This window comes from Glycine max, chromosome 18, assembly GCF_000004515.6.
Source record: "Glycine max cultivar Williams 82 chromosome 18, Glycine_max_v4.0, whole genome shotgun sequence".
Classification (NCBI taxonomy): Eukaryota; Viridiplantae; Streptophyta; class Magnoliopsida; order Fabales; family Fabaceae; genus Glycine; species Glycine max.
The window spans coordinates 3,970,030-4,042,118 of record NC_038254.2 but is presented as its reverse complement, the minus strand read 5'-3'; the positions used below and the strand labels follow the sequence as shown (position 1 = coordinate 4,042,118).

At 32.2% G+C, this 72,089-nt stretch overlaps 4 protein-coding genes and 2 pseudogenes across 5 annotated transcripts in view; 4 read left to right on the top strand and 2 right to left on the bottom strand.

Moving 5' to 3' along the window:
* The window catches only part of CRK54 (cysteine-rich receptor-like protein kinase), a 3,492-nt gene extending 2,373 nt beyond the window's left edge, over positions 1–1,119 (top strand). The window contains exons 6-9 of the mRNA XM_026126735.1: positions 1–122; positions 213–444; positions 653–812; positions 898–1,119. The exon at positions 1–122 is cut by the window's left edge and continues 92 nt beyond it. Of these exons, the coding sequence (XP_025982520.1) occupies positions 1–122; positions 213–444; positions 653–812; positions 898–1,119 (736 nt within the window). The remainder of the gene's footprint in view (positions 123–212; positions 445–652; positions 813–897) is intronic.
* Positions 1,120–11,775: 10,656 nt separating this feature from the next.
* Positions 11,776–15,917, top strand: LOC100779529 (cold-responsive protein kinase 1-like; annotated as a pseudogene).
* A 16,704-nt stretch (positions 15,918–32,621) lies between these two features.
* CRK53 (cysteine-rich receptor-like protein kinase) lies at positions 32,622–42,618 on the bottom strand. 2 transcript variants are annotated; one of them, XM_003552847.5, is made up of 8 exons: positions 42,123–42,618; positions 35,154–35,551; positions 34,479–34,607; positions 34,171–34,298; positions 33,778–33,991; positions 33,461–33,692; positions 33,175–33,331; positions 32,622–33,087 (listed from the first exon to the last, which is right to left on the bottom strand). In XM_003552847.5, exons 1-8 carry the CDS (start codon positions 42,497–42,499, stop codon positions 32,773–32,775), a joined length of 1,950 nt encoding a protein of 649 aa, XP_003552895.1. In that variant the 5' UTR covers positions 42,500–42,618; the 3' UTR covers positions 32,622–32,772. The 2 variants fall into 2 exon arrangements, with proteins under 2 accessions (XP_003552895.1, XP_014626593.1); XM_014771107.3 differs by having other exon boundaries at positions 34,479–34,556.
* A 4,615-nt stretch (positions 42,619–47,233) lies between these two features.
* LOC106796839 (probable LRR receptor-like serine/threonine-protein kinase At1g56140) lies at positions 47,234–48,823 on the top strand (annotated as a pseudogene).
* A 4,688-nt stretch (positions 48,824–53,511) lies between these two features.
* LOC112997608 (cysteine-rich receptor-like protein kinase 2) lies at positions 53,512–58,233 on the top strand. The gene is made up of 8 exons (XM_003553075.4): positions 53,512–54,020; positions 55,216–55,607; positions 55,730–55,840; positions 56,158–56,285; positions 56,780–56,993; positions 57,094–57,325; positions 57,500–57,653; positions 57,743–58,233. Exons 1-8 carry the CDS (start codon positions 53,632–53,634, stop codon positions 58,043–58,045), a joined length of 1,923 nt encoding a protein of 640 aa, XP_003553123.1. The 5' UTR covers positions 53,512–53,631; the 3' UTR covers positions 58,046–58,233.
* Positions 58,234–63,688: 5,455 nt separating this feature from the next.
* Positions 63,689–68,229, bottom strand: CRK51 (cysteine-rich receptor-like protein kinase). Its single transcript, XM_006601977.3, has 8 exons — positions 67,487–68,229; positions 66,312–66,700; positions 65,677–65,805; positions 65,380–65,507; positions 64,983–65,196; positions 64,647–64,878; positions 64,358–64,517; positions 63,689–64,258 (listed from the first exon to the last, which is right to left on the bottom strand). Exons 1-8 carry the CDS (start codon positions 67,864–67,866, stop codon positions 64,001–64,003), a joined length of 1,890 nt encoding a protein of 629 aa, XP_006602040.3. The 5' UTR covers positions 67,867–68,229; the 3' UTR covers positions 63,689–64,000.
* Between the last annotated feature and the right edge of the window lie 3,860 nt (positions 68,230–72,089).

Below are 72,089 nucleotides of genomic sequence, written 5' to 3'. Positions count from 1 at the left end.
ACTTATAAGTAATGTTCATCATAGAAATCTTCTTCGGCTTCTTGGTTGCTGCAGCAAAGGCCAAGAGAGAATCCTTGTTTACGAATACATGGCGAACGCCAGCCTAGACAAATTCTTATTTGGTAACTGGTAACGTGATTTGTATAAGTTTTACTTTCTTAACCATCATCTTTTCTCCTTTGATGTTTTAAGCATCTAAACTTGGGAAACAGGAAAAAGAAAAGGTTCCCTCAACTGGAAACAATGCTATGATATAATTTTGGGCACAGCAAGGGGATTGACTTATCTACATGAGGAATTTCATGTGTCTATCATACACAGAGATATTAAGAGTAGCAATATCCTCTTGGATGAACAACTTCAGCCAAAAATTTCGGACTTTGGGTTGGCGAAACTCCTACCCGGGGACCAATCTCATCTTCGCACAAGAGTTGCAGGAACAATGTAAGTCAAAAAATATCCAGTGGCCCAGCCTGAAAATTTTAAAGGGTAAAATGTACTGCCACCATATATATGCATTTAGTTTAATTTCTTCACATTTATTTGAGCATCAAGTTATAGAAAAGAAGAATTCAAATGCGAAATATTATAACATGCTACGTGTAAGTGTTCTTTTATTAATTATGGACTGTGTGTTATATGTATTGGTCAGGGGATACACAGCACCTGAGTATGTACTCCATGGTCAATTATCAGCAAAGGTTGATATATACAGCTATGGAATTGTAGTTTTAGAAATCATAAGTGGTCAAAAGAGTACTGATATGAAAGCTGTTGATGATGATGGTGATGAAGACTATCTTCTTCGACGAGTAAGGAATTTCCCATTAATATACCAAAAATTAGTCATTTTCTTATAACATTTTACCGTATGACCCTTGGTTTTGACTATAACAGGCATGGAAGTTGTATGAGAGAGGCATGCTTTTGGAATTAGTGGACCAAAGCTTAGACCCTAATAACTATGATGCAGAAGAGGTGAAGAAAGTCATAGGCATTGCTTTGTTGTGCACTCAAGCATCGGCTGCAATGAGGCCAGCCATGTCTGAAGTAGTAGTCCTACTCAGTAGCAATGACTTACTTGAGCATATGAGACCTTTGATGCCCATCTTTATTTGAAATAAATGGAACAAACTAAAAAGGAAATGAATAGTGTGTTGGTGTAAAACTTAAAATCTTTTTCACAAGATGAAACCTTTTTGAAACCAAGTTAAAATAACAATTTTGAAAACGAGTCTTCCAAAGGATCGTCCAACAAGTTTAGAAACAGTTTTCACAAAACAAAATGATAATGAACTTGTGTGTCCAAAGGTGTATTCTAGAGAATGCAAGTATAAACTCAATAGAAGTATAAACAATTGATTTATATTAGTTTATTCAAATCATTAGTTATGTTTAGTTATCCTTCAATCTTAAAAGGATTTCATTAATTAATCAAAACAGATTGTTAAATTAACAAGTATTTTTCCTGTTATTCTTGACTTATAGCAAAAATTCTCTAAATCACTTCTAATACATCCTTAATCTCATGAGACTAAAAACGTCTAATTAGTATTCTTTGATCACTAAGATATTCCTAGTTTTAAAAACAATAATTTAAATGAAATACAATTCAAATAACTCTAAGAGAAAATACACAATAAGAACATATTATAGAAAAACTTTTGTTAAGCAAAGGATTGCACACTAAGTAGTCAATTGATGATCATCCAATGCGAGACTTTTATCATAGCAAAAATGACAACACTTTAATGTCTAAGATTTCAAGAGTAGTTGTTTGTTGTGCTTGTGTCTTCATTTATAGGTTTCAAGAAGGTGATCGTTGTGGGGATCAGTGCCTTGCAAAAATATTTGTTCTCTCACAATGCTTATCTTATTGTTACGTGGCAACTTGGGGTGGAAAAAGAAATAAATAGTAGTACTATCATTTTTTTGAAAAAAGTTCATGTTGTCTCAACTACTTGCCTGAAAATGATTTTGAAAAAATGTTTTTTTTTTTTGTCTTAGCCTTGGTGCACACTTAAAAGTCAAATGATGAGCCAATTTCAAAGGATGAGGAAACATAAATTTTAATCACAAATCATCTTCGTTCATAGCGCAATGTATATATATATATAAAAGCCTTTGGACGAAAAAGCTAGCACTTGGATATAAAATAATGTGTATTACCTCCATATTGGACATTCAAAATAGCTTAGCACTATGGATGCAAGTTTTCACAAAACTCTTAGACACTTGCTCAGCTATAAGTTATTACGCGTAACGCTAAAATGCTAGATAGTTTTTAAGAAAAACAAGTATCAGAGTTTGAAAAGCTATATTGGACGCATAATGTGTGTGTTTAATAGTAAATTTTTTATTTTTTTATAAGCAAATATATAAATTTGTCACCAAGAAGAAGAGCTTAACCTTAGCATTAAAAAAAAACCTTAGCATAAGCCATGCCAAAGATAAGCACGAAGGGTTTGATTCTGATACATGTATACTCACAAACATCAGTAAAAAAAAAAAAAAAATCAATACAGGAAATCACACCAATGAATAGACTAAATAAAAGTTCTTCTCCCAAACTGAAATCAATAACCTTACATAGTCTACATGCATCCAAATCAACGCAGAAAAGACTTATCTTGAAGACACCATTGGACGACCCGTGATCACAAAAGCATGCACACTACTGCAAAACAGACATTTAACGATAGTTGATAGAGATATTTAACGACGGTTGTGAATTGTCTTTATATCGAACATTGTTAAAAGTTGAAATTTTTAATGATGGTTATAAAATAACCGTCGTAAAAAAATCAAATTTTTTAAAACGATTGTTAGTTAACAACTGTCTTAAAAAATTGTCTGTATAAGACTTTCTAAGACAGTCACAGATAACAATCGACTTAGAACTTTTTAAGATGGTTGTTCGGTTGTTAGTTAACAACCGTCTTAGAAAACATACATTTTCTAAGTTTGTTACCTAAACCGACTTAGTCAAATGAGTACCAAATTTTGCAAATTAGAAACAAACAAGCATACATATGCAATATTCAACATGCAATCTGTCCATAAAGCATTACTTACAATCCATACATTGTTTGAATAGTATTTTGTTTCTAACCTAGGGTTGAAGTTTATACACTTACACATTCAAAAATGTGCATGAGTGCATACCTGTCTACATTTGTTTTAAAATGTACGTATGCATGAATGCATTCACCCAAAAAGTCAATAGTCCTCGTAAGGAAAAAGATTATAAACAAAAATTAAAACACACCTTTCAGAATTTGCAATGATAAAGGCCTCCAAAGCCCTGATTATTATTTATAAAAAAGAAAGTTGTATTCTTATTATATCATGGATCTAAGCAATTATATTCTACAATCAAAATAAACAATTACAAGAGCTTGGAGCAGCTCTCCCATGCTGGGAAGGGAAAATGTTAGCACCATATTGTTGAGATAATTTTTTCCTTCAATGAAAAAAAATATGTAATTTGATTTTAAACACTAAAGAACAAAAAATTAGAACGAAAAACAAAAAAGGAAATTCTATAGAAGATGTACATCTCTTATGTAGCTTCAATAAACTAAGCATCTAACTAGAAGTCATTATACCAATTCATCATGCAACTGACTAAAAGTCTAAAAGATGTACATCTCTTATGTAGCTTCATTATACCAAGTCATTATTGTATGTAAATTCAAATAGTTTATTTTGATATAAGTGTGTAATGTTTGTAGTTAATTGAATTATGAACTACTTCAGTGGTGGCCCTGAAATGGGCGACCGCCCAGGGTCCCATCTTTAGGGTGACACCAAATTTTTTTTAGTCTATACTCTATATAAATATTAAAATAAAAATTTATATAATTTAAGTTATATAGAAAAATATTATAAAAATGAAACAAATGCATATTATTTGCTTCATGGAAACCATGACCAATAATTAGTCAACTAATAAGTGATATTTTCACTTCTCAACAAAAACACGCTCATAATTTCAAGAAAATAAATAAATTATGCACAATGTTGAACGTAAAGAGAAGAATATGGTATATTATTTTCATTCATTTTTATGGATATATATTAACATAATTACGTAAATTAAGGTCTTGAACTTTATCTCTTCCCTTTTACTCTCTTCATTCATGAAAATTGAAACTTATATAGAACATAATAATTCCTATAATCTTGATGGTAAAATTTTATCTAAACAATTAAAAGTTATTAGAAAGATTTTAACAATTGAATCAAAATTAACCTTTATGATATTAAGTTCTTTAAATACATAATATTAATTATTTTTGTTACTGTTGCATCTATTGAAAGGATTTTTAAACAAAATTAAAATTGTTAAAATCTTATTTGTCTACTTGACATAAGCCAAAGATAGAGTATGTAGTCTTGTTTTAATTTCTAGCAAAAATGATATTTTAAATATTCTTAATTATGAATGGATTATTGATAATTTTTTAAAAAAATATAATTTTTTTTAAATGATTATGATGAGGGCATAATTTGTTACGTTCGTTCAGGCACCAAAAATCTTAGTACCAATCCTGTACTATTTATTGATAACATGATAATGAATAATGATGGAATCCATTATATATTTCTTTAATAGTTGATAACTTTTTTTATTCTTTAATTGTTGATAACTTGATAATGGAAAAAGGATTCGATTACTTATTTAATTAATTTAATAGGTTATGGCATTGACATGCTCCTCGGCCCTAGCTCAATAGTAAATAGAACAGAGACCTTTCACAAAAAAGCACTTTCTAGCTACTACTGTCCATGGCGTTGCTTATTAGACTGTTGAACCAATCTAATTAATCCAGATATTCTAATGTAAACAGATTATCACATAGCATTGACTTTGTATAAATTTCATTAGCTGCCAAGAAATTCTGTTCGATCGTGTGACTTGTGTTTTTTAAACAAAAAATATCACAATTTATCTAAATTAATTATATTTAATACATTGCGTGTTGTTCTAAATTTGTACACATGCATGTATGACGACAGGCAGTACCAAGGGCAAATTAATATTAAATTTGCTTAAATCACGCAAGCCTCCAATCATACGTTTAATTTATTGATAAAATGTATTATCACATGATTCTATATATACTTCATTTATTTAAATTTATATTGAAAATTAAATTAATTTAAACGTAAAATATTAGAAATAAATTATAAAGAAAGTAATTACTTACAAATTAAAAATAATAAATAACCTCAAACGATTGATTGAGTGAAATAAGATAAAACTTTGTATTTGACAAATCACAGGTTTAAGTCCCCACCCGTCTTGGAGTGGGCATAGTCTATTCTCCTTAAATTATTTTTCTGTAAAAAAAATTCTCATATGTAAGTTATTTAATGAACCCTGAACCTCAACTCGAACCATTTTATTAATTAGTTTTTCTTATGGATCAATGATTTTCTTAAAGACGTTTAACCTAACAAACCTAGGATATGACAGTGACCATCCAGGGGGCATACAGTTTCAACTTCTGTCAATAACATGGTTTAGGCTGCTCAGCCAATTTAATATTCCAGATATATATGCATAGTAATTTAATTTGTGCACGTACAACCTGAATTACGCTTGCATTCAAAAAGATTATAATACATCATTGACTGTTCAATGGTAACAGATTCCGCTTGGGTGGCTTGTGAAATTTTTAAACGAAACGAAATATCGTAATTAATATTTATGTAAATTATATTTAACGCATTTCATGTTGCATTTATTGTTACTGTTGTTTGCTTTACTACTCGACCGAGAGCGTATCCCCAGATGGAGACATTAATAAATTTATTTCATATATGTTCTAATGCTAATGCTGAAAACCATACCTATCTTGAGCGTCTGTTTCATGTAACCTTATTAAATTTTTAAGAATGTGAAGATAGGAATATATATTTCCATATTTATTTTTAGGTATAATTTATTTTTAGGAATTCATACTAGACACGTTTTTATATTTTTCTATTCCATGTAAAGGAACGAAAATCTTATATTCCCATTTAAAATAGGTTTAAATATATTTTTTATTTCAGTAATTTAGCATTTTTTTTATCCTTAAGAAAAAAAATCACTTTAGACCATGTAAATTATATTTATTTTACTTTTTTGTTTTTATCATCAATATTCGTTAAAAAAAGATGATGTGACAAACAAAATGATGATGTCATCTTGTCTCATCATCATATTAATTTATAAGGATCAAAATTAAAACAAACATAATTTATAGATATTAACACAAAAAAATGACATATTTATAAGGACAAAAAAATATTTAAGTCTTTAATTACATATTATAAAGTAAATATTTCAATATTAATTTATATGCGTCTCAATCTCTACACTTCCTCTATCTTCAAATTCTTTTTCATATTTCTCTTCTCTCTCCTTTCTTCCTCCAGGTTTCATCCTTCGTTGTGTTTCTCACACCCTTCACCACCTTCAAACAAGTGTGGTAGCAACGATAGTGATAGTAAAGATGATGATAACGACATTGGTAGTGGTAGACAACAACCAAAACAATGATGTTGGTAATGATGATGAAAATGACAATAGTGTTAGTGTTGGAAGCAATAATAGTAGAAATAATAATGATGACTATGATGGTGACAACAACAATAGTAATGATAATGATGGCCGCAAAAATGTATATATGGTAGTAGTCACAATGATAATGTAGTAATGATAGTGATGATAATATAGATTGTGATAAGTCATTTTTCATAGTTAGAATTTACATAAGCTTGATAATTTTAAGTATATCACATTATTAAATCTATGAACTTTATTATTTAATTTGAGGCTCTTTTTTAATATTTAATTCTTTATTTTAATATTTAATTTGAGACTTAAATAATTTTTCATCCCAGCAAATATGTTATTTTTTTTTATTTTAGTCTTTATAAATTATGTTTATTTTAATTTTAGTTTCTACAAATTAATAATAATATAACACTTTGTGATGATGTGACATGATGATGTCATTATTCTATTTGTCATGTCATTTTTTGTAATAGACAACAAAGACAAAAAATAAAATAAACATAATTAGTAGAGATTAAAACAAAAAAATTACAAGGACAAAAAACATAAAAAGGTTAAATCCCAAAAATGAAAAATATATTTAAATCTTTAAAATAATTTATTACTTTCCTCTTATTCTACCTCATATATTTAATCTTTTATAAAAATATTATCTAAAAAATATATCCAAATTTGGGAAACAAACTCCTGTTTTTTTTTCGTAAATACACACTCTCTCCTTTTTTTTTTTGAATATAATTCTCAATCTACACTACTTTGGACTTTGTGCTTTGATTCACGTCACTTTGCATGAACGTGATCAAAGAGATATGACAGCTGCTGCAAACAAACTCAAATGAACGTGAATACACTCTCTCCTTTTTGTTTTTTTTTAATTTAAAATATTATAAAATATAAATATTATATTATATATATATATATATTTTTTAATTGGTTTTAAAATTACTTATTTGTTAAATTAAATTTTATAATATTTTTAAAGAAAATGATATTATTAAATATAATTATTTTTGTCTTATTATTTAATTTACTTAACATATTTTTTTAGTGAATATTTTTATTTATAATCTGAATTTTCTAATATAATTATTTTTAATAAAATTATATTACTAAATATAATTAGTTTGTCTATGTCATTAGATTTAATTAAAAACGATAAGACTTTTTGTTTAACAATTTTTTTATATAAAAACATTATATTGCATTTTCAATAAAATACTTAAACAATTACACTTGGCTATGGAAAAAACTTAAGATGGAGATATGTTAGGAAAATTATAAAGTGTCATAGTGTGTAATTTTATCCTACACAATATATTTTAGATCATCATCAGTTTTGTCGTATTTGCGTCGTAATTGTATTTTTTTAATATGTTTCATTATTTTCGACTATCATCTCAGGTACTACACTTTAAAATTTTATGTTTAGTGTATAAGATAAATGTATCAATTATTTTTTCACTGTGTTTTTTAATTTGTTTTAATACTACTAACTAATTTTCTTATTTTTAATTAACGAACATAACAGAAAAATATTAACAGCACATAAATTTAACTACAAAATTAAATACAACATAACTAAAACATTGTACTCTAATTTTATCTATTTTATTTTTTATTTTTCTTTATCTATATATTTTCTTTTAAAAAAATAAAAAAATATAAAATTTAATTTAATAAATAAGTAATTTTAAAACTAATTAAAAAAATTATATAATATAAATTTTAAATTAAAAAAAAACAAAAATGAGAGAGTGTGTATTCACGTTCATTTGAGTTTGCAGATGTCCATTTTCTTTGATGATCATTTGCAAAGTGGTGTGAATTAAAACACAAAATCTAAAATAATATAGATTGAGAATTAAATTGCAAGCTGTACATTGGAAAAAAAAACAAGAGAGAGAGTGAAAACCAACAAACTCCGCCCACTAAGATGATTACAAATGCTAATTAAAAATAAAATAGTGTCATCTAGTACTCTTAAAACTAGTCTAGTTGATATCATAAACTGATCCGCTCACAAAGCAAAATACTTTTTTTTCTTTTTCATTAGTAAATGCACCTCTGGCTGATGGGGTGGCTTTCACATTATATCAATGAATTCTCTTCCCCTTTAAAAGAAAACAAAGCAAAAGACTTTTTAAAACATTATTGAATATGTTTTTTAAAGTTCGCCTATAATTTTATTCAACAAGTTAATTAGTTTATAATAAGTCAAATCTTAAACAGGTTATAGCCGCCTATTTTTATTGATACTTTGTTGGATATGAAAGTAAAATTGTCAATATATAATTGTCATGTACCGACAACAAAGATTATCAGGTATTAAAGATTGCTTTCATCAGTATAATTTCTCTTATTTATTTATTTATTTTTCATATCATGTCATCTATTTTTTTTTCTATTCTTTACTCTATCTCTTTCTTTAATCCATGCATCATTTTCCTATCTAAATAATAGTATTGGTTAAAATGTATTTATTGAATATTTCATTTAAACCAATATGGGACGAGTATCGAGTATAGTTTTACCCATTGAAAATCATTCACCAAGTAAACGCCAAAATTTCTAAGCACCCTTATTGGCGTTGACTACGATTATTTAGTTTGTCAACCGTCCACGCAATATCATCGTGTGTCCTACTTCAAAATTCAGACGTCAAACTGTTTCCTAGAATACTACCTCCACTCTTATATAATTTTTTTTAATTTATTAAAATCAATAAAAATTATCAAAATTCAGTTGCAGCCACACGTCTAATAAACACTGGGTGCAGCCCATTCAATGCTTCCAACCCGCGTAGCTTCTTTCCGAATGTCAATGATTCGATCTCAGAGCTGAGAGGAGAAATTAGCAACCAAAGCAAGCACTTTGGAACATTTAAGAAATCCAGGGGAGAAGTAAATACATATACTATGTTTCAATGCAGAAACTATGTCTCCAAAAATGACTGTCTTGCCTGCTTCAATAATGCCTCCATCCAAATCCGGGATATATGCAGAACAGCCAACGGCGCCAGAATGATTGCTTCCTCAGGTATGCATGCACACAAGAAATATATAACAAAAGAAAGTAAGAAAATAAAATAAATTAATTAAGACATTTTCATCATGACATTAGCACGGATATTTAATCATAAGTTTTGTTGATAATTAATTTCAGTTGAAAAATTGATTAACACCTTTAAGTAAGTCTTCACTTCTAATCATATTTTTTTTATGAACTCGAGATTTTACTTAAAGACATCAGGTCTAATTATACTTAGACCAATTATATGTTGGTAAATTAAAATAAGTTTTTAAATCGGACTGGTTGTTGATTCGGTCGAGACACTAGATTGATGGATCGCTAATCAAACTAGTGGGTGGGTCAGTAGTTGAACCGCACGAACCAGTTGTTTATAAATTAAAATCATAGTTTTAAAATCATACCGATTATTGATCTGATTGAGATATTGGATTGATGGGTTGCAAGTTGTTAGTCGTTATTTACGACTAACTTTTGTATTGAATAATTACATAAAATTAGCATCTTTCCTCTAATTTATGGTTCTCTTTGTAAGAATTGTACATATTTTCATGTTTAGTTTGATTTTATATAGTAGATACTCTCATTTTGTGAATTAATGTTGAAATCACTTCAATTTCAGACTAAAAGGAGAGAAGGTTCAAGCAGCTGATGTCTCGCTAAGTGAGGCATATGCGCTTAGCGAGTGACATCCGCTAAGCGAGACATGCAACTCGTTTAGCGTGCTGGGAAATCTTAGAAGAGGATCAGTCGAAGATGTGCTCGCCTAGCACGCCGCAAGCTTGTCCAGCGAGTCGTTTGTTTCTTCTCGCATTCAGCGCGTCCAGCTCGCTAAGCCAAATTTCACTTACTCTAGCTTAGCGAACCTTTAGAAGCTGAAACGTCCAAATAGCCTTTAAAACACAGAAGTTGACGAAAACTAAGGAGAGAAGTCGAAAAACATAGTCAAGGGAGAAGCTAGAGCGACAGAAACGGAGCCACCAAGAGAGTTTAGGTTAGAGAAATGAGATTAGGGTTCCAGAGGTTGAATGAGACATCTTCAACCCTTCTTAGCCATTTTCCTTCACTCAAAATCTGTTCTTCCTTGTATTGTAAGCTTATTTCTTGTAATGAAAGACTAAATGTCTTAATTGGGAAGTTCTGTTGAACCTTAGATGTAATACTCTTTCACTATCTATTTAATGTTATTTTTATGAAAGGCTAAATGTGTTCATTGCTTCTATCCATGCTTATTTTTACATGTTTGTGGCTTGATCACCCATTTGTATGTATAGTTAGGATTTTTAGCATTGGAAAGTGCTATAAAGCCTTAGAACTTGATAGAGCAAGCTAGAAAACTGCATGTCTAGAAATGAAGTGCAGTGATTTAGTCCTTATTATGTTGTAGTCTTAATGCGATTCCTTTAGACTAAGTTTGTTGAGGGATCATGGATGAGGTTTAAAGAGAGTTAGGCCCATTCACTTGAGGGATATTGATTTGGGTAATTTCTCAGCATAAGAACACTAGGATAACATTAAATAGAGAAAAATACATAATAATATCAAGGAAAATTCAGTAGAACGACCCAACGTTTTTTACTTGACTGTTTTTACTTCTTAATCTTTAGATAATTAGTTCGTATTTAAATTGATTTTAGAACAACAACCCATCTTGATATTTATTTCACTTTTGGTTGTATATAAATGTTTGCTCACTGAATATACATTTTCTGAGTGAAATAAATTTCCTATGAATACGATACTCGGTCTTACCGTTTTAATATACTACTTGTTCGAATCGATATACTTGCTGAATAGCAGCGTAACACTAGTCAAACTAGTGGGTGGGTCATTAATTGACCCACAAGAATCAGTATAAGTAACATAAAATATAAGTGTATGTATTAATTATGTCATAAGTTTAATAGCTAATCATGATTGCTTGGTGGTAAATTGATCCATTAAATAAATTTTAGATCTTTGATTTAATTTTTGAGTATACCATATTTTTGTTGTATTTTCATTAAATTTTATATTTTAAAAAGATAATTAATTTTGATCTAACTTATTCAAACAAACCGGGTCAGACAATTTAACCATAAAACTGACAAGATTAACTGCATGACCGATTCGATGAGCAATCAGACCAGAGTTCCTAATGGGATTGGTCCAGATTTTAAAATTACTATTACAATTAAATGTCTGGATTGCATGCAAACATTAGTTCAAATGCCACTAATTTAAAAGTAGTTGGACAACAAGTGCTAAAGGAGCTCCAAACAGCAACACCCAAAACTAAAGGTTTTTATGCAGCTACTAAGACAAAGTTGGATGGTGGTAGAGCAATTTACCACATTGCACAGTGTGTTGAATTTGCCACAGAGACTAAATGTCTGGATTGCATGCAAGTTGGATTCAATAACTTACAAAGTTGCCTTCCCAACACAGATGGTACAGCATATGATGCTTGCTGTTTTATGAGATACTCCATGTCACCCTTGTTTGCTGTAATCAAACCATTGACCTCGGACCCTATTTAAAAGAAGGTAGAATTATTGCAACAATCCCCTTTACTTGATGTATATTTAAACAAAATAGGATAGGTTATATAGTTTTTAAAACATTTCTATTATAATTATAAAAATATGGTTTTAATTAATACGTTTTTACTCTATGTAAATATTGCATTTTTTAAAATTTTAGTCCGTTAAATTTTTTTAATTTGACTCTTATAAAATTATCCCTAATATCGTTTTGTGATGATATATCTAGAGATCTAATAAAAAGAGGGTTGGGAAAATACATCTAGAGATATATTAGGTAAGCTATCACTCTTGTGTGACTTGTGATTATAACATGGTTATATGCATGTCGTGTCATTGATAAATAGAAATAATGATGCATTTTTTAAAATATTTAGAATTAAAACTATCTTTTTTTTTAAACAAAAAAAGTTAAACCCAGATTAAACTTATCATATATATGTAGGGATTAATCAATATAATCTTTTTAACACAAAAAAATAACAAATATATTTATTTTGAAAGATTTTATACCATTTTATCACTTTTATCATTTTTAATATGAATTTTAAAATTAAGAAATAAAACAACAAAATAACAATAAAGGGCCTAATGTATTTGCAGACCTGGTTTGGAACTTATGTATTTGCTTAATTTACTTTGTTGTAGGAGGTCCAAGCAAGAAGTGGGCTGCAATAGTTGGAGTTGTAGGAGGTGTTGTTCTCCTCCTTGTGTTGTTTGCCCTGCGATGGTCTAGAAAAGCAAAGAAGGTTCACAGCGGTAAGTAAATGTGGAAAGTCTTCAATGTAATATTGCTTGTTATCAATTAGTTCATGATTAATTTTGTAACCGAAAAATATATAATAATGTCCAAAGCAAATTGTTCTTCATCAGACCTGTTATTTGCATCTAATAATTAACTCTGCAATCATAACTTCATTTTATTTCCTAATTTCCTTCATGATTGGTTTTGATTATTTTGTAGATAATAATTGCTTTTTAAAAAACTCTCTTTAATAATTTTTTATTATAAATAATTTTAACTGCAAATTAAAAGTCGAGTGTTCCTTAGCAGGTGACATATTGGGAGCAACTGACTTGAAAGGTCCAGTTAACTACAAGTATAAAGATTTGAAAGTTGCAACAAAAAATTTCAGTGCTGAAAATAAACTTGGAGAAGGAGGTTTTAGTGCTGTATAAAGGTAAGTTTATGCTATATTTTTCAATATTATAATGGTAAGATTGTTCAAAGACTGATAACTTATTAGTATGTGAGTTTTTTTTAAGCTGACAATTATCCTATTCTGTTTGAGATTTTTTATATTTATAAATAATTACAAAAATATTATCTTGATTTATTTTATTTCCTAATTACATTAAAAATAAAAAAATTTATTTTCCTAGTTTCCTTTACTAATTTTTAAAGATATGAAATGAAGTAAAATAAAGTAAGATTTTGTAATTAAACAAAAATATTAAAAGAAAAAAAATTTCAAGAAAAAAACAGACCCTAAGATTTCCAAAACCTAAGAAATAAATATCTGTAGTTATATAAATATAGAAGAACAAATTAAACTAGTTTTGGGAAAATGAAACCCTAAAATTTCCATTTATAAAGCATACATGCTATCAAACAGGGTACTCTAAAGAATGGAAAAATTATTGCCATCAAGAAACTAGTATTGGGGAAATCCAGCAAGATGAAGGATGATTTTGAAAGTGAAGTGAAGCTTATAAGTAATGTGCATCATTGGAATCTCGTTAGACTTCTTGGTTGTTGTAGCAAAGGCCAAGAGAGAATCCTGGTTTACGAATACATGGCAAATAGCAGCATTGACAAATTCTTATTTGGTAACTCATCCCATCCTTTAATAGAAATATCTTTTCTTAATATATTAATTCATCATTTTTTCTCCTCCTTATTCAACCATCTAAGTATATAAACTAAACTTGAGAAATTAACAACAGCTGACAAAGGTTCCCTCAATTGGAAACAACGCTTTTAGGCACAGCAAAGGGTCCAACATATCTACATGAGGAATTCCATGTGCCCATTATCCTCTTAGATATAAAGACTGCTAATATCCTCTTAGATGATGATCTTCAACCCAAAATTGTTGATTTTGGGTTGGCAAGGCTTTGATAACGGTTAAATATGAGTTATTCTGATAATAAAAATATATTAAAAATATCTTTAAAAATATTTATTTAGTCGTTATCTTTGGCTTAAATATCAAGATTTGATTTTTTTGTATTTATGGCTTGCAAATATGAAGAGGAGAGATTAAAAGAGTAAAAGATCGAGAAAATATCCAAAATATCAAGAAGTCTCAGGAAGATATGATTAAAAGCAAAACAAATTCAAAAGATATCAAAAATATCAAAAAAAGAAAGATTTCTAGCATCAGACCCAAATACACTACAACAACTGTAAAAAGGGAATCAAACCAAGCAGAAAACACACCACATAACCCCTCTTATCCCATTGGTTCTTATATCCCATCCATTGTAAAGTCTTTAATGACCATGAGTGGCTTCATGCATTTCATCTATCGAGTCTTTCCAAAGACATTTACGAGATAGATAGGTGAGATAGACTTGTCATCGTGAGACATCAAAGACAAGTATTTTAACAGATGTGGATAGGAAAAATTCATCAAATTGATACAAAAAAACCTAAAATCATACATCCTAGGCAAATAAGGCAGGTTAGGTCCCAACATTATCAAATTCTGATTTTATTTTATTTTTATCTTTTACTTTTCTTATCTTATTTTTTGTCTTCTATTTTCTTTTATCTTTATCATATCTTAATTTAAATATTTTATCTTCTCTATCTTCTATTTTTATCTTTAAATCTTTTATGTTTTCTTTTAAATCTTTATCTTATCTAATATATTTCTTTATCTTTATTTTAATTTCTTTATCTATTACTTTTAAATTGGGTTTGCATTAATCTAATTACAAAGTCTCTGTGGATTTGACACTCGGACATTCGAGTACTTTACTACTTGTGACAAATTTAATACACTTGTCAACGAGTTAATAGGCTTCTTCCGTGAGATCGTTCTCGTCTTAGCACAAAATTTGCCGGAACATTGTAAGTAAAAAACAATGCCATTCACATGAATTTCTTGACATTTATTTGAGCATCAAGTTGTAGCAAATGAGACAAATTAATTAATAAATACTTATGTGGGAAAATTAATGTAACATGGTAATAAGTGTTGTTTTATTAACTATGAACTTCATATCATGCACTTGTCAGGGGATACACAGCACCTGAATATGCAATGCATGGCCAATTATCCGAGAAGGCTGATACCTACAGCTATGGTATTGTGGTCCTAGAAATCATAAGTGGTAAAAAAAGTACCGATGTGAAGATTGATGAGAAGGGTCGTGAGTACCTTCTTCAACGAGTAAGTTGCTATATTTAACTAGGAATTGTTAGTTTTCTCATGATATTTTACTATATGAGTATATGAGATATTAATTTGATTTTCACTTAACAGGCATGGAAACTGTATGAGAGAGGCATGCAGTTGGAGCTTGTGGACAAAGGAAATAGATCCTAATGAATATGATGCAGAAGAAATGAAGAAAATCATAGAAATTGCACTATTATGCACTCAAGCATCAGCTCAACGAGGCCAACAATGTCTGAATTAATAGTGCTACTCAAAAGCAAGAGCTTAGTGGAGCATCTGCGACCAACTATGCCTGTGTTTGTTGAATCAAATATGATGAATCGGGAAGGCATGTCTGCTGGTTCATCTAATGATACTGTCTCCATTTCTGTTCTATCAACTCGATGATTATGGAATGGAAAAGGGTCTTGAATTCTTCATTACTTGATCCAATAAATGAAAAGAATAAATTATAGATTAAAGTTTTGTTGGATAAACTTTTTAATATGCATTTAAAGAAGAAGAAAAAAATGTGAGTAAAATGAATTATTTTTTTCTCGTATATTAACATTATTTATATATAAATTAATTTTAATTTTTGAAAAAACTTAATACATTTTATTTTTTATAAGTATTTATAAAAAATTTATTCAAATAGAACTTTTATATATAGATTGCTTTTCATTTTTATGAATGATACTGTCCATGTGTGATGCTCTATATTTATATATATATACAAGAATATCCAGCATTAGTATAAAATAAATTGTCAAATACTTAACATTAATTGCCTCACTATAATATTGTACAGTACATAACATTAATTAATACAAAACATATTGAAAAATATGAAGACTGAATCATGGACAAACTGTGTTCCCTAAAAATGTGCGAGTAAGTGAAATTAAATCTACTGGTAAGTTCTATACAGTTTGTCCATCTTGCTCTAAGTTTCCGAGGTACCAATTCTGGATTATTGAAAACCATGTTGACTAGAATGAAGTCATTTTCTAATCATAAACTAAACCAACCCTTTTGCTATGCTGTTTCACTAGCATAGCCCACTGTAGCTCAGCATGGAAAGCAGAAGCAATTCCCAAATTAACAAAGAAACAACCCAAAGTGGCAACACTTCTATCACGAAAGATCCCTCCACAAGCTGCTGACCCCGGGTAACCTCTTGCAGCACCATAGGTGTTTTACTTAATCCAATTGCAAGGAGGAGGCTTCCATTCCACTTGCAAGATTGAAGGAGCTTTTGGAGGATGAAACGTGACCTTAAAAGCCTTCAAGATGGAGAATTTAGAGATGGAAGAGCGCATATGACAACAACTCAGATTGCCAAGTAGATTAACTGAAGCATGAATAATGTTTTAAGCAGTTAAAATCGGCACAAGAATATTATTGAAGCACATTTTATTCCTGCAAAACCAGGTTGAGGAAACAATAGAAACAATGGCATCTAGCACAAGTGATCCTTGCTTTCAACAGCTGAGAAACAAAATTGGCGGCAAGACACCACCATGCATCCCCATATCCAAAATTCATCATCTGCAGGAACTTTGTTTTGAATGATTCTCCAAACTAAAAAACCTTTGGACGGAGGAATAGCTTTGTTTCATAAAAGTTTTGCCCACTGTACTTTCGAACCAGCATGATTAAGTCAAAGAGCCAGAGTCAGTGGTGCTCCTCCTTATCTGATCATTAGTTTCCTGAGACGGAATACTTATGAGACTTAGTTCATTATTCAGAGTTGGAATTCTTTGAACTGTTGGAAATAAGGCTTTTTATGTTTAGGAAAAATGTTTAGGAATATTGGAGACTTTGAATAGAAACTTGATAGGAAGGAAAATTCTTTATGGAGGAGAGAACTTTGTATTTTTGCTTGATACAAATGTGTAGGATTACATCTCTATTTATACTACTCTAAGGAGAACTCTAGACACACTAATTCTAGAGAGTTCTCAACTCTAGAGATCCAAAGAGTATTCTAGAGAATATTACAACCATAAGAAATATCTAGACACTCCAAACACTACAAGAATTCTCTAGAAACATGACCCATAATTACTTAAGCCCAAAATAACTAAGTCCAAGGAACCAAATAATTAATTTAGGCCCAAATCAAGTTTATATTTCAACATCCCCCCTTAAACTTGATTTGTGACTCCAAGCATACTCCTTAGCTTCACGAAAGTTTCCAACTTGAGTGGCTTTGTGAAAATGTCGGCAGCTTGATCTTGAGACATCACATACTTCAACTTTACCTCCTTCTTCTCAATGCATTATCTTCTGAAGTGGTAACGGGTGTCAATGTGCTTACTTCTTTCATGAAAGACTGGATTCTTTGCCAAAGCGAGTGCTGATTTATTGTCAACACATATTTCCATAGGTTCTTCTTGTGGCATTTTTAACTCTTTCAACAAGTTCCTTAGCCAAATTGCATGACAAACGCATGATGTGGCAGCGACATGCTCGGCTTCACAAGTTGATAGTTTGACTATTGGTTGCTTCTTTGACATCCAAGTGAAAGCAGTATCTCCCATAAAGAACACAAAACCAGTAGTGCTCTTTCTATCATCCAAGTCTCCACTCCAATCGCTATCACTATAGCCAACAATGTTATAATTGTCAGAAGAGTAATAGTGCAAGCCAAAGTTTGTTGTACCTTTGATGTATCGAAGGATTCTCTTTGCCGCCTTGAAGTGAGTTGTGGTTGGAGCTTCCATGTAGCGACTTACTACTCCTACAGCATAGAGAATATCCGGCCTTGTACATGTCAAGTAACGTAAACTTCCAACCAAACTTTTGTAAAGAGTTGGATCCACATTCTCTCCTTTTTCATGCTTGCTCAACTTGCTGCCACATTCCATCGGGGTGCCAACTGGATTGGCGTCTTCCATCTTGAACTTCTTAAGGACTTCTTTGGCATAGCCTTCTTGGGTGATGAAAATTCCTTTGTCTTCTTGTTTTACTTCGATGCCGAGATAATATGCCATAAGCCCCATATCCGTCATCTCAAATTCATTTGACATATCTTTCTTGAACTCTTCGAACATGCTTGGATTGTTCCCTGTAAAGATCAAGTCATCTACATACAAACACACAATCAAAATATCTCCACTTTGTGCTTTGATATAGAGTGCATGCTCATATGGACACTTGATGAAGTTCTTGTCTTGAAAGTACTTGTCGATTCGGTCATTCCAAGCTCTCGGTGCTTGCTTGAGACCGTACAATGCCTTCTTCAACTTCAAGACTTTTTCTTCTTGCCCTTTTACTTCATAGCCCAGTGGTTGCTCAATATAGACTTCTTCTTCGAGAAAACCATTCAAGAAGGCTGACTTCACATCCATTTGATAGATCTTCCATTTATTTTGGGCTGCCAAAGAAATGATTAGTCTAATAGTTTCAAGACGAGCAACAGGAGCAAATACCTTATCATAGTCAATTCCTTGTCTTTGACTATAGCCTTTAGCCACCAATCTTGCTTTGTATCTCTCCACATCTCCTTTAGCATTCTTCTTTGCCTTGTACACCCATCTTACTCCGATTGCTTTGTGTCCTCGTGGAAGTGTAGTAAGTTCCCAAGTATCATTCTTCGTGATTGACTTGATTTCTTCGTCCATGGCATCTTTCCACTTTATGTTTTCCGCCGCTTCTTGATAGCTTAGAGGCTCACAATCACCAAAAAGACAAAAGAGGTTAATGTCGTTTAGGTTTTTGGTTATCTCATAAATCTCTTCAATGCTCCTTAGTCGCGGTGTCCTCTCACTTGAACTTGTTTCATCCAGCCTTGGTGTCGGTGAGGCAGGTGGTGTAATATGTTCCTCTATAATTGGTTGTTCAATTTCATCATCTTCTTCAAAATAAGGAAGAAAATCATACTTATCTTCTTGAACACTCCAATCCCAACAATCTTCTTTGTCGAACTCCACGTCGCGACTTATGACGATCTTTCTACTATTTGGATTATAGAGCTTGTACCCCTTGGATCTTGAGTCGTAACCCACAAACACGTACTTCTCACTTTTATCATCGAGCTTTGTCCTCTTTTCGTCTAGAACATGGGTATAGGCAATGCTTCCAAACACTTTGAGGTGAGAGATCCCGGGCTTCCTTCCACTCCATGCTTCTTGTGGTGTCTTCTCATGCACGCTTCTTGTTGGGGAACAATTTGTTAGGTAAACTGCACATGCCACTGCTTCAGCCCAAAACTCCTTCGGCATCTTCTTGCTCTTGAGCATGCTTCGCACCATGTTAAGTATGGTCCGGTTCTTTCTCTCTGTTACTCCATTTTGTTGTGGCGATCTTGGCACTGTCAGTGGGCGACGGATTCCATGGTCTTCACAATATTTGTTGAACTTATTTGAAGTGAACTCTCCTCCTCGATCAGATCTCATGGCCTTGATGGAAAGACCACTTTCTTTTTCCACGAGAGCTTTGAACTTCTTAAAGTTTTCAAACACTTCTGATTTCTCCTTCAAGAAATAAACCCAGGTTTTTCTGGAATAATCATCAATAAAGAGGAGAAAGTACTTATTCTTACCAAATGAGTTGGGTTTGATTGGTCCACAGACATCGGTGTGTATGAGCTCTAGCAGCTTTGTTGCTCTTGTTGTTGATTCCTTTGGAAAACTTTTACAAAATTGCTTCCCAATTAGACATCCTTCACAAAGTTGGTCTGGGTGGTTGATGCTAGGCAAGCCTCTCACCATCTCCTTCTTCGCTAAACGTTCTAGACCGTCGAAGTTGAGGTGCCCGAACCGTAGATGCCATAGCCACGAAGAGTCGGTATAGCAAGCCTTGAGACACTTTGCCACATCATTTTGAATGTTCAAGAGGAACATTCTATTCTTTGACATAGGCACCTTAGCAATCAAGTTATGTCTACAATCTCTTAAGAAAAGACTATGTTCTTTCAAATGGATGTCATAGCCTTTCTCTAATAATTGTCCCAAGCTCAAAATATTATTCTTCATGTTAGGCACATAGTAGACATTGGATATGAATTGATGACTCCCATTCTTCAAACGTATGAGAATTTTACCTTTGCCTTTGACTGGTATCTTTGAGTCATCTCCAAATGAGACATCGCCAGTTGCCGCTTTATTGATCTCCACGAACATGCTTTTATCGCCGCACATGTGGTTGCTTGCGCTGGTGTCGAGGTACCACTTGTTTCTTTTCTCTTCAAATTTGTTTTGGCTTGCGAGTAGCAAAGTTTCTTCTTCTCCGCCTTTTTCTTCTACAAAGTTAGCTTTCTCTTCAACCTTCTTCGAGAATCTACACTCGGATGCATAGTGACCAATCTTGTTGCAATTGAAGCACTTGATTTGTGATTTGTCATATCTCGACCATGAATTTCCTCTTCCACGACCTCTTGTTACTTGTGGATTCCAACTTCTTTCTCCATTGTTGAATTTGTTGGAGTGGTTGTTGTAACCATCTCTTCCTTCTCCTCCATGTCCTCGTCCACGTCCACGATCTTGGCCGCGACCTCGTCCTCTTTGGCTCTTGTAATTTGCATAGTTTGCTTCCTTTACGCTGAGTTGTAGTAGTTGCTCCGTAGCCTCCTTTTGTTTAATTTTTCTCTTTTGTTTTTCTTCGTATGCTTGTAAGGAACCCATGAGTTGCTCAATAGTCATGGTCTTTAAATCCTTGTTTTCTTCAATGTTGGTAACAATGAAGTCAAAACTTGGATTTAAAGTTCGAAGTATTTTTTCCATGACCTTCACCTCATCAACATCTTCACCATTTCTTTTAAGTTGATTGACTACGGCCAATACTTGAGAAAAATAATCAGAAATTGACTCGGACTCCTCCATAAACAAACGCTCAAAGTCACCTCTAAGAGTTTGAAGACGGATCTTTTTTACCTGCTCAACTCCTTTGTTGCAAGTTTGAAGCTTATCCCATGCTTCTTTGGCCGTCGTTGCGTTGGATATCTTCTCAAATGTATCTTCATCCACCGATTGATAAATGAGAAAGAGAGCTTTATTGTCTCTCTTTCTTGACTCCTTCAACGTCTCCTTTACACCTTGGCTTAGCGAGGCTTCATCTTGCTCCTCGAAGCCATTCTCTACGATATCCCACACATCTTGAGCTCCTAGTAGCGCCTTCATCTTGATACTCCAATTATCATAGTTGTTCTTTGTGAGCATCGGCATTTGGAAAGGAAAACCTTCATTCGCCATCTTTTGAGGATCTTGAAGCTCTGATACCACTTTGTTGGAAATAAGGCTTTTTATGTTTAGGAAAAGTGTTTAGGAATATTGGAGACTTTGAATAGAAACTTGATAGGAAGGAGAATTCTTTATGGAGGAGAGAACTTTGTATTTTTGCTTGATACAAATGTGTAGGATTACATCTCTATTTATACTACTCTAAGGAGAACTCTAGACACACTAATTCTAGAGAGTTCTCAACTCTAGAGATCCAAAGAGTATTCTAGAGAATATTACAACCATAAGAAATATCTAGACACTCCAAACACTACAAGAATTCTCTAGAAACATGACCCATAATTACTTAAGCCCAAAATAACTAAGTCCAAGGAACCAAATAATTAATTTAGGCCCAAATCAAGTTTATATTTCAACATGAACTAGATCCTGGAGAATGTTCCATTCTCTTTGAAAATGAAATCCTTAACCTTGCTTTTTAATTGCTTTGAACAACAGGAGATAAATTCATCATTTCTTCCTGCGTGAGGGTGATCAACATTCTTTTTCACGATGCCAACCAAGTAGCTCATGGAAGGATCATGTGAGGGAGAAAGACCAAACTTCGTCTCTTCGAATGGAGCCCAGGTTTCCTTTTTGATACTATGTAACACCTCCTCATCAAAATATGTTTCCCGAAGAACTATTCATTTCATGAAAAACCTGCGCCTACTTCCAACCTTTAAGACTTGGTTGAACAAGTCCAGAACTAGGCCCTTGACAAAACCAGGACTAGCCATTTAGATAGAGAAAAGCGAGTGGAGAGCCATTAGAAGTTCACTTGTGTCCCGACGGCCCGGCCAATTACCAATCTGCCATGAGTTGTTCTCCAAAAACAGTAGGAACGTATTTTTAAATACCACTTCAGACAGAAAAGTAATGTTGTAAGACAAAGGTTTACCACTTTGAAACACTCTAGGTCGTAAAAGACAAGCCCACTGTTGAGAAGAAGAAATTAGTTCCTACCCTAGCTTGATGAGAGATGCTTCATTAATAGCTTTTGTTGGTAGTTGATTAGATGATAGTTGATAGTTGATGGTTTTAGAGAATTGTTTTAGAAAGAAGGTTATGTCATTGATTTCTTGGATGATCAATTACAACATACCAATTGCCTATTTATAGGCTTAAGTCACCAACCTCTCAATGGTGGTGAATGTTTCTACATTACTTTAGGTCTTTCTAGAGTTTTCATGATAGATTAGTATCATGATAGTTCTAGATTCTTCTATCTTATACATACACTTATAGTTCTAGATTGTTCTACCATGTTCATACACATTATAGTTCTAGATTGTTCTACCATATTCATACATACTATAGTTCTAGGATATTCTACTGTTTTCATACATATTATATTTAAGAATATTCTAGAAATTTGTAGCAATTTCAACACTCCTCCTTGATGCAAATTTCTGTGACTCCGAGCATAGCTCGTAATTCTTTAAATCTTGGTCTCGGCAACGCCTTCGTGAATATGTCTGCAATTTGATCTTCTGTTCTGCAGTAGTCGAGTTTGATCTCTTTAGTTGCTTCAACTTCTCTGATAAAGTGATACTTGATTGCTATGTGTTTTGTTCTGCTGTGATGCACTGGATTCTTCGCCATTGCAATTGCTGATTTGTTGCCGCAGTTGATTTTAGTAGGCTCATCTTGTTTTTCTCCCATGTCTTCAAGTATCCTACGAAGACATATAGCTTGACTCGTTGCTTCAACAGCTACCATGTACTCCTCTTTTGCTGTTGATTGTGCTACTGTAGCTTGCTTCTTCGACGCCCAAGAGAACATTCCCGATCCTAGTGAGAAAGCATAGCCAGAGGTACTCTTCATGTCATCTGCCGAACCTGCCCAATCACTGTCGGTGTAGCCAAGTAATTCTGAGTTGGTTTCGGTAGTATACCATATATCGAACTCTTTTGTTCCTTGTAGATACCTCAAAATTCTTTTTCCTGCTCCAAAGTGTATTTGACTTGGGCTTTGCATGAATCTTGATAGAAGACTTGTAGCATACATTATGTCAGGCTGTGTAGCTTGAGACTTGATGTAAAGTGTAGGCTCACTCTTGCTCTTCCTGAATCCTCGATCCACGAAATACTGATCGATTCTGCTATACCATGCTCGAGGTGCTTGCTTCAAATCATAAAGTGCTTTTCTTAGTCTTAACACTTTGCTTTCTTTGCCTTTAGACACAAATCCTTGTGGCTGCTCCACATAGATCTCTTCTTCAAGTATGTCGTTAAGGAAGGCGGATTTGACATCTAGTTGATGGATACTCCATCCTTTTTGTGACACAAGAGCTATTAGAGCTCTTATGGTATCAAGACGAGCTACTAGTGCAAATGTCTCATTGTAGTCAATTTCGGGTTGCTGTGAGTAACCCTTAGCTACTAGCCTTGCCTTGTGTTTCTGTATGGTGCCATCAGGGTTGAGCTTTGTCTTATAGACTCACTTAACCCCAATGATATCTTTTCCATGGGGATGATTTACTAACTCCCATGTGTTTTTTTTCTCGATCATCTGTATCTCTTCTTCCATTGCCTTGATCCATACTTCTTGCTTTGACGCTTCTTCAATGCTTCCAAGTTCAAGTATGGCCAAGTTATAGGTTTCATATATGTCCACCAAAGATCTTACTCGTCTTGGAGTAGACTCTGGTGATGATAGTTCTTGATCTTGTTGTTGTGGTGGAGGTGAAGGTGGTTCACCTGGGTCTTCTTCCTCAGCTTATTCTTGAGGTCGTTGAGCGGGTATAAGAACATTCTTCTCCACTTTTTCTTCATCCCAATTCCAAGAAGCGTACTCATCAACTTCAACATCTCGACTGATGACGAGTTTCTTAGTTTGCAAGTTGTAGACACGGTAGCCCTTAGAGATATTGCTATACCCAAGGAAGATACCTCGTATAGTCTTGTCTTCAAGCTTGTGCCTCTTCACGTCTGGAATATGAATGTAGCATATAGATCCAAAGACCCTTAGGTGCTTTGCTGATGGCTTCTTCCTGTTCCAAGCTTTAATTGGAGTCTTGTCTTTTACAGACTTAGTTGGACATCTATTGAGTATGTAAACAGCAGTGTAGACTACTTCAGCCCAAAATATGTTAGGTAGTCCCTTCTCCTTGAGCATCGATCTAGCCATTTTCATAATTGTGCGATTCTTTCTCTCGGACACTCCATTTTGTTGAGGAGAATATGCGACTGTAAGTTGTCGCTCAATGCCTTCATCCTCACAAAATCTTTCAAACTTGCGAGAGGTGTACTCTTTGTCGCGATCACTTCTTAGTACTTTTATCCGTTTCCCATTTTGATTTTCAGCAAGGGCCTTGAACTTTTTGAATACTCCATATACTTCTTATTTTTCTTTTAGAAAATATACCCATGTCATTCTAGAGAAGTCATCAATGAAGAATATGAAGTACCTGTTGTTCTCATGTGATGGCGTCCTCATTGGTCCACAGACGTCCGTATGTATCAGCTCCAATAGATCTTTCGCTCTCCATGCTCCGCTTGTTGAGAAAGGAAATCGGTGTTGCTTACCAAGGAGATATCCTTCACACACTTCATTGTTCTCTTTTATGCTTGGAAGATCTCTCATCATGTTCTTCTTATGTAATAACTTCAAGGCATGTGTGTTGAAGTGGCCAAATCTTCGATGCCATAGCCATGAATCATCAACTTGTACCTTCATGGCAATGTTTGTTGCATATTTTAAATTTAGAGGAAAGCTTCTATTGCTCTTATTCATCTTTACTTGGGCTATCTCAGACCTTTTATTTTGTTGTCTAAGATTTTGCATACACCTCCTTCAAAGTGAAGTGTGTAGCCTCTCTCCATCATTTGGCCAATGCTTAGAAGATTTTCTTTTAGGCTGGGAACTAGTAAGACATCATGGATGAGTCGCGTACCTTTATATGTCTCCACCATGACAGTGCCTTTGCCTTTTGATTCAACCACACTTCCATTTCCCAGTCGAACTTTGACTTTGACAGACTCATCAATGCTTTTGAAAATAGTCTCATCCTTGGCCATGTGATTGCTGCATCCACTATCCAAGTACCAGCTTCCTCCCTTTTCTTTTATTGAGTCTTGAGTGGCATAGAACATACATTGTTCTTGATCATGCTCCTCTGCGATATTGGCTTGATGCCTATTTTTGTTGCGACAATTTTTCTCTACGTGCCTAAACTTCTTGCAATGGTTGCATTGTGGCATATTACAGAACCAACAATTTTTCTCTGCGTGGCCTTGCCTTTTGCATATATTGCATGGAGGATTTTTATTTGTTTTATTCTTAAGGAAATTCCTAGAACCTTCTCTTCTTTTGGAAGTTTCTCCATAATTTTTCTTTCCTCCATTTTCTTTGTTTTGGGGCTGAAATTTAAACTTTGACCAGAAGGCATTTTCAAGTGTATCTTCTTTATGCCTATACAGTTTTTGCTCTTATGCTTCAAGAGAGCCCACAAGTTCTGTCTCATATTGAGTGGACAAATCTTTGGTTTCCTCAATCGTTGTCACGATTGGGTTAAACTTTTGGGGCATAGTAATTAGAATTTTCTCAATAATTTTCTTGTCAAGAATATCTTCCCCAAATGCTCTCATTTGATTAACTATTTCTTTAACTTTAGAATAGTAATCTTTAACTGTCCCAGACTCCTTCATCTTCAATAGTTCAAAATCTCTTCTTAGAGATTGAAGTTTAATGACACGTACCTTAACACTTCCTTGAAACTTCTCCTGCAATGTGTTTCACGCTTCTTTGGCAGTCTTAGCTCCCATAATTCTTGGGAAGATTGGATCAGTCACTGCTTGTTTCAAGGTGAACAACGCCTTTGAATTTTTTTGTTTATTTTTCTTCAACTCTTTTTCTTGAAATGCATTAAGAGCTGAAGTATCCGTGGGAACAATGAAGCCTTCTTCTACTATGTCCCATAAATCTTGAGATGAAAAATATGTTTCCATTTTAACACGCCAGAAATCATAATTTTCACCATTGAAGATAGGGACAGAAATAGTTGACGATTGAGTAGTGTTATCCATAGCTTAAAAAAATATTATTGGAGTGGGTTAATAGCAAAGGAAATTTTTGAAGTAGTTGGGAGGATTTTGGAATAGTAGGTAGGTAATATAACTTCGCCCAATGTATGATCGAACGTAGCTTTGATACCACTGTTGGTAGTTGATTAGATGATAGTTAATAGTTGATAGTTTTAGAGAATTGTTTTAGAAAGAAGACTATGTCATTGATTTCTTAGATGATCAATTACAACATACCAATTGCCTATTTATAGGCTCAAGTCACCAACCTCTCAATGGTGGTGAATGTTTCTACATTACTTTAGGTCTTTCTAGAGTTTTCATGATAGATTAGTATCATGATAGTTCTAGATTCTTCTATCTTATACATACACTTATAGTTCTAAATTGTTCTACTATATTCATACACATTATAGTTCTAGATTGTTCTACCATATTCATACACACTATAGTTCTAGGATATTATACTATTTTCATACATATTATATTTAAGAATATTCTAGAAATTTGTAGCTATTTCAATAGCTTTTAAAGACTTCAGCAAAAGGCCCTCTTCATTGCAAGGCTTGTAGACAGTGGACCAGCTTTTTAGAGTCCACTTCTAAAATTTCTCATCCTCTTGCCCACCAATTTGATCAAACATGCAGGCTATAAATAAACTTGAAATGAATAAGTTAGCATATTTTGAATGGTGCTTTGAACCAGAGCAACCTGCCCATGATAGAGAGCATACTTTTAGCAATATGTTGAAGATACATTTTTTTCTACTTCAGTTGTTTCAAGGGTTTTCATGAAATATTAGTTAACTCATTAAAACTTAAGAGTACTTGTTTGTTTTATAGATAAAGTGGTTTTTAAAGAATTTTCTCTTTTAATGAACACAACAAGGAAAGGGCTAAATAGCCATCAAATTTAGTGACTGAAATTAATTCATCACTAACAATGATTGACTTCAACAGGTGTTAGTTAGAAGAGTAGATTACATGATTTTTATCCCAGGAAAAAGGAGAATACGGGGACCAAAAAGGATATTAGAAAAAATCATCAAGAAAGATCTTAGACTTAATAATATTTTTGAAACTTAAGCTTTTAATCATGTCGATTTGTCCCTGGTCATAAATTATCCACCAAATTTGATTTTTTAGAATGTGATTTTAAACTTAACTCAATCCCAAAAGTTAACTCGTAGATAAAGATTGTTCCCCACTTATGTATATACTCTATCTTGCCACATTATCTGTAGTCGATGTGAGACTTTTATTTTTCCCCTACACTTATCATTGCAGAGGAGGACCTTGAGCATCATGCTAATAATGTCTAGAACAACCACATAGACAAGATTGAAGACGACTATTGATTATTGTCTTCATTTTTTTTATTTCCATTTTTCAGTGGTGTATATTTTTATATGACTTTATTAGTGTTTCCTTTTTTTTTAACGTTGTGTACAATTTATATAGCATTGTATGACAATACACTTTATTTAGTTGTTATAGTGTTTTGTTTTTAGTTTGAGTCTGCCTAGCAGGGGTGAGCTAGATCTAACCCATCTTCAAACCCAACCCAGCCCAAGTTGACTTGGATGGATTTGAGTTTTAAAAATTTGGCCCAGTACATATTTTGAAGACAGGATCAGGTTATGTCTCGGGTTTTCCGGACTATTTTTTGGTCAGCAAAAGGAAACATTTATTATTATAAACAAGGTACCAGGTAGAGGTACCAAATACAGAAAATAGAGACCAACAAAAAGGTTATGTTGTATTTGTATCAACCCTAGATATAAATACTGGATAACCTTCTCAAAGCTATACCAGTTTGCAATAACTTATGCTTCCGTACGCCAAAGCATAGATGATAGAACCCTCTTACAAGTTACACGGGTGTCTTCCGGTACATTATAAACCCCATCACAGTCCACCTAATTCTTTCGGGACATAATAAAGGTCATGAAAGCATAAGTCCTATGCAGTATTACGTATGGCCATGGAACAATTCCCCCAAACTCAAAAACTGCGATGCAAACCACCTCACTCCTGCTTCCCTAAACAAGCGTTCATGCATGATCTTCATCCATCTCCAAAAATACAAGCTGCTGGATTACTTGTCCACATCACATACGAACAATTAAAACTAGGGAGCTTGTTGTGTAGCCAGGACCCGCAGTACAAAAATCTTGTTAATCAGTGCACATTAAACACTCCATTGACATTATCACTTTTCTCTATCTCCATTTTCTTGTCATATCATTTTTATAGTATCTCTCTCTAGTATTTCTTTTACTCAGAGTGTCTTTAAGAATAAGAGTGTCTATACATATATTTTTCTATAAAGCAGTAGTGGAACCTGTGCATTGGATGATTTAAATAAATAACAAAACAAAGAAGAAGGGAGAGTAAAAAAGTGAGTAAAAAATAAAAAATAAAAACTTAAAAAAACTGTCTAGCCTGCATAAGGCCTCACCTAGCCATTTATTGAAAAGGTCATGCTTAGGTTTTTTAAAAAGCCGGTTTATTTAAACTTAAAAAAAAAGTCTAATAAACCTAGTAGGTGAATCTGTTTATTTATTTATGTGTATGGCATTTCAAATAAGAAATTCTTTGAAGGTAATTAATTACACCGACTCCCCCCTGAAGTTTACTCTAATTATGCCTCCTTTTTTTCAACCTACACAAATCCTCCTAATTTTTTGGGTCTCATAACAGTAACACCCACTACCTCCTAATGCCGTTGAATTGTTAACGGATTTGTGCGTGTCAGTGGCACATGATTTTTTTAATGATGTTTTCTTCCAAAAACACCCTTATCCTCTTCCTTTATCTCCACTTCCAATTTCTTGTTCTGAAAACTCTAACTCCAGTAACTGTCTCTCTCTTCAATGAATTAAAGTCTACATTATGCAGCGCACACTACCCTCTTCAATGAAACACAATATTAGCAAGGCAATCTACTGTTAATAAGAGTGAAGGGTTTCCAGTGACTGTCATGATAAATGATACATTAAGCACAACAAATTGAACTTCCAAAATCCCAGCAATGTGAGAGTAAAACTACACCAGGGCTTCCAAAATCAGAAACATTTATTTTCGACCAATTGTATACTTATGGTTATTTGGTGATTATGATTGGAAGGGGGAGACCTCTTCCGGCAGTGAATGGTTGAACAAGTTTGACAAAAAACGGTGACAGGAAGATGTCAATTTCAGATTTGAATGAGTTTCCCGGGGTATGCGAAGCAGTTTCTCCACATGGTCAAAGTCGTGGTCAGCCCAAAAGACACAAACCTGTTCACAGAACTCAGACTCATCTGGGAGATACTCAGACCAGAGTTTCAGGAGACGGGGAAGGAGTTTCATGACGCACTCAGAGGCCATGATCTTCTCCAAAGATGGAGACATGCTCATAAATTGTGTGTCCTCGACCAAATCAGATCAGATCTCCGGTCTCTGTCTCCAAAAGCTGGAAACCATGTGTGTTTGTGCTGTTAAAAAAATTTCCGATCAGATCTCCTCGACCTCCACCACCGCAATGCCTAGTCAAAATGGTGTAACTGCTTCCTTTGCGTCATCCCCAAACTTCCTAGTCCAGAGAGTGTTTGCATTTGGTCAGGTTGAGGAATGGGGAGAAGTTGGAAACGCTCTACAAATGCACCGAAGTAATCTTTGTAGGTCTCAGCTAGAATGAGCACTCCGGCGAGTCCTATTTTGATGACGGGCCAGAGAGAAATGTCACCCCATCCCTAACCTGTAGTCGTTAAAGGAGACGGGCAATTATGGATTAACATAAAGTTAATTTTTTTTTCAAAAACTAATGGAAGATAGATGCTGCTACGGTCAGGGGGCTTAAAGTAATGTTATAAAATAGATGAGTGTCAGAGTGTAATAACTCCAAACCTTAAGGAGAGTCTATGTAATTTACTCAGTTCTTTAATGATAACTTTCAATGATAGAGTCCTTGGATCAAATAATAAACATTTTTCATCAGACGATTCACATTATCATTGTTGTTGCATCCACTATCACTATTGCCACCATTGCCTTGTCCCTGTCACCAGCACCCCAACACCAATCCCACTCTTGTAGTCGCCAGCATCACCGTCACCATTATCATTACTATCATCATTGTGGTTGTTATCACCATGCATTATGACCACTATCACTATTGTTGCTACTGCCATTATAACCATCGTCACTTCTGCAACCACCACTGTTATCGTTGGAGCCACCACAACACTACACCAAAAATAACTTTCAGTGGAAATTATTATGCATTCTAACAGCAAAAAAATTGGCGCCAATGTATTTAGGGTACTCAGAGAATTGAAATTATTTATGGGGTTGGTAAAAATATTACTGGAAGCTTTAGCGAATGGTTTTTTCAGCGGCAATTAATATGGCCACTATTATTACATTTAAAAACCTTTATAATTGCCGGCAATAACTAGCCTGTTCAGTTCCTGAAATTTTTGTCCCTTCTTATCTCTCTTTCCCATGATATATGCCAATTCCAGGCATGACATTGATTTAGCATACAAAGAATATCTCATTACTGTACAAGGTAGATAACATGTAGCAACATAAGTTACTATATATATGCACTACAAACACATATTACATAAGTCAGATGGTATGAAAAGAAAATGGAGGCTATTTTTCTAAAAGGTTACTTTTCTAAGGAAAAAGGCATTAGAAACATCAGTTAACGTTATGCTGTGACGTTCTTGACTACAAACTTCATTGAGAGGAGTTCACAGCATTGCCAAAGTTCTTTCAAATAAACTGTTTGATAGTTGCTTCTTGCTTTTCCTATCATTATTAATTATTAAATAGACAGAGAGAGGACATTGGAACAATTAAAAATATTTGAAATTAATCATAATAAATCATTTGAAGAGAACAAATATGATTGCAACCTGCATGTTCGGAATACTGATATCAATTTGACAGAGGGGCACATAATACGAATGCCAGAACGCCAGCTTCACCGGGCATTGGACCAATTAACTCACTATTTTTTTGATAATTTTATTTATGCAGCAATTCTGAACGAAAATTCTAAAAAGGGTCTTCAAATGTGATTTGGTAACAAGATAGCAATTTTAACATAGATAATTATGAAAATGAGTACAAATTTCAATCAAAGGGAAACGTAATTGAAAGATTAAGATAATGTAAGGCCACTGTACGACTTTTGTCTCTGTATATGAACTACTTGTTGATAACTTGACAATGAAAGAAGGACTCCATTGGTTATTTAATGAATTCCCTGAACCTTTTCCTTAGAATTTTATGGATCAATGATTTTCTCGATGACTTTTAACCCCAAAAACCTAAGTTATGAGACTGACGTGCTCCACGATAGGAAGACTCTAAAGTAGAATAGAAACCATCCACGAGGCAGTTTCTACATCCGTCCACAACGTGGCTAGCTTAGACTTTTCAGCCAGTATAATCAATCAAGATGTTAATTTGATTTGTACATAACCTAAATCGTTGCATGTATACAGATTATCATATGGTATTGACTATATCATCTGACATTAATTGATTAGCCCCACAGTCTGACGTATTTTATTAGATTAGTTTTCTTTTTTTTTTTAAAAGGCTTTATATTTTTAAATTGACAAACAAGTTAGGTTATAAGTCTTGCCTTGTACAAACTACAGAAGATCAGGCATTTATGCTATTTTAAAAAAAAATAGTCATATTGAATAATAGGATATTTATCTTCTTTAGGCACCATCTATTTATTAGTTGTTCACTTGTTAATTTGGCTTTCTATTAGCACCTTTCTTTTGCTGTATAAATACGCAGCTTTATTGCTGAATATAATAAGCTTTCTATAGTCTCAATTTCCTCTTTGTTTCCTTCTTACTCAAGCACTCCATATTTGCACTAATCAACAAAACCTTTGGAATATCAATGTAATTTGATATTTAAATTAAGATTTACAAATAATTATAACCATCTTTAACAATAAGTTGAACAAAAATTTTCTTTTTCATCATACACTTAATCATCGAGCCGGTACTATAGAATTGGAGGCCGTAGCATAAGTAGTAGAGGAACCAGTCGAAGCAGAGAAATCTCTGTGGGGCCTTAAATTTGACTCAATAAAGATAGGCATCGAAGGTCTCATATGCTCAAGTAAGTCATTACTACTGAGTAGGACTACTACTTCAGACAAGGCTGGCCTCATTGCAGCCGATGCTTGAGTGCACAACAAAGCAATGCTTATGACTTTCTTCACTTCTTCTGCATCATAGCTATTAGAGTCTAAGCTTTTGTCTACTAACTCCACGTGCATGCCTCTCTCATACAACTTCCACGCCTGTTGTAGTCAAAACCAAGGGTCATATTGTAAAATGTTACAAGAAAACAAACAATTTTTGGTACATATTTATGGGAAATTTCTTACTTGTCGAAGAAGGTATTCATCCTCATCATCATCAACAACCTTGGCATCAATACTCTTTTGACCACTTATAATTTCTAGGACTACAATTCCATAGCTGTATGTATCAGCCTTTTCTGATAATTGACCATGGAGTGCATACTCAGGTGCTGTGTATCCCCTGACAAGGGCATAACATTTATGCCACATATATAATTAAGAAATTATGAGACTATTCTGCATGTGGCGGCAGTATATTTAATTTTACTATTTAAAATTTTCAAGCTGAAGCATTGGTATTTTGACTTACAATGTCCCAGCAAATCTTGTGCTAAGATGAGATTGGTCCCCTGGTAGGAGCTTCACCAACCCAAAATCAGATATTTTGGGTTGAAGTTCTTCATCCAAGAGGATATTGCCACTCTTAATATCTCTATGTATGATAGAAACATGAAATTCCTCATGTAGATAGGCCAATCCCCTTGCTGTTCCCAAAATTATATCATAGCGTTGTTTCCAGTTGAGGGAGCCTTTTCTTTTTCCTATTTCCCAAGTTTATATGCTCAAAAGATTAAAGGAGAAAGAGGGTTAAGAAAGTAAAACTTACACAAATAACATGTTGGTTACCAAATAAGAATTTGTCTAGGCTGGCGTTTGCCATGTATTCATAAACAAGGATTCTTTCTTGGCCTTTACTGCAACAACCAAGGAGCCGAACAAGATTTCTATGATGAACATTACTTATAAGCATTACTTCACTTTCAAATTCATCATCTATGTTGCTGGAATTTCCTGAAATTAATTTTTTGACTGCAACAACTTTCCCATTTTTCATAGTCCCCTATTCCATCAATAGCATCAGAATTAAAAATTATCACTAGATCGATGTATGTGTTTATAATTAGTATTGTCTTTGATCTTAGCATATTTTATGGAGATCCCGGGTGACAAGTTTATATTAAAAAGATAAGAAAAACTATTAGAATTGCAATTGAAATGTAAGGAACTATTAAAGTTTACCTTGTATACAGCACCAAAGCCTCCTTCTCCAAGTTTATTTTTCTCACTAAATTTTTTCGTTGCAGCTTTCAAGTCATTATACTTGTACCTGGTTAGACCTTTCAGCTCAGTTGCTCCCATTATGGTACCTGCAATGTAAAATACGAGTTTGTTTTTTCTTTATAAACAAATAAAGTGATGGATTCATAACAATGTTTTTTTTCCCTTAAAATCAAAGACATGCTAATTGTGTAATAGATGGATACAGCATCACATAAGGACTTTCCGAATAGTTACTATTTTTTAATTTTATCCAAACACACACTTACTTCTAGAAACTCTCTTTGGACTTTGGGATCTTCTATGCCACCGAAATGATGAAATAAGGATCACAACAAGGAGTGCACCTGCAAGACCACCACCAATAACAACCCACTTCTTAATTGAACCTCCTCCTCCTTCAAAACAGAAAAGAAGTTTACCTCAAATATTCCAAATGGTATCCCTTTAAGATGTTGATATTACAGTATAACAAGAGCGGTAGTAATACGTTTTTAACGAAATCTTTATTAATAGTTAAAATTTAGAATTTATTTTTTAAGAACTATCAATATAATTTTTTTTATAGTGCATCTCAATCAATCATAAGTCATATTAGGTATAATTTTTAAGATAATTATTGTAAAAGTTAATAAGCTTATCATACATGTTAATTTAATTTAAAATAGGATGATGGAATAAAAACTCTTTACACTTTCAGTGGATGCATTATTTTCTCTAAAATTTTCTGGACAAGGAAACTGAATTATAACTGAGACTCCTTAAAGAAATGGAGCTCATAAAATTTTATAATTTTCAAGATATTTCGATGATAATATAGTGTTACAAAAGGTATCTCTTCTGAGAAGATAGAAATATATTTATACCATATGAGATGGCACCACTCTAGCCCTTTTCTATTCATTCAAGTCAAAATTTACTAAATGAAGTTAAGGATTTTGTACCTTGTTTTAAGAAGGGACTGATATCAATGGTTTGGTTATCTGCAAAGAAAGGTGTCTCCGAGTATCTCATAAAGCACACTTGAGGATCGACTCCCCGACCATTTGTATTTGGAAGACAATCTTGTATGCCACTTTGTTCAATTGACAAACAATCCAAGCAAGTGAGTTGTGTGAGAGTTTCAGCACATTGTGCAATGGCATAGATTGCACCACCAGCCACTTGTGTCTTGGTAGCTGCAAAGTAGCCACTAATTTTGGGTGTCGCTTTTTGTAAATCCATCAGCACTTGACGTCCAACTGTACCAAAAGCAGTGCTTTCATCTACAGTCTGATTTCCACAAAGCGTGTCGCTGCTAGAAATAATGAGACTGCGGTCCAAGAACTCATTGTTGCCGTACCTCAACAGTCAGACACATTCAAAAGCATCAAACATCCAAGTCAATCAATTCTGACTTAGTTTTTCATTAACTGCCAACCTACATATTATTGTGATGAAAACAGATCGAAGAACTCTAATCCACACAGTCTTTGATAATATATAATATAAACACCTAGCTTCTTGATAATTTGTGTTAATGATAATTCATCCTAGATGTTCGAGTCAGATAAGATCACTATAGTTGATAAACCTATTGTCTTTGCATATTTAAGGAAATTGCATACTCAACATCACTAATTAGGCTCAAACAATCTTGTGACATTTGAAATACTCATTCGGTGTTTTTTTGTTTTTGACATGTTTAAAACTCAGTCCTACAACTCTAAATCACGAACTGAAACTGAAAGAAATTGCGCCAGAATCACTGGACTCACGATGAAGCAGAGAAGACTATGTGCTTTTAGCATATAGGATCTACTTGCTGCTTCCAAACAAGGAAGTTCTTATCGGTGAGTTTTTCCGATATCGAATAGTAGTAGAAAGATGCCGGAGGAGCATCATCTGCCGACAAAGAAGCAGGAACCCGCGTTGAAGCCAGAAAAGAAAAGGCTAAGTTTGAACAGGCTCTTCCATGTTCAGCGGCCAAGCATGATTTGTAACACGGCTTTGAAGCTCTGATTACCATATTACAAACTGATATCTAAAATTAATGAAAAGTGTGTAATGATTTTATTACTTGCTGAAAACTCAGTGTTGAACATTTATAGACACTCAGATAGAGTCCTCTGAAGCTAATGACTCAATGCTGATTCAGCACACAGTTATAACTGACTAACAATTGGTTACAGAGACTGTAATCACCTGCTACAAGATCTATATTATTAGTATATGATTCACGATAGGTTCTACCATGCAAGTTTTACCTTTTTAATTCTCTTTACCAATTTTGTCCCCTCTTTCTTCTCTTTTCTTTCATCTACCTCAAATCCCTTACGGCCTTACCTTACCTCCTCCATTACCCCACCCATTCTGTCACTCTCACACATGAACCCATCAAACACTAATTTCACAAAATCTCACCCATCAAAGCATGTAAAAGACCAAGATTTGAATTGAAAGTACTATAATTATTAAATTTATGAATTGTTCATATTCCTTATGAAACAAACTAATCAAAATTGGAATTGACCTGTAACATGATGTGCAGCAGAGAGAAAAAGGGAACATATGATGTCTACCACTGTGACTTTTGCCGCAAACCACCATGCACCATTGCCGGAGGGGATTTCCGGCAGCAAAGTTTCATTTTTGTTAAAATTGCTACAAATTTCTAGAATATTCTTAAATATAATATGTATGAAAATAATAGAATATCCTAGAACTATATTGTGTATGAATATGATAGAACAATCTAGAACTATAATGTATATGAATATGATAGAACAATCTAGAACTATAAGTGTATGTATAAGATAGAAGAATCTAGAACTATCATGATACTAATCTATCATGAAAACTCTAGAAAGACCTAAAGTAATGTAGAAACATTCACCACCATTGAGAGGTTGGTGACTTGAGCCTATAAATAGGCAATTGGTATGTTGTAATTGATAATCCAAGAAATCAATGGTATAGCCTTCTTTCTAAAATAATTCTCTAAAACTATCAACTATCAACTATCATCTAATCAACTACCAACAGTGCTATCAGAGCTACGTTCGGTCATACATTGGGCATAGTTATATTACCTACCTACCATTCCAAAATCCTCCCAACTACTTCAAAAATTTCCTTTGTACTATTAACTCACTCCAATAATATTTTTTCTAAGCTATGGATAACACTACTCAATCGTCAACTATTTCTGTCCCTATCTTCAATGGTGAAAATTATGATTTCTGGGATGTTAAAATGGAAACATATTTTTCATCTCAAGATTTATGGGACATAGTAAAAGAAGGCTTCATTGTTCCTGTGGATACTTCAACTCTTAATGCATCTCAAGAAAAAGAGTTGAAGAAAAATAAACAGAAAAATTCAAAGGCGTTGTTCACCTTGCAACAAGCGGTGACTGATCTAATTTTTCCAAGAATTATGGGAGCTAAGACTGCCAAAGAAGCGTGGAACACATTGCAGAAGGAGTTTCAAGGAAGTGTTAAGGTAGGTGTCGTTAAACTTCAATCTCTAAGAATAGATTTTGAACTATTGAAGATAAAGGAGTCTGAGACAGTTAAAGATTACTATTCTAGAGTTAAAGAAATAGTTAATGAGTTAAAGAAATAGTTAATCAAATGAGAGCTTTTGGGGAAGATATTCTTGACAAGAAAATTGTTGAGGAAATTCTAATTACTATGCCCCAAAAGTTTGACCCAATCATGATAACGATTGAGGAAACCAAAGATTTGTCCACTCAATCAGAGACAAAACTTATGGGCTCTCTTGAAGCATATGAGCAAAGACTGTATAGGCATAAAAAAGATACACTTGAAAATGCCTTCCAGTCAAAGTTTAAATTTTAGCCCCAAAACAAAAAAAATGGAGGAAAGAAAAATTATGGAGAAACTTCCAGAAGAAGAGAAGGTTCTAGGAATTTCCTTAAGAACAAAACAGATAAAAATCCTCCATGCAATATATGCAAAAGGCAAGGCCACGCAGAGAAAAATTGTTGGTTTTGTAATATGGCACAATGCAACCATTGCAAGAAGTTCGGGCACATAGAGAAAAATTGTTGCAACAAAAATAGGCATCAAGCCAATATCGCAGAGGAGCATGATCAAGAGCAATGTATGTTCTATACCACTCAAGACTCAATAAAAGAAAAGGGAGGAAGCTGATACTTGGATAGTAGATGTAGTAATCACATGGCCAAGGATGAGACTATTTTCAAAAGCATTGATGAATCTGTCAAAGTCAAAGTTCAACTGGAAAATGGAAGTGTGGTTGAATCAAAAGGCAAAGGCACTGTCATGGTGGAGACAGATAAAGGTACGCGACTCATCTATGATGTCTTACTAGTTCCCAGCCTAAAACAAAATCTTCTAAGCATTGGCCAAATGATGGAGAGAGGCTATACACTTCACTTTGAAAGAGGTATATGCAAAATCTTAGACAACAAAAATAAAAGGTTTGAGATAGCCCAAGTAAAGATGAATAAGGCAATAGAAGCTTCCCTCTAAATTTAAAATATGCAACAAACATTGTCATGAAGGTACAAGTTGATGATTCATGGGCTATGGCATTGAAGATTTGGCCACTTCAACACACATACCTTGAAGTTGTTACATGAGAAGAACATGATGAGAGATCTTCCAAGCATAAAGAAGAACAATGAAGTGTGTGAAGGATGTCTCCTTGGTAAGCAACACCGATTTCCTTTCTCAATAAGCGGAGCATGGAGATCGAAAGATCTATTGGAGCTGATACATACGGACGTCTGTGGACCAATGAGGACGCCATCACATGAGAACAACAGGTACTTCATACTCTTCATTGATGACTTCTCTAGAATGACATGGGTATATTTTCTAAAAGAAAAATCAAAAGTCTTTGGAGTTTTCAAAAAGTTCAAGGCCCTTGTTGAAAATCAAAGTGGAAAACGGATAAAAGTACTAAGAAGTGATCGCGGCAAAGAGTACACCTCTCGCGAGTTTGAAAGATTTTGTGAGGATGAAGGCATTGAGCGACAACTTACAGTCGCATATTCTCCTCAACAAAATGGAGTGTCTGAGAGAAAGAATCGCACAGTTATGGAAATGGATAGATCGATGCTCAAGGAGAAGGGACTACCTAACACATTCTGGGTTGAAGCAGTCTACACTGCTGTTTACATACTTAACAGATGTCCAACTAAGTCTGTAAAAGACAAGACTCCAATTGAAGCTTGGAACGGGAAGAAGCAATCAACAAAGCACCTAAGGGTCTTTGGATCTATATGCTACATTCATATTCCAGACGTGAAGAGGCACAAGCTTGAAGACAAGACTATATGAGGTATCTTCCTTGGGTATAGCAATATCTTTAAGGGCTACCGTGTCTACAACTTGCAAACTAAGAAACTTGTCATCAGTCGAGATGTTGAAGTTGATGAGTACGCTTCTTGGAATTGGGATGAAGAAAAAGTGGAGAAGAACGTTCTTATACCCGTTCAACTACCTCAAGAAGAAGCTGAGGAAGAAGACCCAGGTGAACCACCTTCACCTCCACCACAACAACAAGATTAAGAACTATCATCACCAGAGTCTACTCCAAGACGAGTAAGATCTTTGGTGGACATATATGAAACCTGTAACTTGGTCATACTTGAACCTGGAAGCTTTGAAGAAGCGTCAAAGCAGAAAGTATGAGTCAAGGCAATGGAAGAAGAGATACAGATGATCGAGAAAAACAACACATGGGAGTTAGTAAATCGTCCCCATGGAAAAGATATCATTGGGGTTAAATGGGTCTATAAGACAAAGCTCAACCCTGATGGCACCATACAGAAACACAAGGCGAGGCTAGTAGTTAAGGGTTACTCACAGCAACCCAGAATTGACTACAATGAGACATTTGCACCAGTAGCTCGTCTTGATACCATAAGAGCTCCAATAGCTCTTGCGTCACAAAAAGGATGGAGTATCCATCAACTAGATGTCAAATCCGCCTTCCTTAACGACGTACTTGAAGAAGAGATCTATGTGGAGCAGCCACAAGAATTCGTGTCTGAAGGCAAATAAAGCAAAGTGTTAAGACTAAGAAAAGCACTCTACGGTTTGAAGCAAGCACCTCGAGCATGGTATAGCAGAATCGATCAGTATTTCATGGATCAAGGATTCAGGAGGAGCAAGAGTAAGCCTACACTTTACATCAAGTCTCAAGCTACACGGCCTGACATAATGTATGCTACAAGTCTTCTATCAAGATTCATGCAAAGCCCAAGTCAAATACACTTTGGAGTAGGAAAAAGAATTTTGAGGTATCTACAAGGAACAAAAGAGTTCGGTATATGGTATACTACCGAAACCAACTCAGAATTACTTGGCTACACTGACAGTGATTGGGCAAGTTCGGCAGATGACATGAAGAGTATCTCTGGCTATGCTTTCTCACTAGGATCGGGAATATTCTCTTGGGCATCGAAGAAGCAAGCTACAGTAGCACAATCAACAACAGAAGCATAGTACGTGGCAGCTGCTGAAGCAACGAGTCAAGCTATATGACTTCGTAGGATACTTGAAGACATGGGAGAAAAACAAGATGAGCCTACTAAAATCAATTGCGACAACAAATCAGCAATTGCAATGACGAAGAATCCAGTTCATCACAGCATAACAAAACATATAGCAATCAAGTATCACTTTATCAGAGAAGCTGAAGCAACTAAAGAGATCAAACTCGACTACTGCAGAACAGAAGATCAAAGGCGTTGTCGAGACCAAGATTTGAAGAATTACGAGCTATACTCGGAGTCACAAAAATTTGCATCAAGGAGGAGTGTTGAAATTGTTACAAATTTCTAGAATATTCTTAAATATAATATGTATGAAAACAGTAGAATATCCTAGAACTATAGTATGTATGAATATGGTAGAATAATCTAGAACTATAATGTGTATGAACATGGTAGAACAATCAAGAACTATAAGTGTATGTATAAGATAGAAGAATCTAAAATTATCATGATATTAATCTATCATGAAAACTCTAGAAAGACCTAAAGTAATGTAGAAACATTCACCACCATTGAGAGGTTGGTGACTTGAGCCTATAATGGCATAGCATTCTTTCTAAAACAATTCTCTAAAACTATCAACTATCAACTATCATCTAATCAACTACCAACAATTTTTTTCCTTCCTTCATCCTTTCCTCTTCTCTTCATTTACTTCCCTTTCTCCTTTCTCTTTCATCCTTTAGTTTTTCTCATTCATTTTGTTACCCACGACTGTCAATGACACCACAGCAGTGATGCCACCCTGCACCACCACTTTCTCTTTCTCGCTCCCCCACATGGATGAAGCAACAGTGACCAGCTCATAGTTGAAGGGTCGTGACTGGGTTTTGCATGTTGCAGTTGTGGGTGTCATAGGACAAGAAAACAAGATTGTTGGAAAAAAGGTTGTGATGATCCACCACGTTGATCATGGCCTCGCTGTTGAGAAGGTGTAACCAAATCTATGTTTTGGTAAAGGAAAGGGAAAGGAGGAGACACAGGGAAAGAGAAGAAAGAGCGAGAGGGAAAAGGGTATGATGGGAAAGAAGGAAGAAAAATTAAAAAGAATAAAAGAAAACAAGAAAAATGACAACGTAGAACTCTGAATTAAATAACCAGACATATACAAATTACTTTGATACCATGCAAAAAATGTTTTAATACAAATCTAAATAATAAAAGCAAAATGAACACAAAAAAAGAAGAATCTGCTCTATTGTCAAAATGACTTTTTGCCACAAAAACCAAGCTGCACTTACTCATTTTAGCTCTTTGTTAAAAGTTCTCTCTCTTTCCTCTCTTCAAAGGGTACGTACACACCCAGAGTGTCAAAAAATCATATTTGAATTATCAGCCACAGGAATAAGTACTATTGAACAAATATGAGATGGATGTGTACCTGAGGAAGCAACCGTCATAAACGACGCGGGCAGTATTTCCAGTGGAACAGTTACGTATTCTGGCGGCAGCAGCAGCAAAACAGTTGGTGCAGTCAGTGTTGGAAAGGTAGTTCCTACATTGGAACATGGCAAAGACAGGGTCTGTTCCGGTGGTTGATTGCGCCGTGGCGAAGTGCTTGCTTTGGTTGCTCACCTGCACTCTAAGATCTGCCAAACTTGCATTTAGATTTTGGTGGAAGTTGGACAAATCGCGTACCTTGACTACGGTGCACTCCCATTTGAGTAAAAAGAGTTGAGGGTCTCCAACTGCACCCTCAAAGCTCCACCGTGACCACAACACCAACAAGGTTAAGGCTACCACCTTCATCAGTTGCATTATATTCTTGTGATTCTCAAATTAACTCGATCGGCATATATCTAAGGTTGAAAAGATGGGTTGGTATATGCCTCGGAAAAAAAGTCTCTAGTCTGATATATTTGTTTGCCCATTTTTAATTCTTTTTGGTCTTCTAATATAGTCCAGTCATGATTTTGGTTTCACATTTTTAATCTCACAATTTAGTTTTTATTTTTAAAATTGACGAATTTTATATATCATCTATTTATATTATAATCTTTGCATTTTTTTTACAGTTATCTTTCAATATTTTTAATACTCATTGATATGATTAAGAAATATTTTTAAAAGTAAAATATTATTATATTTGGGTTAAAATATTGATATAATAATTGCTTAATATATGAAAAATATTGATATGATTAAAATATTGATTAATACTCATTGATATATTTAAAAATATTGATTAAAATTTGAAAATTTAAAATATCATTTGATTTGAAAAAAAAGAAAGATAAAACAACTAAATATATGAAAAGGAAATAATAATTCTTACGGGAGACATTGATATGATTATTAAGTGTTGACATGGCTAATACACTTTAATTCCATATATGAATCAGTCATGTCAACACCACATGCATGTATAAACCTTGTCAATATTTCCATTAAATATTTAATGATAAGTTAACATAAATTAAAATTGCTTAATTTTAAAATTATGAAAATCAAAACCAAAAAATTAAAAATAAGGTGACTAATTAAAATTATATGTTATTATATAAAGAGATCAAATTACAATAAAATATTAATCTCTTTCCTTCTTATATATAGCTAACACAAATAGGCCTTGGTTTGAAACTTTCAATTTCCACTAAGGATTTAATTATGATTATATTGAACCATCGTGCTCCTATGAGGCGTGGTCCCGGATAAGCTGCTACCCACCACTCATGGCACTAACAGCGTAGATATTAATTTGAATCTAGCTATATATAATTGAAAGGTTTTCTTCATTATATATATATATATATATATATATATATATATATATATATATATATATATATATATATATATATATATATATATATATAAGGTTTTCTTTGCTATTTCCCTCATATTGTAGATGTTTCTTTTTATATTTATTTATTTATTATTAAAAATAAATGGTACACTTCTTTTTCAACTGTTCACATATCTATGTTTTTCCAATTTCGACACAATAACTACTTTGTCAATAAAGTACTTTATTAACTGTTTTCTTTGTTGGCAAGGGAATAAATGATTAAATATTTAATGCATATGAATCAGGCTGAATATAATCGTGAATGTATTTGAGAGAAAATATTATGCAAATTTCATATTTTTTATTTTCTACTGTTTGGATCAATCATCAAATCTGTAATAAAAAAATTATATAATCATAATTATTTGTCAATATTTTAATTTAAAATTTATAAATACTTGTGTGCTGCATGCCTATTAATTAAAATCATAATTTACAAAATTTTGATATTATTATAAACTTTTAATATATTTGTCAATAGTTTTATTAATTTAAACATATATATATATATATATATATATATATATATATATATATATATATATATATATATATATTAAAAGGATTATTAAACAAGCATGTTTTTTTCTACACCTAAAAAATGTATGTTAGCAAAGAAAATAATCCTGTACTTATAAACATATAATTATTTGAATATATATGAAGAGATATGTTAATAATACACTATCTACCATATTATTTTGAATGCACACTTTGTTAATTACTTGTTGGGATTTAATGAAAATCCAAAAATTTTGAAGTATTTTTAGTTTTATTTAATGATTTTTCATTTTCATATTATAAATTTTAATAAATTTCAACCAATAATAAAATACTAAAAAATATTTAAAAATTACTTCTTATTTTTTTAGTATAGAATAAATTTCTCCATCAAAGAATTTAAAAGTGCATATTATAGTGCAGTTCTTGTCTCCCTTGTCAAAGATTGTCACGTCAACTAATGAGTCCACAGTCAACGCCCTTCCTCGGCTAAAAATTTCGACGACGACCATGCTTCGCCGAAGAAGGAAAGAAAAGAAGGGGAAATTGACGTTAATGAGAGGAAATTACATCAATCAGGTTGTTTAAATTTATTTCTTGAAAAAAGGTATTTATAAATATTTTTAATGTATTTGTTTGAATTAATTTTGATTGAAAAAATTATTTTCTATTTAGTTTGAGAAATAAATTTTATATGTTTATTAAAAAAACATTTTTTTTAAAAATATTTATTTTAAAATTGATTTTTAAGTTTAAACAAAATTAGCCCTAATTAATCCTCTGTTAAACATATGCAGCGGAAAATGATTTGGGACAAATTGGATTTGGACATAGATCAATTAATTTTCATTCAATCATTCACGTGTTGAAGTGAACGCCAAAATTGACTAAAATTAATTAATTTCCAAAGTCGTTGCCAGTAATTATTTATGGAAAATGTTGATTAGTACGAAATACACAAAGGCTATTTTCGTAAGAAGACTATTTTTTGTCAACAAAAATCACTATATCTTTTTTAATATTTAGTTTATAATTATTTTTAAAAATATAACAACATATAACTGATTATGGTCCACGCAATGTCATCATATCTTCATTGACAAGGGACGGATCCAGAGATTTACTATACAGGTGATTAATTTTTTTTCATCTACAATTATTTAAATGTTTATTTTTTCTTAAAGAATTATTTTTATAAAATATTTACTTATTCTATACATAAACTAAAACTGATTTTTATTTCAAATGACAAAAATAGAAAAAAGTAACAAATATTTCTATCACTGATTTTTATTTTATTTTAAACAATAAAAACTCTTTAATTATCGGAATATTGATTGTTTTAAAAGAAAGGAAATATCTGATAGTTATTTATTTAAAAATTATTGAATAATATAATAATTTTTTTAATAAAAATCTATTAAATTATTGAGAAGTTTATACAGATACTTTATCTATTTATTAATTTGTTTATTACTTTTCAATTTATTAAAATAATAGTAGTAAATGAAACAAATTAATAAATGGGATGGATTTTATTTGAAATTTATCAAATGGGGTGATTTTTTTAATTAATTTCTAAATGGGAATAAGTTGTAGAGATCCCACAACTCTAAATTAAGAAGTCATAAATAATTTATGACTTATATTTTTTTATTTTTTTTAATGAAGTCATAAAAAATTTCACACAACTTATGTAATTTTATTTTATAAATTTTTTAATGTAAAGTCATAAATTTTTAATGACTTCAAAGTGGTGCAACTTTCTTTTTATTTAATTTTTAATTAAATTTCCAACTATTCACTTCTCTATTTTTGTCTTAATATTTTCTATACATTTTGTTATTGATATTAACAAATAATATTAATGATATTTATCTAATAATATTAAATTCATTTTTAATATTTTTTATTTTTACATTTATCAATTAGGTAAACTAATAATTTCATGTGATTTGATAGTATTATTAATTAATTTTATTTCATAAAATTATTTAACATTAGTGACAGAAAATAATTTACTTATAAAAATAATTGTTAAAATAAAACAACATAATAATATATTAATATAAATTGAACAATACAAATTAACCACAAATATAAAATTGAAAAGTAGATACAATATTAGGTGTTAACTTGTTTGTATAAACAATTATTACGATTATGCCTTTTAGTTCTACACAAAGAACATTTCTTGAACTTATTTGGAACTAGTTTGTTCATTTCATTATGTACACAACTAGTGATTGGCCTTCCCGATGTGTTTTGTCATTTCCAAGGATCAAGCATAAAATATAGACCCAAACATTGAGATCATTTTTCTTCTCTTCCAAGAGAATGAAACTGATGCTGATAAACTTTATAAATATTTTTCAACTTGTGTGTAGGATCAACAAAATCATCGCATTTTAAATTGTAAGAGACACGTGCTACAATTGCATTGCCCACAATCACACCACCATTCAAAGTGTTTGAAATTTTGCACAATCACACCACCATTCTCTCAATTTGACAATATATGTCATTGCTAGTCGCCCAAGTTCATTATTTGCAATCTCCTAAACCTCAAACTCCCCTGCCTCCTTAGATGTACATTCCAATGTAATGCGAGCTAGCAATGTATCGATTTCTTGTATCATGACATATACCTCTTTGGAGTACCTATGTCTCGTCTTTATCGTATTCATGATTTTCATCCCATTAATAACAAAGAAATCATTTATTTCATTAAATGTTTCCTTGACTAAGACAGTAATAAATAATACTCGAACTCCTTTCAAAACTAAATTCATACATTAGAGAAGGTTAAAACAAAAACAGTATCTATAACAAAAATATAGAAAATATTAAAACAAAAACTATTTAAAAAAATAGAGAAGTCGTAGAATTAAAAACGACTTTAAAGTCGTTGGAAATTTTGTTAAAAATTTTAAAAAATGTTGCATCACTTTGAAGTCATTAGAAATTTACAACTTTACTTTAAATTCTTTAAAAAATAAAATCATAAAATTTTTATGACTACACTAAACAAAATAAAAAAGCAGTAAAATGTGTTATGACTTCTAACTTTAAATTTGTGGGAATCCCTATTTGGGGATAAATTCAAAATTCACCCTCATTTGACAGGTTCCAAATAAAATTGTCCCCTTTTGGACAAAAGGCCCTAGTCTCTCAAACCGACCACACATAAAGCTATAAGGATAATGCCGCAACTTCTTAAGCTCCTAGCCTTAACTTTGATATGGTGGAGTAGTAATATTGTTGAATATTTTTTTTTTGCAGCTGACATATTGGGAGCAACTGAGTTGAAAGGTCCAGTTAGCTTCGAGTATAAAGATTTGAAAGCTGGAACAAAAAATTTCAGTGCTGACAATAAACCTTGAGAAGGAAGTTTTGGCACTGTATACAAGAAAAACTTTTGTTGTATTTTTCAATATTATGATGGAAAGCATGCTCAAAAGACAATGAGTTTGTGTGAGTGTTTTTTTTTTTTAAAAGCAGTCGATTATCATAAACAAAAGAAATACTTTAAAGTGAAACAGAGAAAAACACTTTCATTGGTCAATCATACATACTATTATACAGGGTACTCTGAAAAATGGAAAAGTTGTTGCTGTCAAGAAACTAGTGTTGGGGAAATCAAGAAAAATGGAGGATGATTTTGAAAGTGAAGTGAAGCTTATAAGTAATGTTCATCATCGAAATCTCGTTAGACTTCTTGGTTGTTGCAGCAAAGGCCAAGAGAGAATTATAGTTTATTAATACATGGCAAATAGCAGCCTTGACAAATTCTTATTTGGTAACTCATGTCAACCATTAATGGAATCATTTTCTTGAATCTTCATTGCTTTTTCTTATCTTCTCCACAATCTTACGTATATATCTAAACTTGGGAAACAGGTGAGAAAAAGGGTTCCCTCAATTGGAAACAACGCTATGATATAAACTTTGGGCACGGCAAGAGGACTAGCATATCTACATGAGGGGTTCCACGTGTCCATCATTCATAGAGATATAAAGACCGGTAATATCCTTCTGGATGATGATCTCCAGCCCAAAATAGCTGATTTTGAGTTGGCAAGGCTTTTGCCAAGGGATCGTTCTCATCTTAGCACAAAATTTGCAGGAACATTGTAAGTAAAAAAAAAATAAATTGCATGCAATCACATGAATTTCTTGACATTTATTTGAGTATTAAGTTGTAGCAAAAGAGACAAATTAATTAATAAAAACTTATTTGGGAAAAATGCAACAGGGTAACAAGTGTTGTTAATTTTTTAACTATGACTATATACTATACTTATCAGGAGATACACAGCACCTGAGTATGCAATGCAAGGTCAATTATCAGAGAAGGCTGATACCTACAGTTACGGTATTGTGGTTCTAGAAATCATAAGTGGTCAAAAGAGTACCAATGTGAAGGTTGATGATGAGGGTCGCGAGTACCTTCTTCAACAAGTAAGCAAGTTGCTATAACTAGGAACTGTCTGTTTTCTCATGATATTTTACTATATTATCGAGTATGAGACATATAATTTTCACTTAACAGGCATGGAAATTGTATGAGAGAGGCATGCAGTTGGAGCTTGTGGACAAGGACATAGACCTTGATGAATATGATGCAGAAGAAATGAATTTTTTTTACAGAAATTGCTTTATTATGCACTGAAGCGTCGGCTGCAACGAGTCTAACAATGTCTGAATTAATAGTTCTACTAAAAAACAAGAGCTTAGTGGAGCACCTACGACCAACTATGCCTGTGTTTGTTGAAACAAATACGATGAATTAGGAAGGCAGCTCTCCTGGTACATCTAATTCTACTATCTCCATTTCCGTTGGCCAGATGATATATTATTGGATCAATGTGGTTAAGGGACTTGATGAACTAGATAAAGATTGCTTTTGATTCCAGTTATTTATCAATCGTTCAAAGTAGGGACTACTGTGTGGTGGTGTTGATTTATTAGTAGAGGATAAAAAATTATTTATGAACTTTTCTGGATTATGTAATATTTTTCGTAAATAAATTAAAAAGACTTTTTAGTATAAATAAATAAATAAATTTTTAGAAAATGGAAAGATTTTTATAATTAAATAAATAAAGAAAAAATAGTTGTAATAAAATAATGCTTTGAAAAAAAATAATATATATATATATATATATATATATATATATATATATATATATATATATATATATATATATTTGATTTATTCATTTGATAAAAAAATAAAATAGAATTCATTTTTATAAAAAAAATAGAGTAAATAATAAGTTGTGTATCTAGGTATAAGTAGCGATATGTTAGGTCAGTTCTTATTATGCCTCATCTTCTTCTCATTTTCGTCTTTCTCTCTTCTCTTCCCAAAATTCTTTTTTTTCCGTAAATCATCAAATATGTCTTAGAAAAATAATAATCTCAGATTCATTCACCGTTGGATCATTGTGAAATTTAACCATCAGGTTTGTAACTCAATTCTGAGTCTTTTCACCGTTGGAAATTTCGAAATCATGTCGGAGCTGAGAGAAATACACTTCGCATTGTAGTCTTTTACCTAGAGTTGTCTTGGTAAAACTATGATCCCGGACTCGTTAACCGTTAGATTGTTGTGAAATTTTTATATGTGGTTAGCTATTTAATTGCACACACCGTCACCGTTGGGATTTGTGAGATAATATTCCTGGAGGGAGAAAAAGAAATCACACAAAAACAGTACAAATAGAGGCTTCAATCCCTTCTCATTCTCTCTAACATTTGGAAACCCTATCAGGACAACCAGAGGAAAAACTTAAGAAATTTTAGGAAATTGCTAGAGATGTCACTATTGCTACTGGAACGTGAGCCCGCTTAGAAGTAAGGGATGAATTTATCGCAAGTGAGATTAGAATGAACATGTGTAGGGATCCTTGAGGATTAAATTGGGGTTTATTTTGAAATGTTTATTGAATTTTTTCCTTTATGATTATAAATACAATATTGTTGTGTTCTACGTATCAATTGATGTTCTGATGAGAATTGATTAATAAACTTAGTGCTCTTGATGTTTTTGTGTTTTGACCAATGATTTTGATTAATTGATTTTGATATAATTGTGAGAAACTATTTGAGGGATTTTACTCCCCATGTTGTGATAAATCTTTTGTATAAATTTTTATGTTGAGATTATGAAATGATGATTCAAATTGTGAGTACGTGATAAATTGAACATGTGATAAATGATGAAATACATGTATATTGAGATGAGATGTGTGTATTGAGTTGTGAGCTATAAATTGTGCAGTCACACAATTGTAAGACCCTTTAAGGGCGACGAGTATTGTGATGAAATCCACTATGGGAACTCAACGAGTAAAAATGATTTTGAAAACAATTGAGTAATTGTGTGTATTGCATAGTTCATAGGTAAAGTATATATGATTCATGAGGTGTGATAACGTGTTAAATTGATATTATACCATTGTGATTGAGATCGAGTGTATGTGATAAATTGAGTATGTATGTACATTGAGATGTTGTATGCATTGAGTTGTGAACTATGAATTGTACAATTGCACGACTATACGACCTTTTAAAGGCGACGAGTCAATACTAAGTTCCTTTAAGGGCGACAAGTTAATGTTAAGTCTCTTTAAGAGCGATGAGTTAATGCTAAGTCCCTTTAAAGGCGACGAGTTAATGTTAAGTCCCTTTAAGGGTGACGAGTTAATGCTAAGTCCCTTTAAGGACGACGAGTTAATGCTAAGACCCTTTAAGGACGACAAGATAGATTATTTTGAGAACAATTGAGGAGTCGTGTGTTTTGTACAGTTCATAGATAGAGTCTGTGTGCTAAAATGTTTTCTGGGTTGGACCTGAATCAGGAGGGAGAGACCCTGACAGACTCTTCGGAGTGTAGGCCTTGGGGGTCATCCAGTTTGAGTGCTCCTTTAAACCTATATTGATCTCATATGGTTGGAGCATTCTCGCAAAACACCATGACCCTGACTGGTCTCCTTATGATCTTACCTAGTGAGAGTGACTTAACTTGCTAGTGTGTGATTTGTCTTGTCAAATACTCCTAGGCGCTCGACGTGATTTTTCACTGATATGGTACCACATTACATATATGATTGAGTCTTAATGTATATGTTGCATAATGCTTGTATATTGATCGATATTGATTGACTTGATGACATTGTGTTTTGATCCTTTAGTACGTGAATGTTGTGAAAATGAATGAAATGTGTTGTGTGATGATGTGATGTTGAATGACAAAGTGGTGAAATGATGTGAGCTATGTTTAAGTAAGTTTTATTTTATTTTTATGATATTTATACCTACATGTTGTATCGTTAGTCTTCATTAGTTATGAATGTGATAACTCACTCCCAGTGTGTTATTTGTGTTTGGATCCTGTGATGATTTCGAACCTTGTGTTCGTGGGAGCACATCATGTTAGAAGACACGGGAACACAATGTTTTGCTAGGATGTGACATTAGGATATATGTTCTATATTAATTGTATGGAGTTTTGGATGACTTTGTTTTAAGTCAAAGTGAATTTATTATTTATTTAGACAAGTTTTATTATGATGTTAAAAAGGTGAATGTGAGCCTTTTATTCTTTTGAAAGACTTGTATTTAAAAAAAATGTTTCAAATATTTTTAATTAATATTTAAATTTTTATTCTTTTTAAAAAAAATCTTATAAAAAATTCTAAAATAATGTCTTATAGAAAGGAATGGTGAAAGTATTAGAAATGATATCTATACTTCAAATATCTTACTTTGTATCCCGTGAACTTGTCTCAACTTTAACAAAAAAATAACTATGTAGATACAGTTATTATCCAATTATTTTGAACGGGACAGGTATATAACTTATTCTTACTTGTAACTGTACTCACTTCATTACATTTTTTTTACAATTTTTTGTTTATATATATATATATATATATATATATATATATATATATATATATATATATATATATATATATTATAATTTTTAAAATATAATTTTTTTAATCCTCCAGTTGATAGGGTAAGACACACTGATTAATTCAAAATTTGATATGAAAGCAAGTAAAATCAAACTAAGAGTAAGAATTATTTCCGATAATGATGAAATATAAATTAATTAATTTTATACTTAAATAATTCAATAATAATAATAATAATTAAACAAATTTAAATTTATAAACTTAACTAAAATTTAATTTAATTCTTAATTTTTTATTTGTAATTCCTTGTTACTTAATAATTTTTATATATTGTTTGAATTAAAATATCACTAATGAATTAATATATAATTTATTTAAAAATATAAAAATAAATTAAATTTTTAGAAAACTGTATGATGCCTTTACTCTCATGTTTACTCAAATCCAATAAAATCCGACTTGAGATAGAGATTAAATTTTAAATCCCACCCGAACCTACTTGTCTTTTGTGGGAACGGAAACTGGGAAACCTCTCAGACTCGCTCTATTTTAATATGGAGTCTTCTATCCCTAAACACAAGTCCACTCATGTTGTTTCATTTTTCTATCCTATCTTAAAGAGTAGGACCCGGCAACGACTATTTCAACTTGCAAGTTATATATATATATATATATATATATATATGATCTTTTCTTAAAAAGAAAAAAATATATAAAATCAGTATACTTTTTACAAATATTTTTGATATATATATATATGTGTGTGTGTCAGTGTGAAAATATGCATTCATGGCAAATTGAGACCAATTCTCTAAATCATTTTTTTATTTTTATGTGAAATCGTACCAAATTAATAAGATCATATATATATATATATATATATATATATATATATATATATATATATATATATATATATATATATATATATATATATATCTTTTCGAATCTAAAACCTCAGATATATTTGAGTTGACTCGTTTTTTTATTGTTTTTTTGGGCTCACTGTGATTGTATTTCTAGACGACGACAAAGACTCCTGGGACAAGGACAATATATATATGGAGGAAAGAAATAAATTACGTTACATAACCACATTAGTTAATCCTCTGTTAAACATACATAGAGGAAAGTCAACAAGGATTGAGACATAAATCAATTAGTTTTCGATCAATCATTCACATTGAAGTGAACACCAAAATTATATAATTATAGTATCTATATATATATGTATTATACGAAAATATAAAATAATAAAAACATCCTCCTCCTTGATATCGTGGACGTACACGACTCTTTGGTTCTCAGTCTTCTCTGAGACGTATTATACAAGTTATTAATATGTTATAATCAACATATATATAGTTAGCAATAATTGTATTTTAAATATGTGGTCAACAATTTGCATCTCCAAATTTGTAGGTACAAAAAAATATCTATTAAAAAAGATCATATCCCTTCACATACATAAAAGAAGACCAAGTCAAGACCATGGTAGGTCAATAAGCCTAAGTCCAAGAGTTCCTGATATATATATATATATATAGCAATACACTTTGTAACCATAGAATACCAAAACAAAACACTCTTCACTAAAACACTCTTCACTAGAAAAACAATACCAAAATACTAGAATCTCAAACCAAGCTACCACATACACACAAAGCTAAGAGATGATGCTGCAGCAACTTATTAAGCTCCTAGCCTTAAATTTGATATGGTGGAGCAGTATTAATGTTGAATATGCAGTTGCAGCCACACGTGACACACGTGTGATAAACTCTGGGTGCAGCCCAATCAACGCTACCAACACGGTTAGCTTCTTTGGGAATGTCAATGAGACATTCTCAGAGCTGAGAGGAGAAATTAGGAACCAAAGCAAGCACTTTGGCACATCATTGAACTCCAGAGGAGCTGTCAATGCATATACTATGTTTCAATGCAGAAACTATGTCTCCAGAAATGACTGTCTTGCTTGCTTCAACACTGCCTCCGCCCAAATCCGGGATATATGCAAAATAGCCAACGGTGCCAGAGTCATCTACAATGACTGCTTCCTCAGGTATACATACACACAAGAAAATTATTTAGATTGGTGAATTTGCATTAATGTTAATTTGGGTCTAACTAACTAATGCTCTTGGAGCATTGAGTAATAAATTTTAAAAAAATATTTTTATTGTGTAAATCATAGAAGTTTATACAATCAAATAGTCTGAAAATTATTATACTTCAGCATGATAATCTTGACTATATGATAATACAAATACTTAGTTTCACTCTTTTTGTCTCTAACTACTTGTAAGGTGATCTTACGTAAATGAACTATTATATTATCAATAATTTTATATAAAATATGACTTTCATCGATACACTTTATAACTATATTAAGTTATAATTATAACTAGTATTTTAGCTTGTCAATTAGATAGAATAAATGACTATTTTATATATTTTATAATAAATAAATATTTTTAAATATATAAATTATGTTATAATTAAAATTTATAATAAATAAGTATTTGTGAACATATAAATTACATTTTAAATTGATGATAAATAATTTATATTGTGATATATTATTATTTTTAACTATTGATTATTTTTAAAAAAAATAAGTTTTAATTAAAGATATTAAAAGCATAAGAACGTACATCACACACATGTTAAGATTCTTTTTTAAAAGCAAATATAGATTAATATTACTATGAAAGATAGAATTACATCTTGTACAAGATGTTAAGAGTCTATTTGCACTTTGAAGATAATATGTATTAATTTGAAATATTTTCTGATATTTAATTACAACTTGTTAAACTATTTGGCACATTGATATAAAAAGCAAAAGATGATATTTGATCTCTCTTTTTGTTACAATAAAATTAAAGAATGGATATAAAATAGAGGGAAAATGGAAGGAAAATTCTTTAATTTTAATTTAATATAATCTTTGTTATGTAAAAATATTAAATGAAATCTATGTAATCTATATATACAATCATTATCAGTTTATCAATATATATACAATGATTATCAATGAAACCACATAGTAATCAAAATTAAAATGATGATTATTTGTGAAAAATATAAAAATACTACTTACATATTTTGTCCATGATTCAGTCCTCGTATTTTTTCAATAAGTTTTGTATTAATTAATGTTATGTACTGTAAAATATTATAGTAAGGCAATTAATGTTAAGTATTTGACAATTTATTTTAAACTAATGCTGGATATTCTCAAAATGTTTGATAAGGTATGAGAGTGAGAGATTCTACCAACAGACCAACGAAATTGGTGGAGGGGTAACATGTGGGAACATCAGTTCAAATGCCACTAATTTAAAAGTAGTTGGACAACAAGCATTAATGGACCTTCAAACAGCAACACCTAAAATTAAAGGTTTCTATGCAGCTACTAAGACACAGGTGGAGGGTGGTAGTGCAATTTATGCCATTGCACAGTGTGTTGAAACTGCCTCCCCACAGAAATGTCTGGATTGCATGCAAGTTGGATACAACAACTTACAAAGTTGCCTTCCAAGCACAGATGGTACAGCATATGATGCTGGCTGTTTTATGAGATACTCCACCAAACCTTTCTTTGCTGATAATCAGACCATTGATATCAAACCCTATTTAAAAGAAGGTAGAATTACAATAAATCTTTTTTGTTAAACTTGTATTTGGATAAAAACTGTTAGGGTCATATATTTAATTTTCTTAAAACATTTCTGTTTTTATAAATAATTAGATACTGCACTATTGCAGGAGGTTCAAGCAAGAAGTGGGCTATTATTGGTGGTGTCGTAGGAGGTGTTGTTCTCCTCCTTGTGTTGTTTGCTTGGAGATTGTTTATTAAACAAAAGAGGGTTCCCAAAGGTAAGTAATTGTGATGTTAATTAGTTCATGGTTTGCATTTTTAATGCTTTTCAAATCGAAAAAAAAAAAATGATAGATAGTTCTACATTTGTTTTTTGCATTCAGTAACCTCGCAATGATAATTTCTTTATTTTGTTTCCTAATTTCTTTCATGATTATTTATTATTATTATGTGGCTAATAATTATTTCTTTTTTCGAAAGCTCTCCTAATATTTTTTTTTATTATAACTTATTTTAAATACAAAATTTGCTAATCTAAAAGTCATCTCTCATTTTTTATTTATTACAAAATCAAAAGTCGTGTGTTCCTTTGCAGCTGACATATTGGGAGCAACTGAGTTGAGAGGTCCAGTTAACTACAAGTATACAGATTTGAAAGCTGCAACAAAAAATTTCAGTGCTGACAATAAACTTGGAGAAGGAGGTTTTGGCGCTGTATACAAGGTAAATTTGTGTTTTATTTTTTCTATATATTGATGGAAAACATGTTCAAAGACACTGACGATTGTGCTAGTGTTTTTTTTTAAAAGCATTATCATATTTTATTTGACAAATTGTTTATGTTTACAAAAATTTACAAATTTATTATCTTATTTTACTTTTTTCTGTATACATTGGTAATAACAAAATCAAATTAGACTTGTCACTAATACACTTTTTTTATTATTAGTTAAAATTTATTTAAAATCAAATTTTTTATAAGACATTTTCTTATTATTTAATGAGTTTCTCTCCTGATTTTATAGTTTTCAATAAATTTTAATTTATTGTTTTCTAACTTCTTGTTCAAAATTAAAAAATGAGATAAAGTGAAAAATAAAAAAAAAATTGTAATTATTTAGAAAAACAGACCTTAACAACCTAGAAAGGAAATAATTTAAAGTGCAATATAGAAAAACACTTTCATTGGTCAATTAGTCATACATACTATTAAACAGGGTACTCTGAAAAATGGAAAAGTTGTTGCCGTCAAGAAACTAGTGTTGGGGAAATCAAGCAAGATGGAGGATGATTTTGAAGGTGAAGTGAAGCTTATAAGTAATGTTCATCATCGAAATCTCGTTAGACTTCTTGGTTGTTGCAGCAAAGGCCAAGAGAGAATTCTAGTTTATGAATACATGGCAAATAGCAGCCTTGACAAATTCTTATTTGGTAAATCATGTCAACCTTCAATGGAATCATTTCTTGAATCTTCATTGCTTTTTCTTCTCTTCTCCACAATCTTACGTATATATCTAAACTTGGGAAACAGGTGACAAAAAGGGTTCCCTCAATTGGAAACAACGCTATGATATAATTTTGGGAACAGCAAGGGGACTAGCATATCTACATGAGGAGTTCCATGTGTCCATCATTCATAGAGATATAAAGACTGGTAATATCCTCCTAGATGATGATCTCCAGCCCAAAATTGCTGATTTTGGGTTGGCAAGGCTTTTGCCAAGGGATCGTTCTCATCTTAGCACAAAATTTGCCGGAACATTGTAAGTAAACAAAATAATTGCATGCATTCACATGAATTTCTTGAAATTTATTTGAGTATCCAAGTTGTAGCAAAAGAGATAAATTGATTAATAAAAACTTATGTGTGAAAAATGTGACAATGCAATGAGTGTTGTTAATTTTTTTACTATATGACTGTATATTATACTTATCAGGGGATACACAGCACCTGAGTATGCAATGCAAGGTCAATTATCAGAGAAGGCTGATACCTACAGTTATGGTATTGTAGTTCTAGAAATCATAAGTGGTCAAAAGAGTACCAATGTGAAGATTGATGACGAGGGTCGTGAGTACCTTCTTCAACGGGTAAGCAAGTTGCTATACCTAAGTTGTTTGTTTTCTCAAGATATTTTACTATTTGATCGAGCATGAGACATTTGATTTTCACTTAACAGGCATGGAAACTGTATGAGAAAGGCATGCAGTTGGAGCTTGTGGACAAGGACATAGACCCTGATGAATATGATGCAGAAGAAGTGAAGAAAATCATTGAAATTGCTTTATTATGCACTCAAGCATCAGCTGCAACAAGGCCAACAATGTCTGAATTAGTAGTGCTACTCAAAAGCAAGAGCTTAGTGGAGCAACTGCGACCAACTATGCCTGTGTTTGTTGAAACAAATAAGATGAATGGGGAAGGCATCTCTGATGATCCATCTAATGCTACTATCTCCATTTCTGTTCTATCGGCCCGATGATTATTGGATCAATGGGGTAAAGGGTTTTGATGAACTGAATCAATAAAGTAACCAAATAAAATAGATAAAGATTGTTATTCATTTCAGTTGTTTATCAATCGCTCAAGTAGAGCATATGTTGCGAAGTAAGGACTACTATGGTGTCGTTGATTTGTTAGTAGAGTATATAATTAAGAATGTTTTGTCAATGTGTGATGCTACATATTTTCTAGTTTGATAGTTTCTTGTTTAAAACCAAAAAAGTATAGTGGAATGTTGAAGCACGTGTTTGTAACATCTTGGGTGTTGATGAAATCTGAGAGTCATCATCAGTGCAAAAAAGATGAACAAACAAGGAGCTTCTTTTGACATGCAGGCTTCCAGCATTAGGGATATATGAATAATCAAATACACACCAAAATGAAGGATATCCTAATGTAACATTGTGATTTATTAATTGTCGTATAAGTTATTTAATTTAATTACAAGGGAAATTAAATTAAATTAAAGTGCTTGAAATTAATTAATCAATGTGATTGGTGACTTGATTATGTGTTTCATGTGAGTTGGTGAGTTTTGGTGTGTTTGAGCCTAGAGGGATAGACTTTTGGTTTGTGAAAGGAGGGGTAGGTGTGCTTAGTAAAGCCTAGGTGTGAGAGGGAGACTTTCAAGAGTAATATAAACTATCTCCATTTATTATCATTAATTCACAAAAATATTTAAATTCAATCCCTTGAATGGGAAGAGACTAAATCCCTTAACTAAACTATCAATCCCTTGAATTAATTTAGTCAAGTAACTTGCTTGAAGAACAAAAGTTAAGAGATGACTACCAAGTCTTGCTCTATCCCTAGACAAAAAACTCATTAGATGTTCTTTCATATTTCTAAGTTCAAATGCATTTCTCAATGATCATTCTAACCACAAAATCAAGCAATGGATGATCAAGCCAAGACAAGCATTAAGCATAAAAAAGAACACTTAACAATGAACAATACACAAAGATTCATAACTTGAATGTAAGCATAAGGATGGGTTCAATTACATCAATCCCCACAAAGAATAAACATAACTACAAGAAGAGAAGAAGATGCAAAAAATGAACAAAAATTATACACAAAATAATGATAGTTGGTAGGAAAGCCATAGAAAACAAGTGAGAGTTTCTTAGCCACTCACAATGCCCTAGATAGCTCCCCAAAACCAAAAACTACTAAAAAAATCCCTTCAATTGGACATCTTATCCATTTGTTTCAACTTCACTAATGCCACATTATCAGCCTCATGCCCAACCTTAAGTCTTCCCACATCTAGCCTCACAAAAGGCATCAAGGGTGCAACACAAGTCTTCTCACACTAGGCCTAGCTCAGATTCCTAACGCCCGACCTCAGGTAGACAACAAGCAAAATAGACTTTCTACATTCTTAATCCCAGCCTCAAATCTCCCAAGCTCTGCCTCAGCAAATAAAGAGCACAATCATTACTATGAAAATAGGATTTAACATCGCCTGGTTAACATTGGTTTTGACGAAAACCAATGTTAACAAAAAGGTGGTGACATAATTGTAAATAAAATAAGTTCGTTAACATCGGTTTTCAAAAAACTGATGCTAGCATGGTTTCATTAACATCAGTTTTTTAAAAAAACAATGTTAAAGTAACTACGTTAACATCGGCTTTTTTAGAAACCGACATTGTTTTTCATATATATATATATATATATATATATATATATATATATATATATATATATATATATATATATATATGTTTTTCTCTCGCCCACTGTCACTCTCCTCACTCTCACCCTAACACTCTCACTTCCTCCGTGGGGCTGCAACTCATCCTCTCAACACATTCGCTCTCGCTCGTACTCGATATATTACTCCCACTCACACTCGCTCTCATTCTCAGTCTCCCACTCGTACTAGCTCTCGGTGTCAATGTCGGTCTCGATGACAAGGTATGTCTTTCTCTTACCTTTGGCAAATGGTGTTGCTTTGCGTTGTGCTTTGGGTGGTGTTGCTTAGTGTTGGCGAAGACGTTGTGGCATCATGGCCATGTGGTGGACGACATGAGGAAGAAAACACGGCATGAGGTCGTTGTGAGGTCGCCTTTTTTGTTATATAATATAAAAAATCATTATTGTAGACATTATATAACATCAATTTACTCTAATACAATAAAATGGTCTACTAATGAATTTTGTATTTTTTTTCTTGTTCTACACCATCATTTACGTTGGATAGAATATATAGCATGTACATTTATCTGCCTATTTCACTCACCGACAATCATATCTATTAACGGTAGTTCAAAAGATGAAAACATAGACAAGCTTGGTAGATGAAAAGCCTCTATCTAACGGTTAACCACAACAGAGTTACGCATCGACCCATTTCACTTGGTAAGAATCCTCATCCACTCTAGGTTAAAAATTTTGATCCTCTATCACAGACCCAAGATGATGTTAGGGTTTTTAACTTGAAGCAAAAAATTGATACTTTGAAAATATGAATATCATTCTTGGCTTTCAAAAATGGGTATATGCGCAGTGTCTTGCAACTCTGTGGCATGTAATAGACCAATCTCATATCTCTTGGTTTACTACTACTAAGTAGCATGCATATTTATTTTAAGTAGTTCTAGCTTTTAAGACAAAGGGTAATTTTAGATTAGAGACTATACAATGTTGGATTAATAGTTTCTAACTGAACAAATTTAAGGCAAAACAGATGTTGTGGATTAATAGTATCTTTTATATTGTAAATGGAGTTTAGAAATGATGAATGAAGATCAAAAGAATTGGAATGAAATGGCTAAGACAATGATGCAGATTAACAAAAAAACCAAAGGAAATGTTCAACACAGTTCATATTAAGGATCAGGTTAAGAATTTCAAGACTATTCTCAAATAAACATGACATGATATAACACATTAGTATTGCTTATATTAGTTTACTTTAAATGTAGCCTTATGGTGAAGTGAGTAGGACATTTGTTGTAAGATGGAAGGATCAACTAGAGCATACTTGGCATTTGCTAGACAATAATGAAAACATGCACTCTATTACATACAACCAAGATCTGGTAAATCCAACTATACTGGATGGATGGACAGAACTCAATAAATTTCTATGGACTTATAGGAAATCATCAAGTGATCATGACCCATTTTGGATAGAGTCTTTTCTTCCTAACCATCTTCAAAAGCAACTATCAACCAAAAACTTATCCTAAATGGCACTCATTGTACCATCAAATTCCTAACTCAATCACTTTTAAAGTCCTGTTGAATGAGTACAAAGTGACTTACAGCAATTTGGTGAGTAACTCATCATTGTATATAATCAGTACAAAAGTACCTCTGTTTGTCAATTTTTAAAATCATATACATATTTAAGATAAACTTAATGTTAATTTCAGGATGTGTCTAGTACCGTGTACTCATTTATGAAAAGGTAGGATTCACCCATATGAATTTGGAAGTGATTACGGAATGCAAGATTGTTTATAATCATTGGAGGAAGTCTGCAAAAATTGGTTATGGATTGAGAACTTTTGCACAATAACAAAATTTGAAAGTTGAAACTCAAATTATATTTGAGTTCCTAAATGTAACATCTAACTTTGTTTTATGTTGGATTTGTTTGTAATTTAAGTATATTATACTATAATAATATCTGTAAATTTTGTTTATAACTCTTGTATATTTTGTGGAAAATGATGTTTGGAATGTTTCTGCTAGGAATCTTTTTGTCAACTTATCATTTTGTAGATAGACAATTTATTATATAAAATATATTGAATATTCTAATTTTATTACATTTAGTTTTCATTTACTTCTTTTCAAGGATGGCTTATGTTTATTTTTAGATTTTTTATAACTTTGAATAATAATTTGTGCTACGTTTAATTACAATTGGTAATTAAAAACAAAAAAAATTCCAAAACACAACATCGGTTTTGTTGAGCAGAAAACATCGATTTTTTAGAAAATTGATGTTGTGTAGTTTAGTTTATATTGGTTTTCAAAAACTAATATTAGCATTGATACTTTTAACATCGATAGTTTCAACATCAGTTAATAATCAATGTTGAAAATCCTTAATAACTAATGTTAAAAGCCTATTTTATAGTCGTGAATGATAGCTTTGGGCTTTCAAAATATGCTTCTAAAGTTGTGTGGTTTGACCTTGCAAATGTTAACTTCCAATTTATTCAATTCTTCTTCTTTTCTTACAATAAAACATAAAAAGCTAATAAAATTCTTAAAAGATTAGAAACATTAACACTACTTCTAATTACTAGTTAGATTAGCCTAAAAGTGATTAGAACCAGGTTTTAAATCATGAAAATGTAAGATAAAAATGTCAACATATATAAGCATGCAAGGCAATTATCCAAACACCCTAAACTTAAAGCTTTGTTTGTCCTCAAGCAAATTAAAACTAAACTAAGCAACCAAACATAAACAACCTACTTGTAAAATTAAAATAAAAATGAAAATAAACAACTAGACATGGTTTGAAAATCAAACACCACACCACATCCATCGACACATGCTTTCAACTCAAGTTTTTGAGCAAGAAATCCCAAAATGAACAATCTTACCCTGTGGTGCCCGCACAAAAATTCACAGCAAGATACAAATGCAATTAGTTCCTCATGAGACTAACAAGCATGGCAATGACAAATATTGAAAAACCAAAGAGCACTTGTCTCCTCACAGAGAAGATGTTTCTCTCAAGCACACAAGTTTATCTAGGTGAGTGTATCTCTCAATCTCACACAATGATAGCTTTGGCTTTCGAAATATGCTTCTAAAGCTGTGTGGTATGACCTTGCAAATGCTAATCTTCCAATTTCTTCAATTCTTCTTCTTTTTCTATAATAAAACATAAAAAGCTAACAAATTTTTTAAAATATTAGAAGCATTAACACTACTTTTAATTACTAGTTAGATTAGCCTAAAAGTGAGTAAAACAAAGTTTTAAGTCATAAAAATGTAAGATAAATGCTAAGATATATAAGCATACAAGGCATTTATCACTTTTGGTTTGTGAAAGGAGGGATAGGTGTGCTTAGTAAAGCCTAGGTGTGAGAGGGAGACTTTCAAGAGTCATATAAACTCCTCTAAATCCTCATATTTCAGATTTCACTTTCTCCAAAAACCTCTCCATATGTTTCTACTCTTCTTCTTCAAGTAACTCATTCCTTGGGAGATTGAGTTTTGGTGATTGTGCTCATAGAAGGTCTTTTTTCTCAAATCCCATAGTCAACCATTGGAGTGGTAAGATTCTTTTCCTTTTCCCTTGTTTTCCATTTCCATTTTCTTTCCTTAGAGCAACCATGGAAGTCTTTGGTTTTGAGCCTAAATTGGATTTCTTGCTTTGGTTGGGTGTGGTTGGTGCTTTTCTTGTGTGAGCTACTAGTTGGGTGGTAGAAAGCTTCTCCCTTTCTCTCCTTTTCTCAAAAACCAAAGCTTGAAAACCCATAGGTAAGGGAAGCTAACCTTTCTTTTGAATCCTATGATTGTGTAAATTGTTGAGTATGATTTGTGGATTGTATGGAAGCCTTTTTTCTCATCAAAGTTAATGTTTTGGGATACTTAGGGATTATTTGGAGAACCAAAATTCGCATAGAACAAACTATTTTGACAAAACGCAGAATTGCATTGGGGCTTAAGTGCAGGTGAAACTAAGCTTAAGCACAACGGGCTTAAGCCCGATTTCACCCGGGAAATAAACTTAAGAGCATTAATTTTTGGAATAAAATTTGAATATATGATAGCATTAATTAAAAATAACTAATTTAACCTTTTTCTTTGATCTTGATGATTAGTGATATGTTTCTTATATATAGGAATGGTGGTAATAATGAATTGGACAAAAATTCTCTTTTACATCCATACTTAATCATCCAGCAGGTACTATAGAATTGGAGGTAGTAGCATTAGTCGTAGAGGAACCAGTTCAAGTAGAGATATCTCTATGGGACCTCAAATTCGACTCAATAAAGATAGGCATTGAAGGTTTCATATGCTCAACTAAGTAATTGCTACTAAGTAGAACTACTACTTTAGACATGGTTGGCCTCATTGCAGCCGATGCTTGAGTGCACAACAAAGCAATGTCTATAACTTTCTTCACTTCTTCTGCATCATAGTTATTAGGGTCTAAGCTTTTGTCCACTAAATCCAAGTGCATGCCTCTCTCATACAACTTCCATGCCTATTGTAGTCAAAACCAAGTGTCATACACAGTAAAATGTTACAAGAAAACAAAAAAAAAAAAAAAAAAATGGGTACATATTTATGGGAAATTCCTTACTTGTCGAAGAAGGTATTCATCCTCACCATCATCATCAACAACCTTCACATCAATATTCTTTTGACCACTAATGATTTCTAGCACTACAATTCCATAGCTGTATGTATCAGCCTTTTCTGATAATTGACCGTGAAGTGCATACTCAGGTGCTGTGTATCCCCTAACAAGTGCATAACATTTATGTCACATATATAATTAAAAAATTATGAGACTATTCTGCATGTGGGGGCAGTATATTTTACACTTTAAAATTTTCAAGCTGAGTCATTAGTATTTTATTTTGACTTACATTGTCCCTGCAAATCTTGTGCTAAGATGAGATTGGTCCCCTGGAAGGAGCTTCACCAACCCAAAATCAGAAATTTTGGGCTGAAGTTGTTCATCCAAGAGGATATTCCCAATCTTAATATCTCTATGTATGATAGACACATGAAATTCCTCATGTAGATAGGCCAATCCCCTTGCTGTGCCCAAAATTATATCTAAGCGTTGTCTCCAGTTGAGTGAACCTTTTCTTTTACCTGTTTCCCAATTTTATATGTTCAAAACTTTAGAGGTAAAAAAAGAGGTAAAGAAAGGAAAACATACACAAAATGCTTTTATTGGAAATTGACATGTTAGTTACCAAATAAGAATTTGTCAAGGCTGTTGTTTGCCATGTATTCGTAAACAAGAATTCTGTCTTGGCCTTTACTACAACAACCAAAAAGTTGAACCAGATTTCTGTGGTGAACATTACTTATAAGCATTACTTCACTTTCAAAATCGTCATCTATCTTGTTGGATTTTCCTGAAATTAACTTTTTGACTGCAACAACTTTCCCATTTTTCATTGTCCCCTATACAATAGCATTAGAATTAAAAATTCTGCTTGAAAGTGATTTATCTCTATAACTAGATGCGTAGCTGGTAAGCAATATTAACTTCTAAGCTTATGGACAGATCTTAGTTGACAACTTTATATTAAAAACAATACTCTTAGAGTCATGATTGAAATGTGTGGAGGAACAACTCAACTTTACCTTGTATACAGCGCCAAAGCCTCCTTCTCCTAGCTTATTTTTCTCACTAAAATTTTTTGTTGCAACTTTCAAGTCACTATACTTGTACTTGGTTGCAGCTTTCAACTCAGTTGCTCCCAATATGTTACCTGCCAAGTAAAATATAAGTTTGATTTTTCTTTATATATAAATGAAGAAATGAATTCATTTCTGTTTAGGAGAACAATGATATTTTTTTTAGACATGGTAATTTGGTAATAGTTGGATGCAAAGCATCACATAAAGACTTTCTAATTAAAATCCAATTAGTCATATTACCTCTAGGAGCTCTCTTGGGACTTTGGGATCTTCTACGCCACCGGAGAAATAATGAAAGAAGGATCACAACAAGGACTGCACCTCCAACACCACCACCAAAAATTGCCCACTTCTTGCTTGAACTTCCTCCTTCAAGACAGTAAAGAAGTTGACATCAATTCTAAATGATGCATCCGTTCAAGATATTGATATTTATTGAGGAAACCGAGCTGGAGAGATTTTCACCAATAGGATATGAGGAATCACATAAATGAACTAATATCATATTTTGATCCAAAACCTTAAAAGCTTAGATTTATAAATTTTTCCATCACTTATGACATTTAATCTTCTCATTCATACCTAATATAAGATTTCACTTTACGCCTATACTCCAACAATATTATAGTATGAGAAGCACTAATAGCATGTTTTCTGTCATACTCTTCTTGATACATTTTTTACTATTGATTAAAATTTATTAGAAATTATAAAAACATGTGTGTGATTTATTAAATAACTTTGTCTCAAAATAAAGAATGTGTTAGATAATTTGTTATTAGCCTTTCTCCTTATACAAAGAGATGATGGCACACCACTAGGCCAATTTTTTCATTCAAGTCAACATCTATTAAATTAAGCTATGGCATTTGTACCTTGTTTTAAGAAGGGGTTGATATCAATGGTTTGGTTATCAGCAAAGAAGGGTGTCTCCGAGTATCTCATAAAGCACCCAGCATCGAATGCCCTACCATTTGTTTTGGGAAGACAACCTTGTATGCTGCTATGTTCAACTGACAAGCAATCCAAACAACTATCTTGTGTGAGAGTTTCAGCACATTGTGCAATGGCATAGATTGCACCACCAGCCACTTGTGTCTTGGTAGCTGCATAGAAGCCAGTAATTTTTGGTGTTGCTATCTGTAGATCCATCAACACTTGCTGTCCAGCTTCACTGAAAGTTGTGCTTTCATCTGCTGTATGATTTCCACAAAGTATGCTGCTGCGAGGCATGATCTGGGCAAAGAAGTCATTGCTCTCGTACCTCAACATTCAACACATAAGAAAGTATATATCAAATATTGAAGCTAATCATGACTTAGTTTCATGAACTGCCAACCTACATGTTCTTGCGATGTACGTAAACACATTAAAAGAACTAATCCACAGTCTTAAATATATATATATATATATATATATATATAATGTTTTATGTACAAGGTTTAATTTTAAGAAGCAGGTCACCCATTTCATTAAATTCAAAGAAGAAAAAGTTATGCTAGATTCAACGACTGAATAATAATATTAAGACTTCAATAATCAAGTGTAATGAATATTAAAGTTTTTAAACTTATCAGAAGCAATTGAATGTATAGATACATGGTGTTTGTTTGGGGTGACTGTATATGACTATAGGTTTAGGATGATTATACAAGATGTTTCTCTTTTCGGTTGCAAGTAGAAGGATTGTCTTTGATGTATTGGGGAGGAGTAGCCCTTGACTCCATATGCATACACTTTGATTTATAAATTAAAAAAGAAAAAATTATTAGAAATCATATCTTTAATAGGAGTGTGACTTTTAAATAATTATTAAAACAACTAATAAATTTATTCATGTTTTATCAATATAAAGTAAACATTTTACACACGTACTTTATATGTCTTTGTCTCGTGTCTATTTGTATTGTTTCACTTGTCACTCTCAATCTCTCTCTAGTCTTTCCTCTCATCAAAGTGTACACACCAAGAGTGTCAGAAATATCATTTTTGAATTATTGGCCATGACTATGGGAATGGATGGCTGAAGAAATAATAGATGGAAGTGTACCTAAGGAAGCAGCCGTCATAAATGACACGGACACCGTTGGCTCCGGTGGAGCAGTTGCGGACTTTGGCGGTAGCCGTGGCGAGGCAGGTGGTGCAGTCAGTGTTGTTGAGGTAGTTCCTGCATTGAAACATAGCATAGACAGGATCCGATCCAATGGTTGATTGAGCCGTGGCAAAGATCTTGCTTTGGTTGCTGACCTGTGTTCTCAGGTCTGCCAAACTTGCGTTTAGGTTTTGGTAGAAGTTGGACAAGTTGGGTACCTTGAATCCGCTGCAATCCCATTTGAGTAAAAAGAGTTGAGGGTCTCCTACTGCACCATCAAAGCTCCACCATGGCCACAGTATCGACAGGGTTAGGGCTACCAGCTTGAGTTGTACCATGTTCTTGTTTGTGATCGGAATATTTCTAAGGTTTCAAAAGATGGGTTTGATATAGGCCTCAAAGAAAAGAAAACCTAGTTGTTGATTATGTCAATGCATGGGTGGACTAAGATAATATCCAAGTCTAAAGTCTGAGAGATGGAGGAGGATATATTGTTTGTTTGTGTTTGTTTTTTTTTAATAGAAGCTAGATATGCGCAAGCTTCGTGATATCTCCCATCATGGCACCATGAAAAATAACCATGCGATCTGCCGCAGAATACCTATGTATTGTTATTAAAAGTAGACAAGAGTACGTAAAAGCTATATTTTAGACTATATAAAATATAAAAAAAGATTTTATTAATTTAGAATTAATTGAAATTTTGTTCTCTTTATATAACAATATATAATTTTAGTTTCTTTATTTTTAAATTGTTCCAATTTCCATAAATTTATAAAAATTAATCAATTTAAATTTATATTAACTTATTAATTGTTCAATATTTATTGGAAGTATTGACACAGAGTAATACATATATGAAACTGTGTATCACCCGCATCGGATACTTCATCGTCATATCAATATCTCTCTAAAGTATTATTATTATTTCCTTTCATATGTTTAGATGTTTTACTCTTCTTTTTATTTCAAAATAATTGATGTTTTAAAATTTTAAAATTTAATTAATTTTTTTAAAATATATCCTTATTTTATTAATATTTTACCACTAGCAGTACAAGTATCAAGGATCCATGTATTAAATTAAAAAATTTAAATTCAAATATAATAATATATTTTTTCTATTAAATAATTCTTAACCTATGTGAATATTAATCTTGATCAGAATCTAAAAATATATAGAAGAAGGTAATAGATGATAGTGGATAAGTTAACAAACTGACTAAAGTTCCTCAATTTTAAAAGTATAAAACTAAATTATTGTGAAATTAAAAATGTGAAACCAAAATAAATAATGGTGAGTTGACTATATTGGAAGACCAAAAATACCATTAATTCGAAATTTACTAACTACCAGAAAAATGTCTGGTTTGAAACTACGCTCTAAGGATTTAATTATTATAACATGGAAATTAAAAAGTTGCCCTTCACTTAGGGGCGGAACTACGCTCTACGTCACAAGCTAGGGTGATAGCCTCCCTAAATGGAAAAAAATGACTAAAATTTATTATAAGATTAAATCTCTGTCCCTTCTCTCGTTCCTCCTTTCCGTTCTGTTCTTGATCCATCACTCTTTTATGTTTTTCACCTTTACAGAAAATTATTGTCATCGCATTGATTTCCTTTAATTATATATTTAATTATGTCTGATCAAAATATATGTAAAAGAATAAATTTATCAACTAAAAATATATAAGTCTTCTATAAGAAACAAAAATTATGATATAATAAAAAAAATATATCATCTTAGAGACGGAAACAATTCCGTCTGTCGGTTATTAAAATTTAGAAAACTCAAGATGAATATACAGAGACGAATTCACATATGGGTATATGGTCATGGACGATTTCCGTCTCTATAACTGTTACTGAAATAAATTTCTAGTGTTCGTCTCTACTTCCGTCTCAGTCAGAGATGGAAACTTTTCAGTCTCTATATATATTGCATTTTTCTAGTATTGAAGTCATCTCTCACACCATTATTCTCAAAAGCATCATTTTCATCCTTTACTCCATTATTCAGTTGTACGTGCTTTTATTTCATTTTATAGTTTTTATTTATAACAATTTTTACATTAGGTAAATAAAATATAAGTTAATAGCTTTGATTTGTTGGCATGTTCAAACCCACACACTCTTATAATTAAGTGTGTGTATATATATCTTCGATTCTCTTTCTTCTCTATGACTAGCTAAGACACACACGATGGCTACAAGTTATTAATATGATTAGCAGATAATTGTTAAGTATGTAGTCAAGAATTTAGTTTCCAACTTTTTATGTACAAAAACATGACTATTATAAAAGATACACTTCACTTGGGAATGGAACTGTGTTCAACAGGATGATAGCCCCCCTAAATGAAAAAAAGTTGCTTAACATTTATTATAAGATTAAACATTTGCTTTCCTGCCCTAGTTTCCTTCCCCTTCAAATCTTGCTCCATCCTCCTTCCTTTACATTTCTCACCTTTACATAAAATTATTTTCAACGTCAAAATACACATGCATAACACAATAAATCTTATCAACTAATTAAAAATATATAAGTCTTCTATAAGAAACAAGTCATCTCTCACACCAGTGTTCTGAAAAGCATCGTTTTCTTTCTTTACTTCATTATTCTATTATTTCATTTTATAGATTTTATTTATAACAACAATTTTTACATTAGGTAAATAAAAACATACTTCTCCTAAATCTCTGGGATGTATATGACTCTTCGGTTCTCTTTCTTCTCTGTGACTAATACACACACAGGCTACAAGTTATTAATATGGTCAGCATATAATTGTTTTTTTTAATTATGTGGTCAAGAATTTCATCTCCAATTTATATGTGCAAAACAAATTATTAAAAAGATACCCTTCACTTAGGGACGGAACTGCGTTCAACGTCACAGGGCAATAGCCCCCTTAAATGCAAAAAGATTTCTTAAAATTTACTATAATCCCTCCTCAGTCTGCTTCCCCAATTCTCATCTTGCTCCAAACCCCTTCCTCTTATGACCTTTACAGAAAATTATTTTCAGAACACTGGTTTTCTATAAATATATATTTTATGTTGTTTAGTCACACTAATATTCTTAAATAAAAGCATCATTTTCTTCCTTTACTTCATTATTTAATTGTTCTTTTATTTCATTTTATAGATTTTATTTATAACTAATTTTTACATTTGGTAAATAAAATTTAAGTTAAGTGCTTTGATTTGTTAGCATGTTCAACCCACACACTCTTATAATTTGAGAATATATATATATATATATATATATATATATATATATATATATATATATATATATATATATATATATATATATATATATCATAAAAATATTAAATAACAAAAACATCATCCTCCTCAATCTGTTGGACGTACGTACAACTCTTCAGTTCTCTTTCTTCTTTGTGACTAATATACACATGAAAGCTAGCTACAAGTTGTTAATATGGTTAGCAGATGGTTGTGTTTCAAGTACGTAGTCAAGAATTTGATCTCCAAATATGTATATACAAAAAAAAAATATTAAAAGAGATGTCCTTCACTTAGGGACGGAACTGCGTTGAACGTCACAAAGGCAATAGCCCCCTAAATGGAAAAAATTGCTTAACATTTATTATAAGATTAAATATTTGGTCCCCTCCCAATATATATTTTATTTGTGTATAGATTTTGTCAACTAATTAAAAGTATATAAGTCTTGTATAAGAAACAAGCCATCTCTCACACTAGTATACTCGATCAAAAGTATCATTTTCTTCCTTTACTTCATTATTCAATTGTGCTTATTTTCATTTTATTGATTTTATTTATAACGACGCTAATTTATACATTAGGTAAATAAAATATGAGTTATGTGCTTTGATTTGTTGGCATTTTCAAACCTGCACTCTTATAATGTAAGAAGATATTAGCAACCCACTAAGTCAAAAGAGGAAAGAGCAAGAGATTATAAGGTTGATTTAATGATGAAAGAAGAAGAAAAATAAGTTGTGGGTTCAAAATATCTCATTAACAAAAATTAATAAATTAATAATTAATACTTACCGATAAAAAAAGAAAAAAAAAGAGTAAATATAAGTTAATTTTATATTAATTTTAGCTAGAATTATTTTATTTTACGTTAATTTCTATATAGATTCTTTTATTTTCTTATATTAATTATAATAGCACTAATTATTCCATTTGTTATATAATTTTATAAATTATATGTTAATTTTTTTAACTATTTTTAGGTTAATTTAAGTTTTTAGTCCTCAACTTTTAAATTTCAATTTTTCGTCTTTCAAATTTTGTTTGACAACTATTAGTCATTGATTAATTTTATGTATTCATTTTTAGTCTTTCAAAAAAATTTGCACAATTTTAGTCATTCATTTATTGTTATTACTCAAAATTAGTCCCTAATGTAAAATAAATGAGAGACTTAAAAATGGACAAAATAGAAATTAATTTTAAACAATAAAATTAAAACAGGGGCTGAAAAAGTAAAAATGAGCAAAAATGTTTAGAAGAACTAAAACTACTAACGATGGATGACTAAAAATTATAAAAAAAT

Coding starts and splice junctions, on each gene's coding strand:
- CRK51 (XM_006601977.3), bottom strand. CDS start 67,866: ATGGTACAACTCAAGCTGGTAGCCCTAACCCTGTCGATACTGTGGCCA. Junction 65,806..66,311: donor CAACCCCTTCTTAAAACAAG/GTACAAATGCCA, acceptor ACTGTCTTGAAG/GAGGAAGTTCAAGCAAGAAG. Junction 65,197..65,379: donor GCTTTGGCGCTGTATACAAG/GTAAAGTTGAGT, acceptor GCTATTGTATAG/GGGACAATGAAAAATGGGAA.
- CRK53 (XM_003552847.5), bottom strand. CDS start 42,499: ATGCAACTGATGAAGGTGGTAGCCTTAACCTTGTTGGTGTTGTGGTCA. Junction 35,552..42,122: donor TATGACGGTTGCTTCCTCAG/GTACACATCCAT, acceptor CTGACTGTTGAG/GTACGGCAACAATGAGTTCT. Junction 33,992..34,170: donor GCTTTGGTGCTGTATACAAG/GTAAACTTTAAT, acceptor TTGATGGAATAG/GGGACTATGAAAAATGGGAA.
- LOC112997608 (XM_003553075.4), top strand. CDS start 53,632: ATGATGCTGCAGCAACTTATTAAGCTCCTAGCCTTAAATTTGATATGG. Junction 55,841..56,157: donor ACAAAAGAGGGTTCCCAAAG/GTAAGTAATTGT, acceptor GTTCCTTTGCAG/CTGACATATTGGGAGCAACT. Junction 56,286..56,779: donor GTTTTGGCGCTGTATACAAG/GTAAATTTGTGT, acceptor ACTATTAAACAG/GGTACTCTGAAAAATGGAAA.